Raw genomic sequence first — 70669 nt, 5'->3', positions numbered from 1 at the left:
TTTCTCACTTTTACTCTTCTGAGTCTCTGCCCCATCCCACCAGCGGGGAGTGAGTGTGTGGCTGTGTGGTGCTTAGTTGTGGCGTGGGGTTAAACCGTGACACAGGCCCAGGACAGTGACTGGTGCCCAAATGCACATGGATGCTCTGTGCTGCCTGGTCTTCTCCAGGCATGGAGCAGCTTTCTTGAGTCCCAGGAACTCTAAGGTCCCACAAGTGCCAGAACCCAACTCTGGTCCAGAAAGGTGCTGTTTGAGAGCAGATGCCCCCAGCTCTGGGGAGACATAGCAGTGACAGTGGGATTTGATTCGGCACCCAGCAGGATCCGTGAGCTGTCTCTCAAGGGCACACGGCATGCACCAGCCCAACCATAGGGCACCTTCCCCCAGGCACCAAGTTCCTTCAGCATTCCCCAAGCTCTGGGGCTGAAGTGGCCCTTGTGCTCTGTGCAGCACCACTGCTCCCCACAACTCCGAGAATACGAAGATAACCTTGCTCCCTCCATGTGTGCTTGTGTCTCGGCTGTGGACAGACACAGACTGACCCAAAACATGTTTGAGCAAGCTGAGAAGGGTAGGTTTTCCTCATGCACTCCAACCTAAGCCTCGGCTATTAAGAGTCAGCTTTTCCCTGTTCAAGCGAAAGGGTACCGGTGGCGCACACCACGTGCAACCTTGTGGTTCTTCCTGCGTGACCAGGGGGAGGACATGAGGAAGTGGGATGGTCAACCTACCTGGAGACTAGAAGCTCGGGTGCAGAAACTACAAGGGAAAACAACAGCCAAAAGGCATCCATCCAGGAAAATTACCCCTCCAGTGTCTGTTGGGGAGAGTAGAAGGGCTTACTGTACTTTTGATCCTGATGAAGGGACCTCTGTTATGCACTTACAGAAACCAAGTAATGAAGACTCAGACCAGGAATAGAGGGGCCCTGCCTTTGGTCAGGCGGAGGAAAGGGGCAGTCTGGTTTACTGGACTGTGTGGATTCAATGGCCTGGCACATCAGCCCCACGGGAGTATAAACCTCTAGTGGACACCGGTGCACAGTGTACTCTAATTCCATCAGATTACAAGGGGGCAGAATCCATCTGTATTTCTGGAGTGACAGGGGGATCCCAAGAACTGTCTGTGTTGGAGGCTGAAGTAAGCCTGACTGGGAATGAGTGGCAAAAGCACCCTATTGTGACTGGTCCAGAGGCTCCGTGCATCCTTGGCATAGACTATCTCAGGAGAGGGTACTTCAAAGACCCAAAAGGGTATCGGTGGGCTTTTGGTATAGCTGCTTTGAGGACAGAGGAAATTAAACAACTGTCTAGCTTGCCTGGTCTCTCAGAGGATCCTTCTGTGGTGGGGTTGCTGCAAGTTAAAGAACAGCAGGTGCCAATTGCTACCATGACAGTGCACTGGTGACAATATCGCACCAGTTGAGAGTCCCTGGTTCCCATCCATAAATTGATCTGTCAACTGGAAAGTCAAAGAGTGATCAGTAAGACTCATTCACCCTTTAATGGTGACCGTGCAAAAATCTAACGGAGAGTGGCGGTTAACAGTGGACTATCGAGGCCTGAACGAAGTCACACCGCCGCTGAGTGCTGCCGTACCAGACATGCTAGAACTTCAATATGAACTGGAGTCAAAGGCTGCCAAATGGTATGCAACAATAGATATCGCCAATGCATTTTTCTCGATCCCTCTGGCAGCAGAGTGCAGGCCACAATTTGCTTTCACATGGAGGGGCACCCAGTACACCTGGAATCGACTGCCCCAGGGGTGGAAACATAGTCCTACCATTTGTCATGGATTGATACAGAGTGCACTGGAACAAGGTGAAGCTCCCAAACATCTGCAGTATATTGATGACATCATTGTGTGGGGCAACACAGCGGAGGAAGTGTTTGAGAAGGGGAGAAGTATAATCCAGATTCTCCTGAAAGCTGGTTTTGCTATAAAACAAAGTAAGGTCAAAGGGCCTGCACAGGAAATTCAGTTTTTAGGAATAAAATGGCAGGATGGGCATCGTCATATCCCAATGGATGTGATCAATAAAATAACAGCCATGTCTCCACCAACTAACAAAAAGGAAACACAAGCTTTCTTAGGTGTTTTTTTCCGGGGAACTACAGGCCTGTCAGCCTGACCTCGGTGCCGGGGAAGGTTATGGAGAGGCTCATATTGAGGGCGCTCACGGGACACGTGCAGGATAACCAAGGGATCAGGCCAAGCCAGCACGGGTTCATGAAAGGCAGGTCCTGCTTGACCAACCTGATCTCCTTCTATGACCAGGTGACCCGCCTAGTGGATGAGGGGAAGGCTGTTGATGTTGTCTACCTGGACTTCAGCAAAGCCTTTGACACTGTTCCCCACAGTATTCTCCTAGAGAAGCTGGCGGCCCGTGGTTTAGACAGGTACACTCTTCGCTGGGTGAAAAACTGGCTGGATGGCCGAGCCCAGAGAGTTGTAGTGAATGGGGTGAAATCCAGCTGGCGGCCGGTCACAAGCGGAGTCCCCCAGGGCTCAGTTTTGGGACCAGTCTTGTTTAATGTCTTCATTGATGATCTGGATGAGGGGATAGAGTGCACCCTCAGCAAGTTTGCAGACGACACCAAGTTGGGAGGGAGTGTTGATCTGCTTGAGGGTAGGAAGGCTCTGCAGAGGGATCTGGACAGGCTGGATCGATGGGCTGAGGCCAACCGGATGAAGTTCAATAAGGCCAAGTGCCGGGTTCTACACTTTGGCCACAACAACCCCAGGCAACGCTACAGGCTTGGGGACGAGTGGCTGGTAAGCTCCCCCGCAGAAAAGGACCTGGGGGTGTTGATCGACACCCGGCTGAATATGAGCCAGCAGTGTGCCCAGGTGGCCAAGAAGGCCAACGGCATCCTGGCTTGTATCAGAAATGGTGTGGCCAGCAGGAGCAGGGAGGTGATCATGCCTCTGTACTCGGCGCTGGTGAGGCCGCACCTCGAATACTGTGTTCAGTTTTGGGCCCCTCACTCCAAGAAAGACATTGAGGTGCTGGAGCGTGTCCAGAGAAGGGCGACAAAGCTGGTGAGGGGTCTGGAACACAAGTCTTATGAGGAGCGGCTGAGGGAGCTGGGGTTGTTTAGCCTGGAGAAGAGGCGGCTGAGGGGAGACCTTATCGCTCTCTACAACTACCTGAAGGGGGGTTGCAGAGAGGTGGGTGTTGGTCTCTTCTCCCAAGTTACTAGTGACAGGACTAGAGGAAATGGCCTCAAGTTGCGCCAGGGGAGGTTCAGGCTAGATATTAGGAAAAAGTTCTTTACCGAGAGAGTAGTGAAACATTGGAATAGGCTGCCCAGGGAGGTGGTAGAGTCACCCTCCCTGGAGGTATTCAAGGAGCGTGTGGATGTGGCATTGTGGGATGTAGCTTGATGGACATGGTGCTGTGTGGTGTTGGGTGGGTTGGTTTTTGGTGTGTTGTGCCTTGTTGTTGTTGTGTGGTGGTTGGCTTGCGTGGGTTGTTTGTGGGGGTTTTTTTTGGTTTTTTGTTGGTTTTTTTGTGGTGTTTTTTTTTTTTTTTTTTTTTTTTTTTTTTTCTCCCCAGGTTGGACTTGATGATCTTACAGGTCTTTTCCAACCGTAGTGATTCTGTGATTCTGTGATTCTGTGATTCTGTGATTCTGTGTTGTGGGTTTCTGGAGGATGCATATTCCAGGTTATAGTCTGATCATAAGCCCTCTCTATCGAGTGATCCGGAAGAAGAACGACTTTGAATGGGGCCCTGAACAGCAGCAAGCCTTTGAACAAATTAAATGGAAGATAGCTCATGCAGTAGCGCTTGGTCCAGTCCGGACAGGACAAGATGTGAAAAATGTGCTTTACACCTCAGCTGGGGATAACGGACCCACCTGGAGCCTCTGGCAGAAAGCACCTGGAGATACTCGAGGTCGACCTCTAGGGTTTTGGAGCTGGGGATATAGGGGATCCGAAGCCCGTTACACTCCAACTGAAAAAGAAATATTAGCAGCATATGAAGGAATTCGAGCTGCTTCGGAAGTAGTTGGTACTGAAGCACAGCTCCTTTTGGCCCCTTGATTGCCTGTGCTGGGCTGGATGTTCAAAGGGAATATCCCCTCTACGCATCACGCAACTGATGCTACATGGAGTAAGTGGGTCGCACTGATAACACAACGAGCTCGAATGGGAAACCCCGACCGCCCGGGAATCCTGGAAGTGATCATGGACTGGCTGGAGGGCCAAAACTTTGGAGTGTCACCAGAGGAGGTAACTCATGCTGAAGAGGCCCCTCTGTATAATAAACTATCAGAGACTGAGAAGCAATATGCCCTGATTACAGATGGATCCTGTCGTATTGTGGGAATACATCAAAGGTGGAAAGCTGCTGTGTGGAGTCCTACACGACAAGTCACAGAAACTGCTGAAGGACAAGGTGAATCGAGTCAGTTTGCAGAGTTGAAAGCCGTTCAGCTCACTTTAGATATTGCTGAACGAGAAAAATGGCCAGTCCTTTATCTCTATACGGACTCATGGATGGTGGCAAATGCTCTGTGGGGGTGGCTACAGCAATGGAAGCAGAGCAACTGGCAGCGCAGAGGTAAGCCCATCTGGGCTGCTGAATTATGGCAAGATATTGCTGCTCGGGTAGAGAACCTGGTTGTAAAAGTACGTCACGTAGATGCTCACATTCCCAAGAGTCGTGCCACTGAAGAACATCGAAACGATGAACGGGTGGACCAAGCTGCTAGAATTGAAGTGGCTGAGGTGGATCTGGACTGGGAACATAAGAGTGAGCTATTTATAGCTCGATGGGCCCATGACACATCAGGACATTTAGGAAGGGATGCAACATACAAATGGGCTCGTGATCAAGGGGTGGACTTGACTATTGATGCCATTGCACAGGTTATCCATGAATGTGAAACATGTGCCATAATCAAAAAAGCTAAGTGGCTGAAGCCTTTTTGGTATAGAGGGCGATGGCTGAAATATCAATATGGGGAAGCCTGGCAAGTTGATTATATCACAGTACCACGAACCCGCCACGGGAAGCAGTATGTGCTTACAATGGTGGAAGCAACTACTGGATGGTTGGAAACATACCCCGTGACCCATGCCACTGCCCGGAACACTATCTTGGGCCTTGAAAAGCAAGTTTTATGGCGACATGGCACCCCTGAAAGAATTGAATCTGACAATGGGACTCATTTCTGAAACAATCTCATTAACACCTGGGCCAAGGAGCATGGCATTGACTGGGTGTATCACATCCCCTACCATGCACCAGCCTCCGGGAAAATTGAACGATACAACGCACTGTTAAAAGCTACACTGAAAGCAATGGGTGCTGGGACATTTAAGCATTGGGATACACATTTAGCAGAAGCCACTTGGCTAGTTAACACTAGAGGCTCTGCCAGTCGACCTGGCCCTGCCCAATCAAAACCCCTGCGCACTGTGGAAGGAGATAAGGTTCCTGTGGTACATATAAAGAATTTGCTGGGAAAAACAGTCTGGGTTATTCCTTCCTCAGGAAAGGGTAAACCTATTCGTGGGGTGGTTTCTGCTCAAGGACCTGGTTGCACTTGGTGGGTAATGCAGAAGAATGGGGAAGTCCAGTGCATACCTCAAGGTGATTTAATTCTGGGTGAAACTAATCCATGATTTGAGTTACATGTTACAGGAATTAACTATAGCAGGAACCACCTGAACCAATGAAGGACAAGCCTTACAAGAAGCAGTGCAGGTGCAGCAGTGACCTGACCTGAGCTGGCTGTGGTGCCCAATAACTCCATGCAATACAACACCTCTTCTGTCCTGAGTGACCACCATAACAGATGGAGCCCAAAGTCATGGACTAAATGAACTCAATGGACATTTTGTGGACATTTGTGGATATTTATGGGCATTTTACAGACATTTCACAGGAGTGATCCATAGACTAAGGGAATGATATCTGTGCACCATATCAAAGGATGGGAAGGATGATGGTAGGAGAGAATGTATTGGATAGTGTGCTACCTGAGTATGACATAAATGGTATGGAATAAAGGGTGGAGAATGTGCTGGTTTTGGCTGGGATAGAGTTAATTTTCTTCATAGTAGCTAGTATAGGACTGTGTTTTGGATTTGTACTAAAAACAGTATTGATACACAGGGATGTTTTAGTTACTGCTGAGCAGTGCTTACACAGAGTCAAGGCCTTTTGTGCTTCTCACATCGCCCCGCCAGCAAGTAGGCTGGGGGTGCACAAGAAGTTGGGAGGGGATACAGCCGGGACAGCTGACCACAACTGACCAAAGGGATATTCCATACCATATGATGTCATGCTCAGTATATAAACTAGGGGGAAAGCTGGCCGGAGGACCGCTGCTTGGGCTGGGCATCGGTCGGAGAGTGGTGAGCAATTGTTTTCATTTGCATCACTTGCCTTTCTTGTTTGTTGTTGTTTTCATTACAATTTTTATTATCATTATTATTATTATTTTACTTCATTTCATTTATTAAACTGTTTTTATCTCAACCCACGAGCTTTCTTGCTTTTACTTTTCCTATTCTCTCCCCCATCCCACTGGGGCAGGGGGGCAGTGAGCGAGCGGCTGTGTGGTGCTTAGTTGCCAGCTGGGCTTAAACCACGACAGAAGGAGTTGAGGATGGGTCCAGGCAGGGTTACCACCACAGAATATGAGTGTGATGAGAGCACTTTCATGTCCCTGCATCAGATTTCAAAAGTCCGATGTGTTTTGGTTGCAAAGTCAGAAAATATGTACTGCTGAGACAGAAAAGAGCTTCTGCAATGATATGTCTGTGAAACCCCGGGCCCAGACAGATCAGCAGAGAGAGGCAGAGAGAAGTAGACAGCTGGCAAGAGAAAAGGAAGGCAAGAGGTGTAAGATGATCAGGAGAGGAGCTGTTTCTTCTCGGCCTCATCTTTTGTTTGCCAGCAGTAACAGCATCTTGAGCAAGTAAGTGCAAAACCACCCGTGTGATCTGATGTTTCCCAACATTTGCCCATAATTCAAGAACAGCTCCCTGCAGAGATCTGGTGAGGGGTGAGGGTCTCCTGTGTGGAAGAGGAATTGTGACTCTAGTTGAAGCCAATGCTTACCCAGTGGATGCCTCAGGAAGGCCGTGAGGATGAGATACCCAAGGTGCATGCTGAGACGGATTCTCCTGCATGTGTGAGAGAGACTCAAAAGCCCACACATCCCCACCAAGAACCCTGAGGGAGCAGAGCTGCTGGAAATGACTCTGCCAGCAGAACAAAGAATGAAATGGGGAGGAGAAAATGCTTGTTCTTAGCACATCGGAAATGCCTCTGCTGTGGTCTCCTCCAGTAGAAACACGTGTTGGTCCTGCAGCCAACACCTTCTGCCATTCCAAGGTGAGAGGTGAAAGGGGAATAGGCCTGCACCTGGTGACCAACCTCTCTGACACATTCTCCTCTGCAGCATCTTGGAAGTTGTATTGGGTTTGCATGGCAACGTTTTGGTAGCGGGGGGGCTACAGGGGTGGCTTCTGTGAGAAGCTGCTAGAAACTTCCCCTGTGTCTGATAGAGCCAATACCAGCCGGCTCCAAGACGGACTTGCCACTGGCTAAGGCTGAGCTAATCAGCAACAGTGGTAGCGCCTCTGTGATAACATATTTAAGAAGGGGGGGAAAAACCGGGAAACGGCAGCTGGGGAAGAGAGGAGTGAGATTATGTGAGAGAAACCTCTCTGCAGACATCAAGGTCAGTGAAGAAGGAGGGGGAGGAGGTGCTCCAGGCGCTGGAGCAGAGATTCCCCTGCAGCCCGTGGTGAAGACCATGGTGAGGCAGGCTGTCCCCCTGCACTCCATGGAGGTCCACGGTGGAGCAGATATCTACCTGCAGCCCATGGAGGACCCCATGCAGGAGCAGGTGGATGCCCGAAGGAGGCTGTGATCCTGTGGGAAGCCCATGCTGGAGCAGGGCCCTGGCAGGACCTGTAGACCCGTGGAGAGAGAAGCCCATGCTGGAGCAGGTTTGCTGGCAGGACTTGCGACCCTGCAGGGGACCCACGCTGGAGCAGTCTGTTCCTGAAGGACTGCGCTGCATGGAAAGGCCCCATGCTGGAGCAGTTTGTGAAGAACTGCAGCCCGTGGGAAGGACCCACATTGGAGAACTGTCTCTTGTGGGAGGGACCCCATGCTGGAGCAGGGGAAGAGTGTGAGGAGGAAGGAGCGGCAGAAACAACGTGTGATGAACTGACCGCAACCCCCATTCCCTGTCCTCCTGCGCTGCTCGGGGGAAGAGGTAGAGAAAATCGGGAGTGAAGTTGAGCCCGGGAAGAAGGGAGGGGTGGAGGGAAGGTGGTTTTTTTTAGATTTGTTTTTATTTCTCATTATCCTACTCTGATTTTGATTGGTAATAAATTAAACTAACTTCCCCAAGTTAAGTCTATGTTGCCCCTGATGGTAATTGGTGAGTGATCTCCCTATGTCCTTGTCTTGACCTATGAGCCTTTTGTCATATTTTGTCTCTCCTGCCCAGCTGAGGAAGGGGAGTGAGTGAGCGGCTGTGTGGTGATTATTCTGGCTGGGACTAAACCACGACAGAAGCCTCTCCTTCCTTGATGCCTGTATCTTCTCTCTCTCCATCCTCAACCCCTTGGCTGGGTTAACCTCTCCTGTGTCTTGCACAGTGTCTAGCTCCAAGCTCCTGTCAGCACACCACAAGGCTGCAGCTCTCACAAACCTAATGGTCAACACGCCCAAACCCTGCAGACACCAACTGCCCCACTCAGCCCCCCAGGCACTGTGGACTTTATATACAAAAAAAGTTATCTCAGGAACCAATAAATGAAGTTTCCTGCCACCCTGCCCATCCCATTTCATAAATCAGCTTCTGAAAGCTCATTGGGGGAAAAAAAATCAAACAGCAAGCAGCGTTTCCACTTGACCATAACCCTTCCATTCCCAGTTTCCTCAAAACAAATAGGATCTGCATTTGTCCTCTCCTTATGCTAACGTTTAACAAACAAATGTGCCAAACTCTTTTTACTCTTTGCATAGCATAATTTAGGTTGGACAGGACCTCTGCACACCACCCCTTCCAGGACCCTGCTCAGAGCAGGTCTCATTAGATCAGGTTCGTCAGGGCTGTGCCCATGTCTTGAAAATTTCCACAGCCAGAGCCAGCACAACATCTGGGGACAGTACATTCCAGTACTTGAGAAGTTTCAGGGTCAAAAAAATGTGAAAAGTAAAAAGAGTTTCTAACGTCTAAATAGATTTTCCCAGGTTCCAAATTGTCTCTGTTGCCTCTCATCCTACTTTGAGAAGAGCCTGGATCCATCTTTTCCACATCCTCAGAGCACATAGTTGTAGACACCCATAAGGTCTCCCTTGAGCCTGATTCTCCTAAGGCAGCCTTCCTTCAGGCTCTCAGTGCATCATGTCCTCAAGCCCCCTGAGTGCCTTGGGGGCTTCTGCTGGACTCATTCCAACATGCCAGTACCTTTCCTACACACCAAGGAGCCCCAAACTGTACACAGGACCTCAGGCATGGTCTCAGGAGAGCCAAATAGAGGAGAAGGATCACTTCCCTGTGTGTGCTGGCTACCCTTTTGCTAAGACATCTCAGAGGGCAGTAGGTCTGCTTTGCCACAAGCGCACACTGCTGAATCACCTTCGGCCATTGGCCACCAGGCATCCCCTGCCTTCCCAGCTGTCTGACCTATAACCTCTGCCTCCAGCAGGGTCCAAGCTACATCAAGAAGCTTAAAGGTCCCTGTCTCCAGAGGAACCAGTTGCTCTTGACTCAGGCCTTTGGAGAAAAATCCTCTTTTGTTGTGTCCTACCTGGATGGTTGCTTCTGGTGGGAACTGCAGCACAAATTCCTTCTGCAAGTCATCTGTAAAGCCTGAAAGGTATTTCAGTTTTGCCTGACTCCATATCCAACTATCTATCATGTCATCAGCTTTCTCCCTGGGCTCATTGTCCATCTCACTTTCTATAAGCTTCCAAACCATAGAATCATAGAATCATACAATTGTTTATTTTGGAAAAGATCTTTAAGATCATCAAGTCCGGCTGTTAACGTAACCCTGCTAAGTCCACCACTAAACCATGTCCCTAAGTGCCTCTTCCACACGTCTTTTCAATACCACCAGGGATGGTGACTCAGTTTCCTAATATCCAGTCTAAACCTCCCCTGGTGCAACCTGAGGCCATTTCCTCTTGTCCTATCACTTGTTACTTGGGAGAAGAGACAGACACCCACCTCGCTACAACCTCCTTTCAGGTAGTTGTAGAGAGCAATAAGGTCTCCCCTGAGCCTCCTCTTCTCCAGGCTAAACAACACCAGCTCTCTCAACAACTCCTCATAAGACTTGTGCTCCAGACCCTTTACCAGCTTCATCGCCCTTTGTTGGACACGCTCCAGCACCTCAATGTCTTTCTTGTAGTGAGGGGCCCAAAACTAAACACAGTATTTGAGGTGCGGCCTCACCAGTGCCGAATACAGGGGGACAATCCCTACCCTAGTCCTGCTGGCCACACCGTTTCTGATACAGGCCAAGATGCCATTGACCTCCTTGGCCACCTGGGCACACTGCTGGCTCGTATTCAGCCGGCTGATCCATGTATTTGAACAGTCTGATATTGCAGGCTCAAGATTCAGCCAATTCCTAGATGCAAGGCAAGAAAGGCATTTTCCCTCCGTGGGCTAATTTGACTAGGAAACATGTCACAGGAGCAATCATGTCTCCTGCCAAGAGCCATTCTTTCCAACAACGACCATCAGTGGATGCTGAGGGAAGCACAAGAGCAAGAGAAGCAGGTAGGCTACTTCTGCTGAGTACCCACTCCTGTGTCCCATCTCCCTGGGCCCAGACTTGGCTGTAAAAGTCACACTCATACATGTGCCGACAGCTTTTTTCACTGGCACACGGGTTGGGGAGCTACAGAAGGGGACACAGATGGTGTTTCCCTCTTCTTTACAGTCTCCATCCATGCCTTCAGGTACCGACATGGAGAAGCCCTGGCTGCTTGTGCTACCCTGGGCTCCAGCACACCACCACTAAGGCAAGCAACCTGTCTGGCCAGTTGGAAACCCATCCAAGGAATGCCTGGAGAAGGGAACCTTTGCCAGTTCAAAGACAAGGGCCTCTGTCATGCAGAAACCAGGTTTCCCTCTCTGCTTCTGAATCCCGAGAACATGGACTTTGAACAGCTGAGTGAGCTATTAGAGCCATACAGGCTTCCCTGGGGACTAGCTGGACAGAAAACTCTCCTGTCAGGCAATGGCTTTCAGTTTCAGCAAACCTCAGACCTTCGACCCTTTTAGGTAAAATGTGTGCTTGCAGCCCAGAAAGCCAATTGAGCCCTGAGCTGCATCAAAAGAAGCATAGCCAGCGGGTCTACCCTACTCAGGTGACACCCCACCTGGAGTACTGCATCCAGTTCAGCGGTGCCCAATAAAGAAAGAGATGGACCTCTCAGAGCAGGCCCTCCAGGGGAGGGCCACAAAAATGATCTGAGGACTGGAACACCTGTCTTATGAAGAAAGGCTGAGAGAGTTGGGGTTGTTCAGCCAGAGAGGCTGAAGAGAAGGCTCCAGGGAGATCTCACTGTGGTCTTTCAATATATTAAAGGGGCTTATGACAAAAATGGAGAAAGACATTTTACCAGGGCCTGTAGTGACAGGACAAGGAGTAATGGTCCATCAGAGCAGCAACTGCCAAGCTCACCAGCCAATGATGGGAAATCCTGACACAGGCGTGCTTTTTACATGCATGGTACCCCTGTATTATGGCTGCCTGGTGACTAACAATGGCAGCAGCTGGTTTAGCCTAAGCAATGCTGCAGCTGCTTTCTGAGAAGATTTCTAAGAAACCCATCTGGCTGGCACCTTGCTTCCTCGTGTTGCACTTGCAGAGCACAGCTAGGAGCTGGACTCTTTCCAAGGGAGGCAGGTCACAGTTGGGGGGACCTGAATAGCAGTCTTCCAGGCCAGGTGAGGACCCTTGGAAAATGCCAGCCCTGCTGGGAGGCTCTCAGGGCACAAGGCCTGTCCTCCTGGTGCCTGTGCAGTGCTGGGCTCACCCTCCTGCCAAAACTCCTTTAACTCTGGATACAGCTCCAGTGCTAAAATCGGATGAGGAGAGACTCCTGAGCAGCACAGCTCCATGACACTCAAGACACTGAAAGGCTCCTGTCCCCTGAGAAAATTGGGTTTCTTGACTCAAGGCTTTGGGGTAATTCAAGGCTCAATCTTTGAAGTGTCTCCCTGCAACACCTGCAGCAACACTCAGCCATGGCATTCACTTTTCAGGATGCCTGAGAAGTTACAAGCACGAAGGCCTCCCACCAAAGCATTCTCTTCACCACACTCAGCAAGCCCTGGGCCCTCAGCCTTTCCCCCGCAGGGAAGTGCTCCAGCCTCCTCAACATCCTGGCCACCCTCTGCTGAACGCACACCACTTGGTCCAGGTATGTCTTGCATTACAGCCCAAAACAGCATTCTAGATGCCGTCAGGTGAGTTCTGAGCAAAGTGGGATCATCTCTCCCACTGACCTCCAGGCTACCCTCCTGCTCTGATAGCCCAGTTCTTGATAACAGTCCTTTGTGTCGGGGAACAGTCCCGGGAGTCACACCTGTTTTCAAGGTGTTACTGCAAAAGCACCTTTCCCTGGCTCTGCTTTTGGGCTGCAGCTTGCCAGGTGTGGGGAGACAGGGCTGGTTGGTACCAAGAGAGCTGCTGATCAGGGGTCTGGGTGGACATGTGCCATCTTGCCCAGCTGTGTCCCATAGCAGGTCAGCAACTCCCCTTCCTCAGCTGCAAGCTTCTCTGCACGACACTGCTTTGGAGAGATCCTGGACAGCCCTTTGAGACACTTAGATTGCACCCGCTGCCCCTCTTCCTGCCCTGAGTCTCTCCCTGCCTCCCTGTCTCCAGAAACATTCCCAGGAAGCCCTGGTCACAGACAAGGAAGGAGCAAGATGAGGAGGACATGCAATGCCTGTGGGCCTGGCTGGTGTGTTGATCCTGACCAGCACTAAGCACTCACCAAGTGTTTTCTCAATCCACTGTCTGAGTGGGATGGGGCAAGAATTAGAAGAGAAAAAGTCCAAAAAAACCCTTGGGTCAAGAGCAGGACAGGTTTATTGCATCTGGCTGAGATGGAGTTAATTTTCCCCATAGCAGCCCTCATTCCCCATAGCAGCTTAGTATTTGTGGCTGGGAAGGTGTTACAAACACCTCTGTTGTTGGCTACTGCTGAGCAGTGCTCCACAGCACCAAGGCTGTCTCCCACATTGCCCCCTGACCAGTACGCTGGGGGTGGACAAGAGCTTGGGAGGGGACATAGGCAGGACAGCTGACCTGAACTGACCAAAGGCATATTCCATACTATATGACATATGCTCAGCAATAAAAGCTAAGAGAAAAGAGGAGGAGAGGGGCCATTCGCTACTTATGGCGTTTGACTTCCGGAGCAACTGCTACACCTACTGAAGCCCTGCTTCCCAGGACATCACCTGCTGGACATCACCTGCTGATGTGAAGTAGAGAATATATCTTCTGTTTTCTTTTGCTTCCACATGTGCCCTTTGCTTTTGCTTTAATAAGCTGCCTTTATCTTGACCGACAAGTTTTTTCTGTCTTATTTTCTCCCCTCCTTGTCCGGCTGAGGAGGGGAGTGATGGAGTGGCTTGGTGGGCACCTGGTGTCCAGCCAAGGTCAACCCACCACATGAGCCCAGGCGTTGACTGCAAGAAGGACCAGGTGATGCCGGTTCTGGTGCCAGTGCTCATGCTGAAGCCGGTGCCGTTGCCAGGCGTGTGGTGGAACAGGCTCGAGGTCCGGGGCCGGACGGGGCCGGGCGGGTCGAGGCGGCCCCGGTGGCTGGAGCGGCAGCGCCCCCTGGCGGGCCCTGCCGGAGCTGTCCCCACGCCCTTGACACACACGCCCGGCCCCGCCCGCGGCAGTTCTTGCCCGGCCGCAGTCCCGGCTGCTCTCTCTGTGTCTTCCAGGGCGCAGTAATACACCGCCGCGTCCCCATGCCGGGGACGGGCGAGCCACAGGGCGCTGGACCGGCGGTCTCCTGCCACTGACAGCCGCCCTGATGGGTCCCGCAGCTCTTTTGACTCTTTAACACTGCTCACGAGGAATGTGGGTCCTCTGCCAGGGAGCTGACGGTACCAGTGGATGAAGTCAGCGATCTTTATGTTGGGGTGTGAGCAGTTGATGCTGATGCCGGTGCCCTCGGTGGTCTCTGCCCATGGGTCCTGCTGTACCTGAGCTCTTCCCACAGCCACTGCAGAGAAATCAGAAGGAAAGGACAAAGATCACAAAACGTCACCTAGCTCTGATTTTCCCAGAGAAATCATTAAGAGGGCCAGTGAGACATAGCCCATCCGGAATGCATGGCAAGACCTGCCCATGAAGAGAGACGGAGAGTGATCGTGGTGTGGGTGTGTGGAGTGAGGGGAGAAGGCTGGCGGCAATGTGGAGATGATGCATGCTGAAATGGGATGAAAGTCAGATTCATGGATGGATGGATGAAGAGGGGACGAGGAGACTGGAGAATGGGTGTGTTACAGTGAAATATGGAGGGCTGAAATGAGAACAAGTATAAATGCTGAATGCATGGAGGGGGGCAGTAGCTATATAGAATAATGGAGAGGTACAGGAGAGCAAGTGAAAGAGGGATGAAATCAGGGCAGTGCTAACTGCTGAATTCACAGAGAAAAGAGTGGATGCATGGAAAGCCAGGTGTACATGCAAGGAAATTCATAATGGTAGAGATGATGGGAATGAAGGAGTCCCCTACCTAGCGGGGACTCAAAAGAGCTGGGAAAGGGTGCTGAGAGATTGCAGAGAGAAAAAAGAGAGGGAAGAGTTTGTGACGGGTCCCCTGGGGAACACCCCGTGCACAGCTCTGGCCCCCCGCCACCGCCGCCAGCCCCACGCACCCAGGAGCAGCGCAGCCAGCCCCGCCAGCCCTGCGCCCCGGCACCGCCGCATTTGCTGCCCGCGCCTCGCTGTCCCCCTGCCAGCCCTGGCTCCTTGCTTCAGCCGCGGCGCCTCCACTCCACCGCCTCCTCTCCTCTCTGCCGCCGCAAGCTCCGCCCCGGGGCTGAGCCCTGTGCAGGCGCTGCTCGGGGTCTTGCCTGGGCTGAAATTGCTCGGTGGCTCTGCACGGGCAGAAGATTGTCTCCTGGCAATTGGACCCTCCCCATCCTCCAGCAAGAATAAGCCTGCACAGCGCCAGCTGCAGCCGGGACAGCTGCAGGGCTTCCACCCAGGAGATGGACCAGCTTCCCCGAGCTGTCTTTGAGCTCAGGGCCTGGAAACAGCAGCCGCTGATTTCCCATGGATGGGAGTGAGGAGGCTGAGAGCCTCCCTTCAGCTGCCTCTCTGCAGTCCCAGCACAATGCCTAAAAGTTGTGTTGAGGCAGAGGGGGTGGGAGGACAGGTGACCCCATGGGTGTGAAGGGGTCAGGGAGGGCAGGGGTAACATGGGAATCACAAAATCAGAATGTAGGTGAGAAGGGACCCCCAGAGGTCATCTACATCAACCCCCACTTGGAATAGAACCAATTAGATCAGGTTGCTCAAAGTCACGTTCAGTCCATCCTTGAACACCTCCCAAGATGGAGATTGTGTAAACACCTTCCAATTCCTCTTATTTCTTTTAGCCTACTGCTTAATCAGATTTCTTCATGTCTCAGTTGCTTGTCCTTTGTCTCTACTCCTACTGCTGAGCACTTCCAGTGTCTTGGTCCATTTTCTCTGCCTCCTCTGAAAAAGTAGTTGTAGAAAACAAGAAGGTCTTCCCTGAGACATCTTTGAACCTGGTAGTCCAGCCAATTTTCCACTCCCCTTGTCAGCCTCTTAATGAATCCATTCATCATCAGGAATTACAAGAGAAGGTGTCAAAGGTCCTTCTAAACTCAAGGTACATATCCCCTGTCCTTTCCTTCTACACAGTGCCTCTTGAGAAAGAAATGAGGTTGACCCTCAGATACACTGGAGTCGCATCTCAGAAGCAGCTCCACGGAGAGGGGAATCAACCCTGGCTGAGCTCTCCCAGAAGAGCTCCCTCGCACTGGTCTCACTGAGGTCACTAAACGGAAGGTGGGAAGGCCTGGATTGCACTGCCTACAAGTTGGATCTGAGCCCAGGCTGACAGACATTCAGGAGGCGAGATGGGCTCAGGAACTTTATACACCGTGGACACCCCTTTTTGGAAAGAGGGTCTCCTCTGGACACCCTGTGGGACAGCATCAGGCTTTGTATAATGCGCATCAAATCCAATGTCCCTTCCCTCCCAGGGGCAGTTGCTGGACACTCAGACTGAGCTTCCCGTGTGGGACATGATGGGCCTGGGGACTCAACACCAAAGCAGTCATCAGTTCCTTGGCTTTCTCTGTGCAAACCACAGGGTCTGTCCTTCCACTCACAACACATCAATATCAGACTCCACGTTCCTTTCATTCAGAACCTGTTTGACCCAAGGTCTCAGCCCCTGACTGATACAGCACCAGGTTGATGGGCTGCACAAGCACATTTAACATTGGCTTGTAAACAGGGGAGGCCTCTGTCCCTACCCAGACACCACCAGCACTGCACTGGAACCAGATCGATTCAAGGATGTCCAGCATGAGGTGGGTGGGATTCCTCAGCCTTTCTCCAGCTCCATAAGGCAAACTCCATCCTTTTCAACTCTCTAGCAGCTGTGTCCTGGCCTTAAGAGGCAGGGATTTGGGACTAGCAGCCATGATGAGACATTCCCAACATTGCTACGCTGAATTAAACTAAGCAGCCAAACAGGTGTGAAATGGTCCTTGTTGGGGCTTGGAATCAGCAGCAGCACAGTGTGAGCTTTGGAGGGGCAGAAAAAGGAGGGCTCAGGAGGCAGAGGCTGCATTTCAGTGTCTCTTCCCTGGGCAGATCTCTAGCAGTTTTGTGCCATTACTGTTCAAGTGCACTCAGGCTCCTTCTGACCCTGGGAACATGCTGCTTCCTGGTGCTCATCGACAAAGTAATAGAGACTGTCCCCCCTGTTAGCAGCACATTCTCTCTTGATGAGGGATACACAAGGACAAACACACACAGGCTCACACACACTAGTGTGGAATCATAGGCAAAGTTGTTCTCCCACGTGCATTCACACAAACACAGCTGCTCACAACAGCACACAAGATAAGAACGTACATAGGAACACAACCAACCGTGGGCTCTGCTGAGGACACCTGGGGGCAACCGCAGCAGGGCTAGAGCATTTCGAGAAACGACAAGGCCCCAGGCATGCCCAGGGCATTGGTTGTGTGCTCATAGACTGCACAGAGATGGCACCAGTGAAAACAGGCCAGAAATTATTCCTGAGGCCAGAAATTATTCCTAACACAGGCACGATGGGGTCAAAACCAGCAGCACAACCCACACACCTGGGGAGGCAACAACAAGTAACAATTGAGGTGAGTTGAGGAAGAAGGGAAAGAGATAAACGTGGAACATCCTCATGCACGGGAGTCTTTGGGCATCCAGCTGAGGGTGGGTGGAGCTTCTTTCTAAGAACAACAATACAAACAGCCCCACCAGAATGACCCAGGCTGATGTCACTTGCTTCCTCTGGACCCATCAAGCACTTGAGCTGAGTCTTCTGCCAGCACTGCTGCATTTCTGCCCTAGACATCCTGGGGCCTTTCATCCCTGTGCTCAGAAGCTGCCTTCACTGGGGAAGGGCATGGCACAAATCTGGAAATGAAAAGGCAGCAGTGTTGGAAACCAAAGCAGAGCCCATATCATTAGCTGAGATGGTTTACATTCATGATGAGCTTGTCAGAAAACTGTTATCTGTGTAAAGGGTGCCTCTGGTCCTGCAGCAATGAAGGGCAGGTATAAAAGCCAGCCCGAGTCCCTGCTCTCTCAACCCCTTCTCTTGCCTCCTTGTCCTTGGGAACCAAGTGAGTCTGAAGCTCCATCTCCTTCTCTTCCAAAGTGAGATCTCTCCTTGATGGACATCTCAGCTGATGTTGGCTCTATCCTCTCATTGGCCCTGGAGCTCCTTGTCATGTGAGAGGGAAGTGGGGAGAAGGTCTGCTTAGAGAGAGGTTGGGACGTGGCTGAGGGGGCTTTTGGTTTATTCACTAGGAGGGAGCCTCCCTGCTCTTTGTAGGTCCCTGGCAGGATAAGCCAATAAGACCATGTGTCTCCGGGCACAGTCTCCATCTCCCCATTCAGTAGTGGCTTTGTTTCCATTGTGACGGGGAAACCAGGCTGTTCCTCACCCACACTTGTGCTCTTCTTCCTTCCTGCCTTCTCGTCCAGGTGCACCTCCAGCCTCAGGGAAATGTCCTGTTCCAACCAGTGCCTGCCATCCCAGCCCTGCAGCCCAACTCCACTGGCCAAAAGCTGCAACAAGCCCTGTGTCAGGCAGTGCCAGAACTCCACCGTTGTCATCCAGCCCTCTCCCGTGGTGGTGACCCTGCCCAGACCCATCCTCAGCTCCTTCCCATAGAACACCGGTGTGGGATCCTCCACCTCCGCTGCTGTTGGCAGCATCCTCAGCTGTGATGGCGTGCCCATCACCTCTGGGTGCTGTGACCTCTCTGGCATTTCCAGCCGCTACGGTGGCAGAAGGCGCCTCCCCTGCTAATGCTACTGGACATAGCTCTTGGGAAGGCTCCCCAAGAACTACAGACATGGTGCTGGACGGAGAATACATCTGCAGGCCATTGCTTTCAAAGGAATTCACCATCCTCAACTCCTCCTGCAAATTCTGGCCAAAAGGGGCCAGCCTGGGTTTAACTGAAAACATGGGCCATGTCTCTCCGTCCATTCTTCAACCTACTTTTTTCTTTCTCTTTTCTTTCTTTTCTTCTCCTCCCCTGGGCTGCAAGACTCTCCAAATCCAGCTTTCACTCTATGGGAAAGGCAGACAGATGTCCTGCATGTACTTCAACATGGCAAATGGGCGCAAACTCTTGTTGGCCCCTGGTGATCCTTGCACTGAGGGCATCTGCTTGGAGTGACCTCAATTCCCTCTTTAGACTCATTGAAGATTTCTGCATCCCAGCCTGGGCCTCCCAGTGGTCCTTTCCTCCATGTATGCCCTCCCAAGCTGCTCAGAGAACAACGGCTTTGCTCTTGGCAGGGGAGATATTGGGAGTATAAAGACACACTTCATGACTCCCAGAAGAATGGGCTGTTGGGACACAGTGCAGAGGGTCCTCTTTTGGGCACTATCCTGTGGCAGTATGCCAAAAAAAACTAGCTACCTTAGAGCAAGTGGCAATCAGCCCTTGCCTCACAGTGTCTCTGCCCAGACATACCGCCACAGGTCCTCCAAAAAAGGAGTACAACCTCTGCTGTCTTCAAGCGAGAACCTAGAACGCTGTGGGAGCCCATGGAGGCAAGCCACCCTACAGGCTCATGGGAATGGGGCACCTCTTGCTCTGGTCAAGTGCTGTGCTGGGGACAGAGGAGGACAGAAAATGTCCCCAAAGGACAGCAGGCATGTGGATTGGTGGAATATCCTCAGGGATGGCCCACGGCCTCACCTCCCATCTTCTCCTCCCCAGCATTGATTGATCTAGGGCCATGGACAGAACACACGCGCATGGGCAGCAGGGATCGGTCCCTCATGCAGCCCTACCACCACCCCTACGGCACTTGGCAGGGCCCAGGTTTTGGCAGGCATGCAAGGCTGAGATCATTCACAAGTCAGTATTGGAATTAACTGCTCTGGGCCACACACTGGAGTCCCTGGGAACCCAACACCCCATGGGCCAGGGCAGTCCGAGGACAGTAACCAGTGCCCTGACCCCCATCACTGCTCTGTGGTGCCTTGTTGCCCCAAGCGTGGACAGAGCAGCTTTGCTTGGGCCCAGGACCTCTAAGGCTCTGCTATGTCAGAACCAGCTCTGCTCCAGAAAAGCTCTGTGCAAGAGCTGATCACCCTAGTCCCCTTGAGATGTGGAGGTGACAATGGGACACACTCAGCAGTATCTGTGAGGTGTCTATGGCAGGCAACTTTTGTTCACGAGGGTTCCTCTTTGGTTTGAGTGATGCTTTTGGGCACTGCTTTGATCAAAAACACATCAGTGGCCTCAGCCAGGAAGAGCCTGATGAACAGAGCACATCCATCCATCCATCCACCCACCGACCCATCCATCCATCCATCCATCCATCCATCCACCCACCCACAAAGGGTTCTGTAGTAATTGCCCTTCCCCCAGCTGGTAAGTTGAAATACAGGCAGAGGCCCTTTTCTTCTGGAGGGTCAGGTTGTGAAGTTCTTCGTTGACATCCCCTCCTCTTGCCTGATTGCTTAACAATGAAGCAGCGTGACAGAGGTGTCAAGGCACTGATCTCATCTCCCTTGCAAACAAGTTTGATGAGGGCTCTGTGAGCCAAGCTCTGCAGGCCTCAGTGCCACAAAACTTCTGTCCCCTGCGCATGCTTGCAGTAAATCCCCAGTTTTCAGCCTACCCTCCATAGTTTACAGATGGTGTCCCTACAGAAAGGTGGTTCTCCAGGGTGCCACAGCCTGCTGAGCTCAAAAACAGGGGCTCAGGCACACAGGGCCCAGCAGACCAGGCGAAGTTCCCTGCACTTTCCTCCTGCTTGAGACGTGGGCCAGAGCCACTGATCCCCTCCATCTGTTTGGCCACTGGACACGTTCTTGCCATGCCCAGAGAACAAAGCCTCACCTCCTTCCACACAAGACCTGCACCACTGCCACTGCAGTGAATTGCCAATATCTGGGTAATCCAGTTCCTCACCCTGCCTGGGACTCCCAGAGCCCTCCACGCTCTCCCTGCCCCACGGGCAGCCTCAGGGCACAAGCACCAGTCCTGCCCTGGGAACGCAGTGGCACATGCAGACACCAGCCCAACCACAGAGCACACGCTGGGGCATCCCCCACTGGCACCCAGCTGCCCAGTGCCCCCAGCACCTCCGAGCCAGGCCGCGCTATAGCTCTGCTTTCAGCATGCTTGTCCCAGCACAGGTGTGGTGGGTTGGTAGAAACCACTTGGCTGGTTAACATCAGAGGATCTGCTAAGCACCCTGACCCTGCCCAAGCAAAGCCCCTACATGCTGTGGGAGGAGAGAAGGTCCCCCATCGCGCACATAGGGAAGTGGCTAGGACCAGGAAGAAGGTAGGGGTGGGGGGAAGGAGTTTTTAGATTTGTTCTTGCTTCTCATTATCCTACTCTGATTTGGTTGGCAATAAATTAAATTAATTTCCCCATGTCGAGTCTGTTTTGCCCGTGACGGTAATTGATGAGTGATCTCCCTGTCCTTATCTCAGCCCACGAGAATGGGCCTTTGCCGTGTAAAGGCTGACCCCCATTGCAACTCATTCTATCTCTGTTAATTCCTGGGTGCATTGATTTCTTAATTTCCCCATTCCTAATTGCCTAATTCAAATGCCCAAGGAGCCTGTTGGTGTTAATAAGAAGAACCCTTGAGTTGAGATCTTTGCACGTGTCCCTGGGAAGGGAAAAATCACTGGTGTGAGCCGCTGGCGTGTTTGCTCAAAGGAAGTAAGCTATGACAAGACACCCACTAAGCTAAGCAACTCTCTGGAGCATTTGGGTTCAGTGTATTCATGGCACCATGAACTCCCTGTACCATGTCCTCACGTGAAGGACCTACAGCTGTCACTTTGCTTTCACAGAAGGCAAAAAGAGCTCAACATCCTTGGCAAGAGGAGGAGAGAGGCAAGAGGAGAACCTGCCTGACATGGGCTGGATGGGCATCTGTGCCCTCTGAGATGAATTTCTGAGAGAATGCCAGCAGGCCTTTGCACACAGGCCAGAGGATGCCACCTCACTCAGAACGCTCTGAGCCCTTGCTGGGGAAGGAAGAGAGCCTGGTGGGAAACACCCTACTCCCCTCTCTGCCTTGCACAGCCCGTCTCAGTCTCCCTATGCAGCACTGACCAAGCGTGGCTCTTTCCTGCCTTCAGGAGCACAGAGCCACAGCAGCCATCAATGAGAAGAGGTGCTGAGCGCAGGCGTCGACTCCAAGGGGCACGGGGTGATGCCGGTGGCGGTGCCAGTGATCATGCTGCAGCCGGTGCCTGGGCTGCGTGGGGCGGGGAACCGGCCCCGGGGCCCGGGGCCGGGCGGGGCGAGGAGGACCCGGTGGACGGAGCGGCAGCGCCCCCTGGTGGGCGTGTCCACGGCTGTCCCCCCGCCCCTGACACGCACGCCCGGCCCCGCCCGCGGCGGTTCGTGTCCGGCCGCAGCCCCGGCTCCTCTCCCCGTGTCTTCCAGGGCGCAGTAATACACCGCCGCGTCCCCGCACCGGGGCCGGGCGAGCCACAGGGCGCTGGACCGGCGGTCTGCTGCCACCGACAGCCGCCCCGGCGGGTCCTGCAGCTCTTTGGACTCTTTAAGAGCGAGTGCGAGGAATGTGGGGCCTCTGCCAGGGAGCTGACAGTACCAGTGGATGAACTCTCTGGTCTGTATGTTGGGGTGTGAGCAGTTGATGTTGATGCCGGTGCCCTCGGTGGTCTCTGCTGATGGGTCCTGATGCACCTGGGCTCTGCCTGCAGCCACTGCAGAGAAAGGAGAAGGAAAGGACAAAGATCAGCAAAGGTCACCCAGCTCTGATTTTCCCAGAGAAATTGTTAGGAAGAGTGGCAGTGAGACAAGGCCGGACTGGAACGGATAGGAAGATGTTCCCGTGAAGAGGGATGGAGATTGATCGTGGTGTGGGTGTTTGGAGTGAGGGGAGAAAGCTGGGGGAGTTTGGAATTGATGCATTCCAAAACAGGATGAGAGTCAGACTCATGGATGGATGGATGAAGAGGGCACAAGGAGACTGGAGAATGGATATGTTACAGTGAAGTACAGAGGGTAAATGCTGAATGCACAGGGGGATGAGTGGATGTATGGAATAATAGAAAGGTGCACAAAAGCAATCCACTGACTACAGATAGGAAGGAAGTGGAGGGAGATATGAGAGAGGGGTCTCAGAGAGTCGGAGGAGGTGTTGGAGCTGGTAGGGGCCTGGAGAGATGGGCAAAAAGAGGGGTGAATGGATGGATGAAGAGAGGAAGAGCAGAGAGCGAGAGTGGGTGTTACAGTAAAAGTGGGCTGAAATCAGGGTAATACTGACTGCTGAATTCACAGAGAAAAGAGTGGGTGCATGGAAAGGCAGGTGTACATGCAAGTAAACTCGTAATGGTAGAGAGGATGGGAATGAAGGAGACTACCTAGCAGGGACTCAAGAGAGCTGGGAAACGGGGACAAGAGACGGCAGAGATAAACATGAGAGAGAAGAGTTTGTGGCAAGCCCCCTGGGGAACACCCCGCGCACAGCTGTGGCCCCCCGCCACCCCGGCAGCCCCACGCACCCAGGAGCAGCGCGGCCAGCCCCGCCAGCCCTGCGCCCCGGCACCGCCGCATCCTGCCGATCCGCCGCCCGCGCCTCGCTGTTCCACGGCAGCCTCCGCTCACTGCTCCAGCCGCGGCACCTCCTCTCCGCCGCCTCCTCTCCTCTCCTCCGACGCCAGCTCCGCCCCGGGGCTGAGCCCTGTGCCGGCGCCACTCGCGGTCTCTCGCCCGGGCTGAGAGTGCTCGGTGGCTCTGCACGGGCAGAAGATTGTCTCCTGGCAAGTGGACTCTCCCCGTCCTCCAGGAAGAATAAGCCTGCACAGCGCCAGCTGCAGCCGGGACAGCTGCAGGGCCTCGACCTCTGTTTCCTTTGAACAGGTAGTTCCTGGACCTGCTGGGAACAATTTGGCTAACCGAGATCCCTGTACAGCATATTCCCTGTGGTTGGGTGTCATTCCCAAACTTGCAGGAAGTGCCATCCTTCCCACTACTTGTGGTGTTCAGGAAAACATTGAAGACGATTGGTCCTACTGCTCATCCCTGGGAGACCCTACTAGTAAGTGTCTGCCAGCCGGGCTTTGCACCACTGGTCACAACTCTTTGAGCCTGTTAGTCCAGCCAATTTTCCACTCACCTTATCATCCTCTTACTGAACCCATTCGTTACCAATGTGGTCATAAAGGAAGTCTGAGAGAGGCAGTCAAAGGTCTTACTATACTCTAGGTACACACATTGGGGTTCAAACTCTGGAACAGTCTTCCTAGAGGTCGTTGATGCCCCAAGCCTGTCAGTGTTTAAGAGGCATTTAGACAGTGCCCTTAATAACATGCTTTAACTTTGGTGAGCCCTGAAGTGGTCAGGCACTTGGACTAGACGATCATTCTATGTCCCTTCCTACTATAGTCTATTCTATTCTATGCTATTTTATGCTATTCTATGCTATTCTATTCTGTTCTACACCCCCTGCGCTTCCCTTCTCCACAAAGCCTGTTACGTCATTTATAATCGACCACATTTGCCCTCAGATACACTACAGCTTCATCTCAGAAACAGGTCCATGGAGAGGGAATCAGCCCTGGCTGAGCTCTCCCAGAAGAGTTCCCTGGCACTGGTCTCACTGAGGTCACTAAACGGAAGGTGGCAAGGCCTGGATTGCACTGCCTCCAAGATGGATCTGAGCTCAGGTAGACAGACATTCAGGAGGGGAGATGGGCTCAGGAACTTTACACACCATGGGCACCCCTTGTTGGAAAGAGTGTCTCTTCTGGACAACCTTGTGGACAGCATCAGGCTTTGGATGGTGTGGCCTCAAATCCAATGTCCCTTCCCTCCCAGGCACAGTAGCTGGGCGCTCAGACTGAGCTTCCAGTGTGGGACATGATGGATCTGGGGGCTCAACACCAAAGCAGTCATCATTTCTTTGGCTTTCCCTATGCAAGCCACAGGGTCTGTCCTTCCCCTCACAGCATAACAACATCAGGCTTCATGTTCCTTTCATTCAGCACCTGTTTGATCTGAGGTCTCAGCCCCTGCCTGACACAGCATCAGGTTGATGCACAAGTACATTTGGCATTGGCTTGGACATGAGACACCACCAACACTGCACTGGAAACAGATCCCCTCAGGGATGGCCAGCACATGGTCAGCAGGATTCCTCAGCCTTTCTGCTTCCCCATAAAGCAAACCCCATCCTTTTGAACTCTGTAGCACTGGAGAGAGCAGCTGTGTTCTGGCCTGGAGAGGCAGGGAGAGTGGACTGCCGGCCATGCTGAGGCACTCCCAATATTGTTACAGTGAATTAAACTAAGCATTCAAACTGGAGTGAAACCATCCTTGTTGTGGCCTGGAACCAGCAGCAGCAGAGCATGAGCTTTGGAGGGGCAGGAGAAGGAGGGCTCAGGAGACAGGGGCTGCATTTCACTGCCTCTTCCCTGGACAGATCTCTAGCACGCTGGTGCCATCACCACTCAGCTGCACTCAGACTCCTTCTGAATCTGGGAATCTGATGCTCTGTCATGCTCATGGAGAGAGCCGTGGACAGTGTCCCTGCCATGAGCAGCCCATGCCCTCGTGATGGTAAAACACAAGGACACATATACATAGGTTCATGCATACCAGCATGGAATTATACAGAAATTTTTGCTCCCACATGCATTCACACAAACCCGGCTGCTCACAAATACACACAAGGGAAAGACACACATAGGAACGCAAAGGACCATGGATTTTGCTGAAGACCCCTGGGGACTGGGCAATGTTAGGCAGGATGAGATCAAAACCTAGGAGTACAACACATGCACCTGGGAAGGCAAACCAACAAGTGACCATTGGGGTGAGCTGAGGAGGGAAGGAAAGACAAGGACATGGCACATCCTCATGCACGAGAGCCCATGGAGTCCAGCTGAGGATTGCTGGAGCTTCTTCTTGAGAACAGCACTTCAAACAGTCCCACCAGAGAGACCCAGGCTAATGTCACTTGCCTGCTCTGAACCTGTCCAGCACTTGAGCTGAATCTTCTGCCAGCACCGCTGCATTCCTGCACTAGACATCCTGGGGCCTTTCATCCCAGAGCTCAGAAGAAAACTCAACTGGGGAACGGACATGGCAGAAATGTAGAAATGAAAAGGCAGCAGTGTTGGAAACCAAAGCACAGCCCATATAATGAGCTGCGATAGTTGACATTCAAGATGGGCTTGTCAGCAAACTGTTGCCACTGCAAAGGGTGCCTCTAGTCTTGTGGCAATGAAGGGCAGGTATAAAAGCCCAGCCCAAGTCCCTGCTCTCTCATCCCCTTCTCTTGCCTCCTTGTCCTTGGGAACCAGGTGAGTCGGAAGCCCCGTCTCCTCTTCCAACGTGAGATCTCTCCTTGATGGACATCTCAGTTGATACTGTTCTGTCCTGTCCTGCGCTATGGATCTTCTTGTCATGACAGAGGGAAGCAGGGGAAGGTCTGCTTAGAGAGGTGCTGGGACATGGCTGAGGGGGCTTTTGCTTTTTTGAACTAGGAAAGGTCCTCCCCGTGCCAGGTTGCTCTTCATAGGGCGATGAAGACCATGTTGCTTCTGGCACAGCTTCCAGCTCCCCATTCAGCAGTGGCCTTGGCTTCTTTGTGATAGTGTAACCAGGCGGCTCCTCACCCACCCTTGTGCTCTGTTTCCTCCCTGCCCTCTCTGCCAGGTGCACCTCCAGCTCCAAGGCATATCCTGCTACAACCAGCGCCTGCCATGCCAGCCCTGCGGTCTGACCCCGCTGGCCAACAGCTGCAATGAGCCCTGTGTCAGGCAGTGCCAGAAATCCACCATCATCATCCAGCCCTCTCCCGTGGTGGTGACCCTGCCCAGACCCATCCTCAGCTCCTTCCCACAGAACACCGTTGTGGGATCCTCCACCTCCGCTGCTGTTGGCAGCATCCTCAGCTGTGACGGAATCCCCATCACCTCTGGCTGCTGAGACCTCTCTGGCATTTCCAGATGCTATGGTGGCAGAAGGTGCCTCCTCTGATAAAAATGCTATGAAAGACACAGGGAGTCACCTCGAGGAACCGGGAACACCATGCTGGGCAGAGGATTGAGATTGTGGATGTGTTTTCAGTATAGCTGAATGGCTTTGCTGTTCTTTCCCTTTGTTTCCTTTGGTTCCCCTTTAGATCAAGGTTCTCCCAAGGCCAGCCTGGTGGGGACCATCTGTCTCCTCTCACTCTATGGGGAAAGGAGACAAACATCATGCAGGAACTTCTCCGCGGCCAACGACTGCAGAATCCTGGCTTCCCTTGGGGCTCCCTGTACTGCTGTCCTCCACTCGGAATGACTTTGTTTCCCACTTTTGACTCATTAAAGTTCTGCTGCATTCAGTCCTGGCCTCCACGTGGTCCTTCCCTCTGTGAACAGGCCCCAAGGTGCCAAAGGAGAAAGGTGTTGCTCGGAGGTGGAAGGGGGTGAAGGCACTTTCTCCATTCACAGAGGAATGGGAGGTTGGGACAGCCTGCAGTGGCTCCTCTTTTGGAAACCATCCCTTGGAGATGAAGAAGGCGTCCCTGGCTGCTTTGCTTCAAGTGACCATCAGGTCGTGCCCTGCTGTGTCTCTGCCCACAAATGCCAAGAAAGGCAGGAGGTCCAAAGGGGTCAGCAGCCCCATGAGCTCTTGAGGAAGGGTACTCCTCTTGCCAGGGCTGGTGCTTTTCGGGGGTCGCAAAGGGTTTGTGTGGGGCTCCAGAAGATGATTTGCTTTGCAGAATGGCAGGAGTGGTAAAGCAGGGAACAGCCCTTGGGATGGCCCATAGCTGCTACTCCACCTTCCTCTCCTCTCCACCATGCAATCTGGGGGTCATGGCCGGCATGCGGGGGCTGGAGTAGCCGGGAAAAGTCACCCGTGCTGCTGAATGCATTGAAGCTGGAAGTTGGAGCTAAGCATGTGGGAGCTGAGGGCAGTCAGCATATAAATGGGGACAGTGAAATGGTTTATTTCTGAGGGAGAGCAAATTGCTCTGGTACGGAGCATGCAGGAGAACGTGAAGATCAGCAAGGACAAGTGTGCTGGGTGCACTTCCCAAGAGAGCTGCAGACGGGTACAGAGCCCTTGACTGCTTCCTTGGTCCCACCAGAGAATTTATGCTCAGGAATTGGCTGCCATTCTAGGGGGAGGCGTCTTTTACATGTAAATCTCATCCCTTCTGATTGGTGGAATGTCTTGGCAGCTACTACAGTCTCATAGCCTATTTCCTGCATGAAAATTCAGATGTCTCGACAAAAGTGTACAAGTGAAAGGATGGAAATCCCCACACCCATGTCCACCATCAAGAGGGCACTATGGCTCATGAAGCATATCTCAGAATGACTGAAGGCCAAAAGCTTTATAAGGGTGTTTCAGTTGCATGTCTGAAATCTCTTTTCCCTAGTCATTCTATCAATAACCCTCATCAATCCATGCTGATTTTATACTTCAAACTAAAGGGCATTGTTTCCAGATGGTGTTTGTTTTTCATGGTGATTTAAATCCACTGTGCAGAAGGCAAGCATTGAGCTGTCTCAACCCATGCTTCCCATTTCACTGCTGTTTCTATGGCTCATGTGTTTCCACCTACATGGGAGCCCCCTCAAAAAGGTCACTAGGCAGAGCAGTGGCTGTTCTTCACATTGTTCTTACTCCTCTACTGAATCCCTTGATTTACACCCTAAGAAACAAGGATGTGAAAGCTGCTCTGAGCAGGTTCAAGAGCTGGTATTTGTTCACATGAAGGAAACTACTGGCAGGGTGCCATCACCCTCACCTAAAGACCACTGTATATCAAGGAGTTAGTGATCCATGTGACAGATAACCTGAAGAGGCCCTGGCCTCTCCTCTGCTGTGCCACATGCAGAGCTATGCCTTCAGGCCTGTGTTGTGCTGCGCAAACCCCTTGGCCAGAGGCCAAACTCAGCTGGCCGATTGTAACCAATGCGGCTGTAGGCAGCTCCTGCTCGGTGCCAGTGATTACACTACTTAGGTGTTCTTGCCTGAGCTTAGGGCTCCTAGCATCTGAAGGATATAGGACCACCTACACTGCCTTCTCTTCCTTCATTGTCTTAGCCTAAGAAATGGCGTTTTAAGAATACTTAACAGAGTCTGAGTGCCTTTACTACAGGAATCAAAACAAACCAGCAGCTCCCAGTGCGAAACCTTTGGAGTATTTGGCAGGTCCCAGTGGGAAATGCCTTTGTAGGGGAAGGATAATGAAGAAGAGATAGACCAAAAGCCTGGCTGGCCCCTCACACAGCCATGGGGGGCCGTCCCAAGGCACTTGGCCGAGGTGGATTACCTGGTGAATTGGGAAAGTGAGGAGGAATTAGCTGAATTTCCCAGCCTACTTGAAGTATTAACTTGTTTCAAGAAACATGGGATAGAGCAAGGAAAATGCAAGGAAAACTTTTGCTTTGTTTGGTTGTTACTAACATGCTTGAAGTGGACATGGAGATGTCTGGAGTTGAAGCAATGGCCTCACGTAAGATGCAGGTGCAGCAGCTCAAAGGGGTCTGGGTAGCAAATGGCGGGGTGGGGTGACGGGGCAGGGAGTGCATGGGGTGGCATTCCCCCTTCCCTGCAAACAAGCCCAGGGAAGGGACGTTCCCTCTTCAGCATGGGGACAGGGACAGGCATGGGCAGGAATGAACTGCTTATTGTTTTTTTCCTTATGTTCTGCTTGTAACACTGTGGAGCCAGCATAATAAGGAACAGGTTATGGCTTTGCTGGATACTGCAGCGGAAGTAATCTTAACTCATGGAAATCTGCCCCATCACCCTAAGAATAAAGTGATGAATGTTAACACAATCGGGGTGAGGGAGGGGTGGAAGAATTGTCTCAGTCTGACTTTGCAGCTAGGAGGGAACCCACTGCTTACAGCTTGGGTTGGGCTCCGAGAGTGCCCCGATATATATCACAGGCGATGATCCATTAGCAGGAAAGACTTTTAATATCCCCAGTGGGGGAAAATATTCCTTCCGCATCTGCTTAGCTCTCAGTGGGGAGGTCTGTGCCCCCCTCATTGTGCTGGCCCCTCCCTCCAGGACTGTAGCCTCAGAGCAGGACTGGCTGCCCCTGGGCATGCTGACAGCTATCCATCTAGTAAAACATTTTTAGAAGCCAGGGCTGTCCAGCAGACACATCTGCCTTTCAGGAACCCTGTTTGGCCTGTAAAGAATGGGGCTGGGTCCTGGTGTAAGACTGTAAGTTGCTGGCTTTTGGGCACAGATGTCCCCATGGGGCTGTGGTTGCTCCCCGTAGCGTCACCCTGCCAGAGCAGCCAGAGGCCGCTGGTGTGCGTTTGCTGTGCTGCCTCAGGGGTACGGGCACAGCCCCCTGCCTTCCCAGGGGACTGTGGCCCAGCACGGGGAGGAGTGCAGCCTGTCCCCAAGCTGTGAGCTGTCCCCTTACGCTGGCAACAACCTGCTGACTGCATCTACCCAGCAGCATGTTGAGGAGGAACAGGGGAATGTCACGGACACTACAAGAGAGCACAGCTGGGAAATGAGTCCCTAGAAAGCACAACAACTCAGCATTGCAAAATGGGAATGGTATGTTTCCATGCAGGCAAAGCCATGTCCCCACCAAATCAGTGCAGGAGAAAACAGCCCAAATAGGATTGACAGACATGACCAACCCTCACCTGGAGCTGTTAAGCACTGCCTGGGCTCAGAAAACCCCACTACACAAACATCCCAGGCCCGAGCAGCCACATTGCGCCTAGTTCACAGACCTAGATCAGCCAGATGTGTTAAGGGAGGGAGGTGGAGAGAAGCTGCAGCATTTCATCCAGCTCAGCAAAGTGGGTGGGGACAGCAGTCAGCATGCAGAGCTAATGGCTGTATTCAGGGTACTAGAGGAGACAGCCCCACTTCCAAGTTGTCCATCAAAATCATTCCTTTGTTTTATCTCATGCAAAACTATTATGTGGAGCCTCACATGACTGCTTCCCCTCACTGCATGCCATGCAGCAACAAGCATGAAGTGTTGGATGCCCCTGCCCTCCAGCCACACCAAAGCTCCTCCTTGTCTTCCGTAACAGGCAAGGAACTGGACTGTTTAGCGAACTCTGCACCACCACTGTTTTATGGGGCATGGGACAAGGGGGACAGGACTTCTCTGCTACATCCAGCCATAATATCACTGCTGTTCTATGCTTGCTCTCTTTGCTTTATCTGTCTGCAGTGGGTTGACCTTGGCTGGCTGCCAGGTGCTCACCAAGCTGCTCTGTCACTCCCCCTCCATCAACAAGAAGAGGGGAGAAAAATATGGTGAAAAGCTCATGGGTCAAGATAAGGACAGGGAGATTACTTACCCATTTGTTGCGGTTTAACCCCAGCCAGCAATTAAGCACCACATAGCTGCTCGCTTACTCCCCTCCAATAGGATCGGGGAGAGAATCAGAGAAAAAGTAAAACTCATGGGTTGAGATAAAAACAGTTTAATAGGACAGAAAAGGAAGAAAGTAATAATAATAATGATAAAAGGATATACAGAAAAGGTGATGCAGAATACAATTCCTCACCATCTGCTGACCGATGCCCAGCCAGTTCCCAAGCAGTGGCCCCACCCCCGTTTTTTTGTTCAGCATGATGTCATATGGGATGGAATATCCCTTCGCCCACTTAGGGTTAGCTGTCCTGTCTGTGTCCCCTCCCAGCTTCTTGTGCACCTGGCAGGGCAGTGAGAGAAGCTGAAAAGTCCTTGACTTAGTGTAAGCACTGCCCAGCAACAACTAAAACATCAGTGTGTTATCAACATTATTCTCGTCCTAAATCCAAAACACAGTACTATACCAGCTACTAGGAAGAAAATTAACTCCATCCCAGACAAAACCAGGACAGAATTACTGTCATGGGCAAAACAGACTTGACTTGGGGAAAATAATTTCATATATTGCCAATTAACTGTAACAGAGTAGGATAGTGAAAAATAAAACAAACTAAAAACACTTCCCCCCACCCCTCCCTTCTTCCCCTGCTCAACTTTACTCGTAAATCTTCTACTTCCTGTTCCCAAACAATGCAGAAGATGGCAAATGGGAGTTGCGGTCAGCTCATCACGTGTTGTCTCTGCCACTCCTTCCTCCTCATGCTCTTCCTCTGCTCCAGGGTGAGGTCCCTCCCACAGGAGAAAGTTGGCTGCTTCTTTGACCTCCCCAGAGAGTTTGTGCTCAGGAATTGGCTGCCATTGTGGGGGGAGAAGATTCTGTTACATGTAAGTCTCAGCCATTCTAATTGGTGGAAATGTCTCTTGGCAGCCACTATAGTCTCATATCCTATTTCCTGCATGAAAATCCAGACAATAATGTACAAGTGGAAGAATGTAAATCCCCACACCGATGTCCTCCCCCAAGAGGGAAATATGGCTCATGAAGCATATCTCAGAACGACTGAAGGCCAAAAACTTCAGTCTCTCTTCTCCAGTGTCTTCTTTCCAAAGACGCTGGAGGGCTTCCCCAGGCCAGGAGGCATGCCCATGTTTTTCCACAGCTGCATGGCCCAGCTGGACTCCTCTCAGCTGCTGAGCAGTGAATGCTCCCTCTACAATGCCATGTCCTACGGCCACTGCTTGGCTATCTGCCACCCTCTGTGCTATGGGGGCCATCATGCATCAGGCTGTGTGCATCTGGCTGCTGGCAGGAAGGTGGCTGTCTGGTTCCCTGCCTCCTGCTCTGCAAACAATAATCACCCGTCATTCGGGTTACTTTGGGCCCAGGCACATCTGCCACTTCTTCAGTGTTCTGCCAGCCCTCCTGGAAATGGCTTGTCCTGGCACTTCTGCCAACAACACTGTGATCACCTTCAGTGTTGGTGGTGTGCCCCTCGGCTGCTTCCTCTTCATCTTCATTTCTTAGAGGCACAGAGCAAGAGCAATCCTTTGGCTCTGCTGTGCAGAAGGCAAGCACAGAGCTGTCTCAACCTGTGCTTCCCCTTTCACTGCTGTGACCTGTTTCCATGGCACCTGTGTCTTCACCTACATAGGAAGTGACCTTGAAAGGGTCACCAGACAGAGCACTGCCTGTTCTTTACACCGCTCTTACTCTTATGTGCTTTCATGCAGGTGAGCATGGATGGGAGTGACATTGGTCTGCATATATGTAAGTGTGTGGGCATAGGTGTGTGCTGGTATGTGCTTTTATGTGTGTCCATCTCTGTACGTGAGAGCGCACATGTATCTGTAAGCAAAAACACGCGTGCAGGAGCATGCATAAGTGTAAGCATCTGTGTTGTTTGAATATCTGTGCGTACATGTTGGCATGGGGGGATGGCGGTGCCTGTGTCGGCACATGGGCTCCTTTGGAAACGTGTGGGCACACACCACTTTACAAGTGCACACATATGTGTTACTGTTTGGCTGCGTACAAGCACACGTGTGTGAGACTGTGTGCGCACACATATCTGTGCGTGTGCATGCCTGTGAGTGTGCTTATCTCTGTGTGCGTATAGGTGTGCATGTGTGTGCACCCATGAGGGTTATGTCAAAGGTCTTGCTAAAATCAAGGTATACCACAGCCAGTGCCACTCCCCTTCCCCACAGTGCCAGTCACCTCCTCATAGAAAGCAGTGAGGTTGGTGAGGCATGATTTGTCCTCAGTAAGCTCACGTGAGCTGCTCCCAACCCCCTTCCTGCCTTTCATGAGTTTAGGAATGGCTTCTGAGAGTATTTGCTCTATCTTCCTTCCAGGGACTGAGTAGAGACTGTCCAGTCAGCTCCCTGAACACCCTTGGATGCATCCCAAGTGATCCCATAAACTTGTGTCTGTCCAAATAGTAGTAAGAGCTCCTTAGCTCTTTCTTCTACTGCTGTGGTGTGCTGGTTCTGGCTGGGCTAGAGTTAATTTTCTTCATAGTAGCTAGTATGGGGCTGTGTTTTGGATTTGTGCTGGAAACAGTGCTGATAAAGCAGGGATGTTTTCATTATTGCTGACCAGTGCTTTCACAGAGTCAAGGCATTTTCTGCTTCCCACACCACCCCACCAGCGACTAGGCTGGGGGTACATGAGAAGTTGGGAGGGGACACAGCTGTGGCGAAAAGGATATTCCATACCATAAGATGCAATGCTCAGCATATAAAGCTGGGGGAAGAAGAAGGAGGGTGGGGACGTTCGGTGTTATGGCATTTGTCTTCCCAAGTAACCACGGATGATGGAGCCCTGCTTTCCTGGCGATGGCTGAACACCTGCCTGACGATGGGAAGTAGTGAATGAATTCCTTGTTTTGCTTTGCTTGCGTGCACGGCTTTTGCTTTACCTGTTAAAATGTCTTTATCTCAACCCACAACTTTTCTCATTTTTACTCTTCTGATTCTCTCCCCCACCCCACCAGGGGAGAGTGAGTGAGGGGCTGTGTGGTGCTTAGTTGCCAGCTGGGGTTAAAGCACAACATGTGGGTGCTGCTTTATTCCCCTAGAGTCTCCTGGGAGGCTCAGGGGTGTGGTAGACCTGTGGAGAAGCCATACCAGTAAAAATTGAGGAGAAATAAGTATTGAGTGCATCAATCTTTTCCCTACCATTTGTCACCAGGTCCCCTTCCTCACCAAGCAATGACCCCACATCTACTTAGCCTTCCTTTTGCTGCCAATAGACTTACAGATACCTTTCCTGATTCCCTTCACCTCCCTTGCAAGTTTCCACTCCAGCTGTGCTTTGGCTTTTCCTGTCTCACCTTTCTGCATATTGCAGAGGACCATCCTTGTGCTCTGAGGAGGATGTCTTTGAAGGTTAGACAGCTCTCCTGGGACTCTCTGTGTTCCAGGGCAGTTTCCCATGGCATCCTGCCAAGCAGGTAGGTCCCTGAAGAGACTAAGATGCGTTCTTGTGAAGACCGGGGCAGTGCTCATCCTGTTTGTCTTGGTCAGTCCTCTGAGGATCTTAAGCTCTGCAGTCTCCTGGTCACTGCAGGCAAGGCTGCCCTTGAATGCTACATCATCCAACAGTTCTTCCTCATTTGTGAGTAGCAGGGCTAACAGAGTCTCTCCCCTAGTCCATTCATGGATTGCCTGCATCAAAACTTTCTCTTCCATACACCCCACACACGTCCTGGTGGGCTTGTGCCCAGCCATTTTGGTTCTGCAACAGATACTCTGGTGGTAAAAGTGACCCATGGGTACCGGGGCCTGTGACTGTGAGGCTTTCCCCAGCTGCCTGACGAACGTGTCATCAGCCTCCTCTTCTTGAGCAGGAGGTGTGTAGCACACTTATAATTACACTACCACCTGCACCACAGGGGAAGAGTGAGATCCTCCCCTGCCATGCTGTCCCCCATGTATACCTCTTCTACTCCTTGTGCTCTCCTTTCTCTTCAGTCTATGGGAGACCTCCCCCTCCCTCCCTACTTTAAACTCCTCCTTCCTAGTTTAGCAGGCATTTGCAAAGACACTCTTGCCTCACCTTGACAAACACATTCCACCCCTGACCAGCACTCCTCACTCTTCCAAGAGGGTCCTCGGGGGACAGAGGCCAAAGCTGCTGAGTGCTGCTGCACCCTGCTCCTGCCATGCACGCTGCTCAAATGAGGTCTCGAGGGAGAGGGATCCTCTTCTGATTTCTGTGCCATACTTTGCATCTCACTCTTAGTAAATACACATAATTAAGGGGATGTGAGTGAAATGCATCAAGATCCCTTCGATGGACATGTCCTTCCAGGCCTGTGGGACCAACTCAGATTCCAAAGACATCCTCGTGTAGAGGCTCATTCAGCCCAAACTCACTGCCCTGGAGGAAAGAACCTCTTTGTTACCAGCAAAATTCATAGAAGCATAGAGTCATTGTGTCATAGAATCATAGAATGGTTTCGGTTGGAAGTGACCATGAAAGACCATCTAGTCCAATCCCCCTACCATGGGCAGGGACATCTCTCACTACATCATGTTGCTCAAAGCCCTGTGTAACCCCACCTGGAACACTTCCAGGGCTGGGGCATCCACAACTTCTCTGGGCAATGTCTTCCAGTCTCTCACCACCCTCATCGGAAAAAAATTCTTCCTTACGTCTATTCTAAATCCACCCTCTTTCAGTTTAAAGCCATCCTCCCTTGACCTGTTGCTACAGGCCCTGGTAAAACATCTTTCTCTGCCTTTCTTATAAGCCCCCTTTGAAGTATTGAAAGGGCACAAGAAGGCCTCCTCAGAGCCTTCTCCTCTCCAGGCTGAACAACCCCACCTCTCTCAGCCTTTCTTCATAGGAGAGGTGTTCCAACCCTCTGATCATTTTCCTGGCTCTCCTCTGCATGCACTCTAACAGACTCTACAGACTCCTCCCACAGTCCATGAAGAAACATCAGCTCACACATGGGACTTAGCCCATCCCAAAGCAGACATGCATGGTAAATGGCGTGAATCATCTTTCTGGAGACACTGATTCCGCAATTGACCAATGGTGGCCTCTGAACTCCCCAGCTAGTATAAGCTTACAGCAGGGCCTGCATACCTCGTCACATGTGCATGGCTTGCTTCATCATGTGATCAGAAGTGAACCCACGGGCTGTCCCACCTGAGCCTACAAACACCTCCATCCCATGGCTAAAGCCCATATCCATGTCCACGGTACTCAGGGACAGGCAGCGAGCAGGGAAAGGGCTTTTGTGTGGGTGAATGGGCTCAAGCTGGACACGTCATTCTCATCAGCTGCATCTCCCACTCCCACTGAGCACGGATCGATCTTCCTCAGTCACGCTGAATGCTTGGACATAGGACATTCAGAAGATGACCCTCCAACCCTTGTTCGGTGGCTCTGGACAGCCTGTCTTTGGGTGTCTTGAGTCTTCTCAATTAACTCCTGATGACTAGACATTGAGATTTGTGTATGTGTGTGTGTTGTCTACGCCAGCTGTTTAGTCCTTTACTGGACTCTTGCAGCATGTGAGATGAGTCCTTTGCCCACGCTGATGAGTTTTGCACTGGAAATGTTTGGGCCCGTCACACAAAAGATGCCTTCCCTGGGGAATGTGCCTGGCATAAAGCAGGAAATGAGAAGGTTGTAATTCAAGAAGGTAAAACACAGCCCATAGCATTAGCTGGGATGCTTTGCATTCAAGATGAGCTTGTCAGAAAATAATCACCTCCACAAGGGATGCCTCTGGCAGCCTGAGGCAGTAAAGGGCCATGATAAAAGCCAGCCCAGCTCCTCGCTCTCTCATCCACTTCTCTTGCCTCCTTCTCCTTGGGAGTCAGGTCAGTCTGAAGCCCTGTCTCCTTCTCTGCTGTCTCTAAAAGGAGGTCTCACTTCAGTGGCTCTTTCATGTGATACAAGCTGTGTCCCATGCCAGATCTTGGGGCTGCTTGTCACGGGAGAGGGAAGTGGGGAGAACGTTAGACATGGAGGGAAGCTGGGACTGTACTGAGGTGGATTCTGGACTCAGCGGCTAGGTAGTAGCTGCATAGGAACTGGTGGCTCTTTGTAGGCCCTGGCAGGCTGAGGCCAAGAAGCCCTTACACATCTCTGCACAGCCTCCACCTCCTGGCACTGCATGTTCTTTGGCTCCCTCATGGTGTGGTGACAGGCCGCTCCTCACGCATGCCCATGTTATGCTTCCTCCCTGCCCTCTCTCCCAGGTGCACCTCGGGCCCCAAGATATGTCCTGCTACAACTGGTACCAGCCCTGCCAGATGTACCAGTCCTGCCAGACCTGCCAGCCTTGCGGCCTGACCCTGCGGGCCATCAGCTGCAATGAGCCCTGTGCCAGAACTCCACCGTCGCCATCCAGCCCTCTCACGTGGTGGTGACCCTGCCCAGACCTATCCTCAGCTCCTTCCCGCAGAACACCATTGTAGGATCCTCCACTTCTGCTGCTGTTGGCAGGATCCTCAGCTGTGACGGAGTGCCCATCAACACTGGCTGCTGTGACCTCTCCTGCATCACCAGCCACTACTGCGGCAGGAGGTGCCTCCCCTGCTAAAGATGCTGGCAATGGCCTCAGATAAGCACCCCTTGGAACTCAGAACATGGTGCTGGACAGAGGATCAAACTTCATGCCATTGTTTTAAGAGCAGCTGACCATCTCTGGCATGTCCTACAAGGGTAAGACTGGAAGGGGCTAGCGTGGGTTCTCTGAATATATGGCCAATGTCTACTTTTTCTGTCTTCCACTCTCCCTTTTTTTTTCTCTTTTCTTCACTGTCTTGTGCTCCCCTCAAAGCCTGCTGTGAGGACCCCAGAAACCAGCCTGGAGTGACCTGCTATCCTTCCTCCTTCCATGGGGCAGTTCGAAAGATGCCCTTCGGGAACTCTGCCACACGAAAAGGGGAACAGATTCTTGGCTGTTCCTGCCTTCACTTGAAGTGACCTCATTTCCTTCTTTAGACTCATTAAAAAATTGCTGTAACCCTGCCTGTGTCCCTTAGGTGGTCTTTCCATCTGCACACTGACTGCCAAGGGAGAAAGCCATTGATTTGCAGGAGGAATTAAGTAACAACACAGGGGGACACTTCATCACTCCTAGAGGCATTGGAAGGTCGGACATACTGCAGCGAGTCCTCGTTCAGGGACTGCCTCCTGAAGCTGAGGAATTCAACCCTAGTTACTCCACAGCCAATAGACAGCAGTCCTTGCCTTGCTGTGTCTCTGCTCAGAAACATCCCCTTGGCCCTGGAGCACATCATGGGAACAACAATCCTGACAACTGCTGTCCTCCAGAGAGGAACTGTGGGTGTGTTGGAGGCCCCGGGGAGGTCAGCAGTCCCACAAGGTCTTGGGGAAGAATGGTCCTCTTGCTTTGTGTGGAGCTGTGATGGGCAAGGAGGCTCAGAATAATATGTTTCCAAAGGATGGCTGGATTTGGTAATGAGTAAATAGTCTTGGGCATGGCCCACAGTTGCCAACATGTGGAGGGCTGAGGTGTTCACTAGTTAGTATTGGTATCAGCTACAGCAGGTCACACGCGAGAGTCCCCTGTCCCTTTGAACGCAACACCCCCGTGGGTGAAGGCAGACTGTTCTGGTTTTGGCTGGGCTAGAGTTAATTTTCTTCATAAGAGCTACTATGGGCCTATGTTTTGAATTTGTGCTGGAAATAGTGCTGATAAAGCAGGGATATTTTTGTTATTGCTGAGCAGTGCTTACACAGCGTCAGGGCCTTTTCTGCTTCTCACCCCACCCCACCAGTGAGTAGGCTGGAGCTTCACAAGAAATTGGGAGGGAATACAGCTGGGACAGCTGACCCCAGATGTCCAAAGGGATATTCCATACCATATGATGTCATGCTCAGCCTATAAAGCTGGGGGAAGAAGAAGGAAGGGGGGGGGATGTTAAAATGTCCTTGTCTCAACCCACGACTTTTCTCACTTTTACTCTTCTGAGTCTCTGCCCCATCCCACCAGCAGGGAGTGAGTGTGTGGCTGTGTGGTGCTTAGTTGTGGCGTGGGGTTAAACCGTGACACAGGCCCGGGGCAGTGACTGGTGCCCAAATGCACATGGATGCTCTGTGCTGCCTGGTCTTCTCCAGGCATGGAGCAGCTTTCTTGAGTCCCAGGAACTCTAAGGTCCCACAAGTGCCAGAACCCAACTCTGGTCCAGAAAGGTGCTGTTTGAGAGCAGATGCCCCCAGCTCTGTGGAGACATAGCAGTGACAGTGGGATTTGATTCTGCACCCAGCAGGATCCGTGAGCTGTCTCTCAAGGGCACACGGCATGCACCAGCCCAACCATAGGGCACCTTCCCCCAGGCACCAAGTTCCTTCAGCATTCCCCAAGCTCTGGGGCTGAAGTGGCCCTTGTGCTCTGTGCAGCACCACTGCTCCCCACACAGAGGCCAGGGTGTTCCCACATCTGCAGACCCTGGGGCCCTGTGGTGTGGGGTTTGCCCTCACACAGACCCCACATACCACCAGCGCCATAGGACCAGGATGGAGGAAAGGGTCATTCCTCTGTGCTGGGGGACACGTCTCGCCAGGCCAGGTTCTGTGGGACAAAGTGCTGGGTCATGACAAAATCCTTCTAGACAACAAATTAAAATGCTGTTGCCATCTTTACTATTCCCTGACTGTGGCGTACGTCAATTAAGAACAAGACCAACATTAAAAAAGACGTTGTCCACACAGTATCTCGTTTTTTCTGAAAAGCCATGCTAGGCCTGATCACAATACACTGTTTTGAAAAGTATATAAATTGCAAGTTTCGCTCCCTTTTTTTTCTTCTCCTCATGTCAAAATTAGTGTGTCAAATTTGGTATGTCAAAATTAGTATGTCAAAATTCATTAGAATGTCTTGAGAGCGATAGAATGAGAGGAAATGGCCTCAAGTTGTGCCAGGGGAGGTTTAGGCTGGATATTAGGAAAAATTTCTTTACTGAGGGAGTGGTGAGTCACTGGAATAAGCTGCCCAGGGAAATGGTGGAGTCCCCATCGCTGGAGGTGTTCAAGGAACTTGTGGACGAGGCATTGTGGGACATGGTTTAGTGGCCATGGTGGTATTAGTTGATGGTTGGACTTGATGATCTTAGAGGACTTTTCCAACCTTAGTGATTCTGTGATTCTGTGAGAGAAGACTGAAAGTGCAGCTGTACTGCAGTTCCACAAACACAAGGTTTGGACTTTGTATTCTGACCTGTCAGGAACCTTTTCTAGGCTGAAGCAGCCTTTCACTGCCTTGCCATTCTCCTCAGAGCTGCTTTCAACTCCTTGTTTCTGATGGCATAAGTGAAAGGATTCAGCAAAAGAGTCAGGAGAGTGTTGGGGGTGGACTCCACTGTCCAAAGGATAAGCGAGCCATGAGTTTCAGCTACGTGAAGATGAGAGCTCCATAGAGGATGGGGACCAGGGTGAGGTGGGAGGTACAAGCAGATAATGCCTTCTGGTGGCTGAAAGACAAGGGAATAGATGAGGAATTGCAAAGATGATACAGATGAAGGGACATGTGGAAGCAGAGGCTGTGATGTAGAAAACTTTAATGACTCTGAGGTGGGAAACGAGATCATTTCTAGAGGAGACTGGCTGCCAGTGCAGGGAGAGCAACAGCAGATGCAGAAACTCTGTACCCATTGCCCACGGTGGAGACCCCACAGGGCATCCATCTGCCTGTCCCACAGAGGGAGAGGGGTCAGCACATGCCCCAGGTTGGCTTTGAGGGTCTTATGGCCCACAAGAACAGAAGACAAGAAAGAGATGGGAGAGAGTGGAAGGCCAGGGATTTAGACTTGGCCATGTTTTCAGAGGGCCACAGCAGCCCTCCTTTGGAAGGGCAGCACTGGATGCTCAGCCTCTCTGAAATCAATGGCCAGGGGCTCTGTCCTCAGTCCAGCATGAGCTTCTGGGTTCCAGGCGGTCCTTGTCTTGCCTGTCACCAGTGGCTTTAGCAGGGGGGGCACCTTCTGCCACAGTAGCAGCTAGAAATGCCACAGAGGTCACAGCACCCACAGGTGATGGACGCTCCACCACAGCTGAGGATGCTGCCGACAGTAGCAGAGGTGGAGGATCCCACCACGTTGTTCTGTGGGAAGGAGCTGAGGATGGGTCCAGGCAGGGTTACCACCACAGAATATTAGTGCGATGAGAGTGCTTTCATGTCCCTGCATCAGCTTTCAAAAGTCCAATGTGTTTTGGTTGCAAAGTCAGAAAATGTGTACTGCCGAGACAGAAATGCAGCCACCAGCAGATTTCTGTGGGGCAGAGACCCCACAGCACCTCAGGGACATAGGGACTCCTCCCAGCCAAGCACTGGTGAGTCTGCAGAGCTGGAGGAGAGACATGAAATGCAGGGGAACAACTCAAGTGCTTGACCAGAGAATCTTGTCCAGTGCCTGGCTGATGGGTCTTGCTCACATGTTGAGGCTTTTGCTGATGCAGGGCTAGGAGGACATTTTCTCTCTTTGGTCTTCTTTGGCTAGGAGATTAAAGCACAGGAAGGTGGGCCCTGGGGAAGGTCCCCCGGCACCCTCAAGATGGTACCTACCGGACTGGGGACGGAGCATCAGCTTGTTCCTTCCAGAGGGGCTGAGCAACCCCAGTACCCCTTGCAAAAGGATGGGGCCAGCCTGGGCTATCTGAAAGCATGGCCCATGCCTGCCTTTCTCCTCTTCCACTCTCTCCTTTCCCTCCCATGTCCTTCTTGTCTTGTGCTCCTCTGGGCTGTGAGCCTCACAAAGCCAGCCAAGAGAGGACCTGCTTGCCCCGCTCCCTCTGTGGCGCAGGCAGATGAACACCTGGCACAATCCCTGCCTCAGCTGTGGGGCACAGAATCCTGTCTGCCCCTGGTGCTTCCTGCTCTGGGGCCTCCACTCGGATCAACCTCATTTCCCTCTTTTGACTCATTAAAGTTCTGCTGCATCCCAGCCTGCTCTTCTGTCTCATCCTTTCCCCTGCAGACCCTCTCCCAAGATGCCCAGGGAGAGAGATGTTGCTCAGGGGTGGTTCTGGGAGGCGCTTGTTGGGGATGGCTGTGCAGTGACCATTAACATAGGCTTGCTTGGAGCATACTCAGTCATGCATCTGGTGGGTTATCCTTTGCTTTCTGAATTTCTCTGCCCATCTGGGGCTGGATGCAATGACCCAGTGCAGTTTAATGACCATAGCTACTCCAAAGATTGTTTTAGGTCTCCCACCAAAGCATCGTCTTCACCACGCTCAGCAAGCCCTGGGCCCTCAGCCTTTCCCCCCCAAGGAAGTGCTCCAGCCTCCTCAATATCCTGGCCACCCTCCGCTGAACTCACACCACTTGGTCAAGGTTTTTGTTGCATTACAGCCCAAAACAGCATTCTAGATGCCGTCAGGTGAGTTCTGAGCAAAGTGGGATCATCTCTCCCACTGACTCCAGGCTACCCTCCTGCTCTGATAGCCCAGGTTCTTGATGACAGTCCTTGGTGTCTGGGAACAGTCCCGGGAGTCACACCTGTTTTCAAGGTGTTACTGCAAAAGCACCTTTCCCTGGCTCTGCTTTTGGGCTGCAGCTTGCCAGGTGTGGGGAGACAGGGCTGGTTGGTACCAAGAGAGCTGCTGATCAGGGGTCTGGGTGGACATGTGCCATCTTGCCCAGCTGTGCACTTGCAGAGTGCAGCTAGGAGCTTGATTCCTTCCAAAGGTAGCAGGTCACAGTAGCAGGAGGTCTGAATCGGAGCCTTTCAGGCCAGGTGAGGACCCTTGGAAAAGGCCAGCCCTGCTGAGAGGCTCTCAGGGCACAAGGCCTGTCCTCCTGGTGTTTGCGCAGTGCTGGGCACACCCTCCTGCCACCATTCCTGTAGCTCTGCAGACTGCTCCAGTGCTAAAAGCAGATGAGGAGACAGACATCTCCAGCAGTGGAGCTCCATGAGCTCTAATGAGTCATGTTAACAGGCAGACAGCTTGGCTAAGGCAGTCTGTGATCTCCTGATGCCACCTGCTAATTAATATTTGATTGTCTTTTGAAGAGATGGTATTTCTCTTAAGGCAACTTCATCAGGCCAGCTTTCTTTCTGATGTCCCAGGCTCAGCATTTGCAGCTGCAGGCCATCTGGCTCACCCCAGACACACAACCCTCTGTTGTGAAGTGAGTGTGTCAGGGCAGTACCTCTTGCTGCACTGAAGCTGGAACTGGTCCTAGACTTCCACAACCTCTCTATGGCAATCACCAGGGATGGGCCAGAGCTTGTAAAACTTTGGGACTACTTTGACTTCTAAAGTGGGGAACCCCTGGAGCTGCAGCAATAGGGATTCTCTCTAGTTTTGACTTTGTCTCTCATGCACACACTTTGCATATGAACAGGCTGAATGTCCAAACAAGACCCTGGCAGCTTGGACCACTACACAATTTCTCTCTTTCCTGTAATGAGAACACAGTTGATTGAACTACTTCTGTCCTACCCACAGAAGCCCAAAAGCCCTCTGCTGTCATTAAATCCAACAGGGATGGCTGGTGCCTGATTTACCTTCTTAGCAGTGGGCTTTCAAGGACTTGCCTCAAGTTGTCAGGGGCAAAGAGGCAGAGAGCTGGCTGATGGAGTCCTGATTCTCACAGTGTGTGGTGAGAGGCTGTGCTTCCTCATGTGCATATGCAGCTGTCTGTGCCTGTGAGCGTATTTGTTGCTGTGTGTTTGCATTTGAATGTTCATTTGGAAATGCACATGTGAGGGCAAGTGTCTGCCAGTGTGTGTGTGAACAAGTGCAATTCTGTGTGTGTCTGTGCATGTGTTTATGTACATGCACGATTATGCAGGTGAGCAATTAAGTGAGAGTGGTGTCAGGGTGTGGGCATATGTGTGTGCAGAGGAGAACATATGTGTCTGTGTGTTCACGAGCTTCCATATATATATAGAATATATCAAGTTGGAAGGGACCCGTAAGGATCACTGAGTCCAACTCCCTGCTCCTCGCAGGACTACTAAACCACATGACCTAAGAGCATCCTCCAGATGCTCCTTGAACTCTGACAGGCTTGGTGCCACGACCGCTTCCCTGGGGACCCTGTTCCAGTGACCGACCACCCTCTCAGTGAAGAACCTTTTCCTAAAGTTCAATCTGAAACGCCCTTGACGCAGCTTCATTCCATTTCCTTCTGTACTGTCACTGGTCACCAGAAAGAAGAGATCAGCTCCTCCCCCTCTGCTGCCCGCCTTGAGGAAGCTGTAGGATGCAAGGAGGTCACCCCTCAGCCTTCTCTTCTCCAAGCTGAACAAACCAAGTGACCTCAGCCACTCCTCCAAGTCTTGCCCTTGAGGCCTTTCACCATCTTGGTCCCCCTCCTCTGGACACAGGGTCATAGTTTGATGTCCTTCTTACATTGAGGTGGAGAATCCGGCTCTTGCTCTTGTTAAATTTCATACAGTTCATGATTGCCCAGCTCTCTAGTCAAGCCAGGTCTTTTTGCAAGGCCTCTCTCTATCCTTGAGGGAGTCCACAGCTCCTCCTTGTTTAGTATCATCGGCAAACAATGGACATGGACTGAACATTGCTAGAGAGCAGAGAGTGGAATAATTGTGGGGGATTTCTGCCGTTGTTATTGCCGTAAAGTGTTGAGGGGTGGAGTGTCTGTAAATTGTCCACCTTTGTTAGTCCTGTGAAGGTGTTATTTTGATTTTGGTGTGAGGAATTCTTCTTGATGTAAGTGAAGTTTATGAACATTGTAGATTGCATGATGAATGTATTCATTAATGATAATTCTTAAATATGTGATTCACAGAGGTGAGGGAGAGAATGCATTGGGTTTATGGGGCAAGCTTTTGGTAGCAAGGGGGCTGCAGGGGTGGTTTCTGTGAGAAGATGCCCGAAGCTGCCCCCCCATATCGGACAGAGCCAGTTCCAGCCAGCTCTAAGACAGACCCACCACAGACCAAAGCTGAGCCAATCAGTGACGGTGGTAGTGCCTCTATTATAATAAATTTAAGAAGGGGAACATACTTGTGCAACTGCAGCTGCAAGAGAGGAGTGTGAATATGTGAGCGAAACAACTGTGCAGCCACCAAGGTCAGTGAAGAAGGAGGGGGAGGAGGTGCTCTAAGCACCAGAGCAGAGCTTCCCCTGAAGCTCGTGGTGAAGACCATGGTGACACAGGTTGTCCCCAGGCAGCCCATGGAGGTCCACGGTGGAGCAGATATCTACCCTGCAGCCTATGGAGGACCCCATGCCGAAGCAGGTGGATGTGCCCTGAAGGAAGCTGTAACCGCAGGGAGAGCTCACACTGGAAGAGGGTCCTGCCGTACCTGTGGCCCACAGAGAGCAGCCCATGCTGGAGCAGGTTTTCTGGCAGAACCTGTGGACACATGGGGGACGCACTCTGGAGCAGTCTCTTCCTGAAGGACTGCAGCCCATGGAAATGACCCATGCTGGAGCAGTTCATGAAGAACTGCAACCCACGGGAAGGAGCCACATTGGAGAAGTTTGTGAAGGCCTGTCTCCCATGGGAGGGACCCAATGCTGTAGCAGGGAAGAGCAGGAGGAGAAAGGAGTAGCAGAGAAAATGTGCTATGAAGTGACTGTACCCGCCATTCCCCATCACCCTGCACCACTTGTGGGGACAAGGCAGAGAATTCAGAAATGAAGTCGAGACTGGGAAGAAGGGGGGGTGGGTGGGGGGGAAGATGTTTTTAGATTTGTTCTTATTTCTCATTATCCTACTCTGATTTGATTGGCAATAAATTGAATTAATTTTCCCAAGTTGTGCCTGTTTTGCCTGTGCTGGTAATTGCTGTGTGATCTCCCTGTCCTCATCTTGACCCACAAGACTTTCACTGTCTTCTCTCCCCCTGTCCTGTTGATGGAGGGGGAGTGATAGAATGGATTGGTGGCACCTGGCAGCCAGCCAAGGTCAACCCAATTCCAACAGGCCGCGCTCATGATGGCCCAGCATCACAATAGAAATGGTCAAGAACCGTCTTGGTGTAGAAAGGACACCGCAGCGACAGAGCCACCTGGGAGAAGATGACCACAAAGCCTGCTGCCCATGCTCCCAGTGCTGGCAGGAAGTAGAGTTTCTTCATCATGATACCTTTTTTTACAGAGGAGTTTGCCTATGGTGAAATAATGATCAAGGGACATGGCTGAGAGGGTCAGGAGCTCAGTCATGCCCAGGAAGAAGAAGCAGAAAAATAACTGTGCCGGGCACAAGGAAACTCTCTTGCCTGTCTCCATCAGGGTCTCCAAGAAGGAAAGCCTGCCAAGGAAGAACTACTTCAGGACCCTCAGGGGCTGCTCACTCCCCACAGTGACAAGCATGAGGCTATTCCCACCACAGTTAGGAGGCACATGGAGAAGACAAACAGGCCATATGCCACCTGGGAATGCCATATGCCCCCCTGCCTGACTACATTTGTGTTACCTTTGGGGCAACGTACTGCCCTGTTTGGAACAGCGTCGTCATGTCCAGAGGGAATCAGCTATCGAGGCAAGAGGGAGGAACCAAAGGTGTGCTGGGGTAAATCCTTTGTGTCTGCTGGTGTCAGAGGAATAAAATCAATTGCTGCTGCAAGACAAGGTAACCACTTTACCCCAGGTGAAAGTCTGGCCCTGCCAGGGCTGAGGAGCAGGTGGTAGACCACAGTGAAGAGAACTTGGCAAAGCTCTGACAAACATTTCTGGTTTGTTGGAACGGATCTTTGTGTTTAAGGGCTGATGCTGGTTGCAACTCATTCTATCTGTGGTAATTCCTGGGTGCATTGGTTTCTTCATCGCCCCATTCTTAATTGCTTACTTCGAATGTCCAAGGAGCCTGTTAGTGGTAATAACAGCCTTGGCTGGAGATCTTGGTACATGTCCTTGAGAAGGGAAAAAAAACCCTGGGAATCTGTGCCATCTGTGACGCATCTCTGAGAGAATGCCGGCAGGATTTTACACACAGAAGCCAGAGGATGCCGCGTTACCCAGAACACTCTGAGCCCTTTCTGGGGAAGCAAGAAAGCCTTGTGGGAAACACCCTACTCCCCTCTCTGCCTTGCACAGCCCGTCTCAGTTCCCCCTATGTAGCGCTGACCAAGCGTGTCTCTTTGCTGCCTTCAGGAGCACAGAGCCACAGCAGCAGGCGTCAATGAGAAGAGGTGCTGAGCGCACGCGTAGACTCCAAGGGGCACCGGGTGATGCCAGTGACGGTACCAGCGTTGATGCCGGAGCCAGTGCCGGTGGCGGTGCTGGGCGGGCGGGGGAACCGGCCCGGGGCCCGGGGCCGGGCGGGGCGGGGTGGGGCGCGGCGGCCCCGGCAGACGAGGCAGCAGCGCCCCCTGGCGGGCGCGTCCGCGGCTGTCCCCCGACACAGACGCCCGGCCCCGCCCGCTGCCGTTCTTGCCCGGCCGCAGCCCCGGCTCCTCTCCCCGTGTCTCCCAGGGCGCAGTAATACACCGCCGAGTCCCCACGCCGGGGCCGGGCGAGCCACAGGGCGCTGGACCGGCGGTCTGCCGCCACCGACAGCCGCCCCGGCGGGTCCCGCAGCTCTTTGGACTCTTTATGACCGCTCACGAGGAATGTGGGGCCTCCTCCGGGGAGCTGACGGTACCAGTGGATGACCTCGTTTGTCTGTATGTTGGCGTGTGAGCAGTTGATGCTGATGCTGGTACCCTCGGTTGTCTCTGCCAATGGGTCCTGCTGCACCTGGGCTCTTGCCGCAGCCACTGCTGAGGAGAAAAAGAAGAAAAAACCCTCAAAAACAGCTTCCTACCCAGCCTTGCCTGCTCTTTCCCAGCAGAAGCAGTCAGGAACATACAGAGATGATGAGGAAAAGAATTTCCAGAGGATGTCAACATGTGCATTAATGCAAGTGTCCGTTAATAGTTTGTGGAGAGATGAATGCATGAATGATAGGCGGAAGGGTGGCATTACTGAAGAAAAAAAAGGAGGATAAAAGAAAGAAAGAAAGAAAGTAGCAATGGAGAAAAAAATGACTGCATGAGTTATATGGCAAAACAGAGAGGAAAGGAAGGAAACAGGGAGGGTTGGACAAAGAATAGAGAAGCGAGTTTTCTGAGGGAATGTGGGATGGTAGCAGAGGGAGGGATGGACAGGAGGATGGTTCGGGGGCAGAGGTCTGAGAAGAAGCCAGAGGGGACGGCAGCCTGGAGGGACCTGCGGGGGCTACCCCAGGCTCTGCCCCGTTCCCCATCCACCGCGGACAGCGCTACGCACCCAGGAGCAGCGCGGCCAGCCCCGCCAGCCCTGCGCCCCGGCACCGCCGCATCCCGCTGCTCCACCGCACGCGCCTCGCTGCCCCACCGCCAGCCTCCGCTCTCTGCTCCAGCCGCGGCGCCTCCTCCCCTCCGCCTCCTCTTCTCCGCCGCCAGATGCGTCCCGGGGCTGAGCTCTGCGGCGGCGGAGGGGACTGGGCGGAGGCCGAGGCGGGCCGGGAGCAGAGCGGGCGGGGAGTGCGGCGCTGCCGAGCCCTGGTCCCCCCGCACTGCCCGGCGCAGACCGGGGCGGGACGAGCCGCCGTCGCGGGGGCACCCGGCGCTGCCGCAGCTCCTGAAACCCGGCAGCAGGAACGGGTCGGGTGTTGCTGCTGCCCGGGCACAGGGCACCCCGAAACCACACCGACCCCGCCCCGGAGCCCCTCCGGCTGGTGCTGCCCTTGCAGCCGGTGTCGCCGGCCGAGTGGCCCGTGAAAGGCCGGCAGCGGCCCCGGGAAGAGCGGCGGGGAGCGCGGAGCCCGCGGGAAGGCGGCGCCGCGGGAGAGAGCGGGCGGAGCGGAGCGGAGCTGCCCGCAGCGCCACGGCGTGTGCGGGAGTGCGGACAGAGGCTGTCCCCGGCACGGGCACCTCGGCCACGGGGACGCCGGTGCCCTGGAAGGGGCCAAAGGGGAGGGGGAACGGCACAGCAACAGGGCACGGCAGGAAGTTCTGGAAGTTAAACACTTTCCACTTTGACAGTACGCTCATTTTCTCGAAATGTCTCACTGGAAAACTGGACATTTAAAACCAGATCTGGAAGGAAAGGGCACGGGGTTCTGCTGGATGCTCTCATCCATCAGCATGAAAGGAACTGTAAGCTGTCAGGTGAAGTCCCCAGGGGATGCAGTGCAGGTGTCCGCTGTCAGGCAAAAATGCAGGATGACCCAAGTGCTAAAGGGCAGTTCTCAGGGCAAGGAGGGTGGGCAGGGGAGGAGGTTGTGGGAGCAGGCATGGTGGAACAAGTAAAGGGGGAGAAGCTGAACGTAGAAGAGGAAAAATCAGTGCTGCTGCTGGGAGAGGTGTGGTCTGGGAGAGAAACAAGACCTTTCTGGAAACAGATGGATTCTTCCTTGTTCCCAAACACAAGAACAAACCCAGCCCTCCTTTCCAGCACCTTCTCAGGCAGCTTCTCTCCTCAGCTGGCATCATGACTCACAAGACCATGATCCTGCTTCCTCTTCCTCAGTCCACAGATGTCTCATGTAGAGGAAAAAATACCTGCTGACTCTGGGCCAGCCCCCTCCCACCAGGCAACCTGGTGAGGTGAGCTTTCATCTCCTGATTCCTCAGGGTGAACAGCAGGGGATTCAACAGGGCTGTCTTTGTCGTGCAAAAGTCAGCAGCCATGCTGTGCACAGGGTTCTGGGATCCTGTCCTCAGGTACATGGGACCTTGGGCACATAAGAGCTGGCCACTATGTTGAGGTAGGCAGTGCAGATGGAGAAGGTATGACACTTGCCTAAGGCAGAGTGGACCCTCAGGAAGGATGAGATAATGCACACACAGGAGGTGAGGATGGGGGTGAAATGGGTCATAGTGTTGAGCCCCATGTCAAGGAAGATCACCACCCTCTCATTGAGGCTGGTGCCCCCAACAACTGGCCTTAGCACAGTTTGGATGTCATGGAAGGTGGATGGAGCCAAAGCTAACGATCACACCCCATTCAGAAATACATGGGGAAAGGAGTAGGGATCCACACAATAAGTCTGTGCAAGGAGGAATGGGGCTGCCATTCAGTGTTTAACATCTCAGGTCTGGGACCATGGCCAGGGTGGGGAATTGTCCAGAGCTTCCCAGAGAAGAGATTTCCAGGCTACCTGGTGCACCTCCATGAAGTCCAAGGCCTGAGCTTGGCTAGCCCTGTGCCCCAGCCAGGGCAAAATACGTCAGGTCCCTCCCTTCGACTGGCCCTTGCATTCCACAAGAGCTGCAGGAGTCTTCAAGTTTGTGCAAGGGCAGGCAGTAACTCAGATCTCTGTGACAAGAGATACCTGCTATTGCAGTGGGCTTGTCTGTGCCAAGCAACCCAGACTCCCTCCCCAGATTAAATAGGGCTTTCCCTTGACCATCACAGAAGCCCAGAGCCAGCCCCATGCACCCAGGAGCACCACAGCCAACCCTGCCAGCCCTGCACCCTGGTGGTTGGGAGTGAGGGAGCTGAGAGCCTCCCTTTAGCTGCCCCTGTGCAGTCTGAGCATAATGCCTAAAAGTTGTCTTGTGGTAAAGGGGGTATGAGGACAAATGTGCCCAGAGTGTGCAGGGGTTAAGGAGTGCAGGGGAAGGGGGGGAAATCACAGAGTCAGAATGTAGGTGGGAAGGGACCTCTAGAAGTGATCTAGATCAACCCCATGCTCGGAACAGATCCCATTAGATCAGGTTGCTCAAGGTCACATTCAGTCCATCCTTGAATACCTCCCAGGATGGAGATTGCTCAACCTCCCTGAGAAACACCTTCCTTTTCCCATTATTTCTTTTAGCCTATTGCTTAATAAGAACTGCCCATGTTCTACCTCCTGGGCACTTCCAGAGACTAGGTCCACCTTCTCTGCCTCCTCTGAAAAAGCAGTTGTAGAAAGCAAGAAGATCTCCCCTGAGACATCTCTTCTCCATGATGGGCAGGTCCCATTCTCTCAGCCTGTCCTCACATGTCATGTTTGTCAGCCCTCTAATCGACTTGGTAGCCTTTGTTGGACTCGCTTCAGTACGTTGATATCCTTCTGGGACCAGGGAGCCCCAGCGTGGACACAGTACTCCAGCTGTGGTCTCATGAGGGCCAGAGGGGCAGGGTCATTTTCCTGGACCTGCTGGCAACACTTTGACTAACACAGCTCAGGATGGCAGTGGTTTGTCCTGTTTGCTGCAAAGGCACACTGTGGTCTCATGTTCAGCTGGGTGTCTACTAAAGCCACACATCCTTTTCTGTGGATCTGCTTCCCAGGCAGCCAGCCCCCAGCCTGCATGACTGCATGGGCTGGTTCCTCCCCCTGATGCAAAACCATACCCTTGCTCTTTTTGGCCTTCATGAGGTTCCAGTCAGACCATTTCTCCACCCTGTCCATGTCCTCTGACCACGAGCCATGTTCAACAGTTATTCCTTGTTCCCCTCGTTGGGTGCTATCCACAGACTTGCTGGGAATTCCCCACTTCCCGCTACTCATGGCATTCATGAAAACATTAAACAGTATTGGCCCTACTGCTGATCCCTACTACTAGACCTCACTAATAAGTGTCAGTCATCTGGGCTTTGCACCAAGATGATAACTCTCTGAGCCTGGTAGTCCAGCCAATTTTCCACCCACCTTATCACTGAACTCATTTGTCACTGATTTGGTCCTAAAGGAACTATGAAAGAGGCTATGAAAGGTCTTGCTAAATCTAGATACACACCTGCCCTGCCCTTCCCTTGTTCACAGTGCCTGTTACTTCATGAGAAATCAATGAGGTTGGCCCTCAGATACACTAGAACGTCAGCTCCAAAGCAGCTCTATGGAGAGAGGAATCAGCCCTGGCTGAGGTTTCCCAGAAGAGCTCCTCCCTGGCACTGATCTCACCAAAGACACTAAAGGGAAGGGGTAAAGCCCTCAGCTGCACTGCCTGCGAATTGGACCTGAGCCCAGGCTGACAGCTATTCAGGAGGGGAGATAGAATTTACCCACTGTGCACACCCCTTGTTGGAAAGAGGGTCTGTTCTGGATGTGAATGTGGGAGAGCAGCTGGCTTTGGGGAATATGGCCTGGAATCCCTTGTCCCTTCCCTCCCAGAGGCAGTTGCTGGCACTCAGACTGAGATTCTAATAGAGGGCATGAAGGTCCTTGTGGGCAGAAGTCCAAATTTCTTTGGCTTCCCTGTGCAAACCACAGGGCCAGTCCTTCCCCTCATAGCATAGCAACATCAGGCTTCATGTTCCTTTCATTCAGCACCTGTTTGATCTGAGGTCTCAGCCCCTACCTGACACAGCATCTCGCCGATCAACCACACAAGTACATTTGGCATTGACATGGACATGAGAGAGGGCTCTGTCCCACCCCAGACACCACCAACACTGCACTGGAACCAAACACCTCAGGGATGGCCAGGACATGGTCAGCAGGATTCCTCAGCCCTTCTCCTTGCCCATAAAGCAAACCCCAGCCTTCTCCTTGCCCCTAAAGGAAATCCCATCCTTTTGATCTCTCTAGCACTGGGGAGAGCAGCTGTGTCCTGGCCTGGAGAGGCAGGGAGAGGGGACTGCCAGCCATGCTGAGGCACTCCCAGTAATTTTACACTGAATTAAACTAAGCATTCAAACTGGAGTGAAACCATCTTTGTTGTGGTCTGACATTGGCAGCAGCAGAGCATGAGCTTTGGAGAGGCAGGAGAAAAAGGGCTCAGGAGACAGGGGCTGCATTTCAGTGCCTCTTCCCTGGACAGATCTCTAGCAGGCTGGTGCCATCACTGTTCAAGTGCACCCAGGCTCTTTCTGAATCTGGGAATCTGCTGCTCTGTGGTGCTCATGGAGAGAGCAGTGGAGAGTGTCCCTGCCATGAGCAGCACGTTTCCTCTTTATGAGTGAACACACAAGGAGACACACACACAGGTTCATGCACATCAGCATGGAGTTAGAAACAAATTTTTGCTCCCATGTGCATCCACACAAACCTGGCTGTTTACAAGTACACACAAGGCAAGAACACACATAGGAACACAGGGGACCATGGATTTTTCTAAGGACCCCTGGGGACTGGGCAGTGTTAGGCAGGATGGAGTCAAAACCTAGCAGCACAACGCACACACCTGGCGAGGCAACAACCAATGACCATCGAGGTGAGAAGAGGAGGGATAAGGCAGTGGTATGTCCTCATTCACGGGAACTTTTGGGTGTTGAGCTGAGGAATGCTGGAGCTTTTTCCTGAAAGCAGCACTTCAAATGGCACAATGACAGTGATCTAGGCTGACGTCACTTGCCTGCTCTGGACCCGTCCAGCGCGTGAGCTGACTCTTCTGCCAGCACTGCTGCATTCCTGCCCTAGAAATCCTGGGGCCTTTTATCCCAGAGCTCAGAAGAAGCCCTCACTGGGGAACGGGCATGGCACAGACCTGGAAATGAAAAGGCAGCAGTGTTGGAAACCAAAGCACAGCCCATATCATTAGCCGTGATGGTTTGCATTCAAGATGAGCTTGTCAGAAAATTGTTACCTCTGCAAAGGGTGTCTCTGGTGCTGTGGCAATGAAGGGCAGGTATAAAAGCCAGCCCAAGTCCCTGCTCTCTCATCCCCTTCTCATGCCTCCTTGTCTTTGGGAACCAAGTGAGTCTGAAGCCCCTTCTCCTTCTCTTCCAAAATGAGATCTTTCCGCGATGGACATACTGACTCTGTCTGCACTGGTGCTTGGAGCATCTTGTCATGGGAGACTGAAGTGGGGAGAAGGTTTGCTTAGAGACAGGCTGGGATGTGGCTGAGGGGGCTTTTGGTTTAAAAACTACAGAAATGCCTCTGTGGGCCAGGCTGCTCTTTATAGGGCAATGAAGACCATGTGGCTCCAGGAAAGAGCTTACATCTCCCCACTCAGTAGTACTTTGGCTCCTTCGTGAAAAGCAAACCAGGCTGCATTTCACCCATCCTTGTGCTCTGCTTCCTCCCTGCCCTCTCTCCCAGGTGCAATTCACTCTTGGGACATGTCTTGTTAGAAACAGTGCCTGCCACGCCAGCCCTGTGGCCTGACCACACTGGCCAACAGCTGCAATGAGCCCTGTGTCAGGCAGTGCCAGAACTCCACTGTTGTCATCGAGCCTCCTCCCATGGTGGTGACCCTTTCTGGACCCATCCTCAGCTCCTTCCCACAGAACACCATTGTGGGATCCTCCACCTCCGCTGCTGTTGGCAGCATCCTCAGCTGTGATGGAGTTCCCATCACCACTGGCTGCTGTGATCTCTCTGGCATTTCCAGCCGCTATGGTGGCAGGAAGTGCCTGCTCTAATAAAAATGCTGGGAAAGCCCCAAGGAGACACCATGAGGAACTCAGAACATGGTGCTGGGCAGAGGATCAAAGTTTTTCAGTGTTGTTATCAGGTTAGCTGAATGGCTTTGCCTTTCTTCTCCTTTTCTTTGTTTGCTTTGGATCCCATTGGCAACAGGGTCCCCCAAGGCCAGCCTGCTGGGGATTGTCTGTCTCCTCTTTCGACTCATTAAATTCTGCTGCATTCAAGCCTGGCCTGCATGTGGTCCTTCCCTCTGTGGATACTCCCCAAGCCGCCAAAGGAGAACGATGTTGCTCTGGACTGGAAGGGAAGTGAGGTCACAAGGAGACACTTCTCCCTTCACAGAGGAATGGGAGGCTGGGACACCCTGCAGCAGCTCCCCTTATGGGCAGCATCCCTTGGAGCTGAGGAAGACATCCCTGGCTGTTCTGCTGCCAGTGACCATCAGGCCTTCCTGTGTCTCTGCCCACAAGTGTCCAGAAAGGCAGGAGGCCTGAGGGGTCAGCAGCCCCATGAACTCTTGAGGAAGGGCATTGCTGTGGTTGGAGCTGTGCTGTGGTGGCACGGGCTGGGTGTGCGGCTCAAAAGATGATTTGTTTTGCAGAGTTTCAGAAGTGGTAATGCAGGAAACAGGTTTTGGGATGGCCCATAGCTGCTACTCCGCCCTCGTCTCCCCTCCACTACCAATCTAGGTGCCATGTTCAGCAGGCATCAGCAGGGAAAATTCTCCCATGCCACTGACTGTGTCAAGGCTGGAAATTGGAGCTAAGCATGCGGGAGCTGACAGCAGTCAGTACAAAAATGGGGACAGTGAAACGGTTTATTTCTGAGGGAGATCAAATTTCTCTGATACAGAGCATGCAGGAGAATGTGAAGATCAGCAAGGACGAGGGTACTGGGTGTACTTCCCAAGAGAGCTGCAGGAGGGTGCAGAGCTCTTGACTGCTTCATTGGTCCCCCCAGAGAGTTTGTGCTCAGGAATTGGCTGCCATTGTGGGGGGAGAGGATTCTTTTACATGTAAGTCTCAGCCATTCTAATTGGTGGAAATGTCTCTTGGCAGCCACTATAGTCTCATATCCTATTTCCTGCATGAAAATCCAGGCAATAATGTACAAGTGGAAGAATGTAAATCCCCACACCGATGTCCTCCCCCAAGAGGGAAGTATGGCTAATGAAACATATCTCAGAACGACTGAAGGCCAAAAACTTCAGTCTCTCTTCTCCAGTGTCTTCTTTCCAAAGATGCTGGAGGGCTTCCTCAGGCCAGGAGGCATGCCCGTCTCCTTCCACAGCTGCATGGCCCAGCTGGACGCCTCTCAGCTGCTGAGCAGTGAATGCTCCCTCTACAATGCCATGTCTTACAGCCACTGCTTGGCTATCTGCCACCCTCTGTGCTATGGGGCCATCATGCATCAGGCTGTGTGCATCTGGCTGCTGGCAGGGAGATGGCTGTCCCGTTCCCTGCCTCCTGCTCTGCAAACAATAATCACCCGTCATTTGGGTTACTGATGGCCCAGGCACATCTGCCACAGTGTTCTGCCAGCCCTCCTGGAAATGGCTTGTCCTGGCACTTCTGCCAACAACACTGTGATCACCTTCAGTGTTGGTGGTGTGCCCCTTGGCTGCTCCCTCTTCATTTCTTAGAGGCACAGAGCAAGAGCAATCCTTCAGCTCTGCTGTGCAGAAGGCAAGCACAGAGCTGTCTCAACCTGTGCTTCTCCTTTCACTGCTGTGACCTGTTTCCATGGCACCTGTGTCTTCACCTACATGGGAAGTGACCTTGAAAGGGTCACCAGACAGAGCACTGCCTGTTCTTTACACCGCTCTTACTCTCCTGCTGAACCTTTTGATTTACAGCCTAGGAAAAAAGGATGTGAAAGCTGCTGGTGTTTCTTCACATCCAATATACAAATGGCAGGGTTGTAGTGTTTGACAGTTGAAATGATGAACAGAACTATTTCCCTTGAAGAAAATGCTCTAAAGCTTGACTGACCAAAATGGGGTAACCCTTCCATGGATGGGATCAGTACAGTGTCCTGTGCCCTGGTGAGGAGGCAACATTTTGTACTGTGCTGTGGGAGACACTCAGCACTGGCATAGGTATCCCAGGGAGTTTGCTGAGTCTCCCTCCTTTGAGATTTTCAAAAACCATCTAGGCATAGTGCTGGGCAACTTGTTCTAGGTGGTTCTTCTTGAGCAGGGGGGTTGGACCAGATGACCTTCAGAGGTCCCTTCCAACCTCAACTGTTCTGTGATCCTCTCATTTTGTGAGAGAAGCTGATGTTGAGCCGCTCAGGGTTCACAGCATCTGAAGGGATGTAAGGTTATCTATGCTATCCTCTCTTTCTCTCTAGTCTTAGTGCTAATAAATAGCATTTTAAGGAATGCTTTGAAGAGGCTGAGTGCCTTTCTTACTGGGATCAGTCACTGTCATTTCTGGTGCCCCAGCCTCAGTGTTTTCAGCCTGTGGGGAGTCTGGCTTGTCCCAGGCACACCACGCTCTGCTGTCATGTGAATACATCACTGGGGCACCGCTCCCTTTACAGAGCACGGGCTGCTCCCGCACCCCCACATCTCCTCTAAGGAGAAGACTAGGGAAAGCTGGGAGCATCTAAGGCTGGAGGAGTTTCTTCAACTGTAATGTGGAGATTTTTTGTGGCTGCAGCAATATCGACCTCCTCTAGTTTTTTCTGTTATCCCTGACCCCCAGACTTCAGACACAGAGAGGCTCAATGTCTGGAGAGGCCATGACAGCTCTGACTCCGCTGCGGTTTCTCTCTCTGTTCTAGTGGGAAAAACATCTGGCTGAACCACTGTCAAACTCTTGAGCTCACTAAAGCTGATTGCATCTAATTCATTGGCCTAACTGTAGGGGCTGAAGGGCTGGCCTAGAGTCATCCCAAGAGGCTGAGAGCTGGCATCGGATGCCCTGGTTCTCAGTGGTGTTTGTGCATGTTCATGCTCACATACATGTTCCTCTAACTGTGCTCATGTGTGCATTTGTACATACATGTGTGTGTCTGTGTGCCTGTGGTAATGCACATGCAGGCATGAGTGTGCACAAATGTTGTGTGCGAGTGTGTTTGGCACATCTGTTCATGAGTGTGTATGTGTTTTAGACCATGCACGTGCCTTCATGCAGGTGAGCATGGATAGGAGTGACATTGGTCTGCATATATGTAAGTGTGTGGGCATAGGTGCATGTGCATATGTGCTTTTATGTGGGTCCCCCTCTGTACCTGAGAGTGCACATGCATCTGTATGCAAACACATCTGTATAGGAGCATGCGTAAGTGTAAGCATGTGTGTTGTTTAAATATCTGTGCGTACATGATGGTATGGGGGGTGGCTGTGACTGTGTCTGCACATGGGCTCCTTTGGAAACGTGTGTACACACACCTCTTTACAAGTGCACACATGTGAGTCACTGTTTGGCTGTGTGCAAGCTCACGTGTGTGAGATTGAGTGTGCACAACTATCTGTGCATGTGCATGCCTGTGAGCGTGCTTATCTCTGTGTGCATATAGGGTATCCATGTGTGTGCACCCATGAGGGTTATGTCAAAGGTCTTGCTAAAATCAAGGTACACCACAGCCAGTGCCCCTCCCCTTCCCCACAGAGCCAGTCACCTCCTCATAGAAAGCAATGAGGTTGGTGAGGCATGATTTGTCCTCAGTAAGCTCACGTGAGCTGCTCCCAACCCCCTTCCTGCCTTAACTACGGGAATCGATCATGGTGAGGATGCACCCCCAAGCCTCCCCACGTTACCTTGCATTAATTACACTTTGTAGCATTACAAAAGCATGCAGCCGTGGTGGAATATCCTGCTGGGACAACTTGGGAACCTACGTAGTTTACATAAACCTACATCGTTTACGAAAGGTTTATTGTGCAAAGTTTGAGTTCAGATCAATGGATGGTAAATCAGCTGTCCCAGTTTGGTTTATTACTCTGGGTTTTTTAAACTAAACATACAGGCAAACCCGGCACAAGCCAGATAGCCTCACCCCAGCAAAGCAAATACACCTTTGGACAAACCAAAGGTGGTTTTCTCATTCTTTCAAACACTTGCCTTGCGGTGGAAATAGAGATTTAGAACCTGCAAGCAGAAGGTTGCATCGCTCTGCATCTTGTGCCGCTGACTATGGCTCCGTTTTGATCTCATGCTGGTTTATAAACCCCAAAGTAACACGGGAAATTGTTATTGGACGTGGCTCTGCATCACAAAATCTTGCTCGGAACCAAACTCACATTTGACTGGGGTACAGCTAAAACCTGCAAAACCATGGAGTCTCCGGGAGCTAGCTGGAAATAAATTTAATTAGCTTGTAAAAAGTCAGACATTGCTTTATCACTTCTTTAAAGTGATAGTCTGATGTCATAAAATAACAGTTGAGACCATAAATATCGAGCACGGTTGGAGCAAACACACAGAGCAGAAAACTGTGAGTACTCTAAACCACAGCGTGACCCAGGGACGCAGACCATCCATCCGCTCTGTCACAGCTTGCACAGGAGGGAGGTTTTGCCCTTGATCAGGATAACCGTATTTCAAGGAAACGGCACGCTGTTTTGCAGGGAATTCTGATTCATTTGACCATGTTAACAATGTGTTTTGCATACTTTCCTGTCTCCCCATCTTTTGATTCATTCATATACATTATTTATAAAGAAATGCAAACGCTTTCTTCCCTGGTTTAATAGATCATGACCTGCGTCTGAAAAAAATCCTATACGTAATCTATACATGTTATTAACTATGAAAAGTGTACAACAGTGAGTATGTCACTGTCATCTTTTGTTGCCCCCAATTAGTTCTGGTATAACCCTTTTAGCTTCCAGAGAAACCAGATTATAACTTGTCTGTCAAGACTGAGGTTTATTTGACGCAACGTGGGTAATATCTGAGCAACCAATGTCGTAATTATCGAAATGATTACCCTATCAGTCAGCAGCTCATTTGCCCAGAAGACCTTTACATCTTTTTGCTGATTGTGTACTTTCTGAAGCAAAGACAAATGGTATAACTAATACTAGTGCATCTGGGTATAAGGGCAAATAAGTATTGCAGTACTCGGTACGCATTGGACCAGCCCAACTGTAAAAAAAAAGGAGGTACAATATGAATTAAAAAATATTACACTAAATTTTCTATCTCCTCTTTTTTATTATACTATTTAGAATGCTGCCAAAAAATGATCTTTCGATGGAGACTCAGTTACTTTCCCCCTTCTTGTTCCTTTCCTGAAGGAAATCTTGATCGTAGCTCAGTGGGCGCCAACAGAATAGAGCATAATGAAGCTGACAGAGATTTTTAATTTCAGGTAGCTGAATCTCAGTAATGACCAGATCATAAGATCTATATTTAGTCTCCACCATGCAGAGTGCAGTTAAACTTGTTCATACAAACATAATTCACTGAGTTTACAACTCCGACAGCGTAATCAAAGTGGACAACTTCATGCATGAGTGGGCAGGAGGAGTAACTGACGGAGTCCGCAGCAGCCAGTTAGAGCAGAGCGCATTTTTAAGTGGAGTTCTCTTACAGTTTGATGTATCCATGTAGACTTATATTAGAAACCACTTGAAATTAATTTGTTGCTGGGAGACGAGATGCACTGATAAATCAGGTACCTTGTCATTTTGTGGATTGATAAGTGTAGACAAACCTCAAGATTTCCTCCCCTCGCTGGCTTTTTTGTATTTAGTTTCTTTTCCAAAACGGATGCGGATGTAGTAATAAAGGGATTTATCCTCCAGTCACCCTCACTGGAGGTGTTCAAGGAAGGTGTGGACGAGGCATTGTGGGACATGGTTTAGTGGGCATGGTGGGGTTGGGTTGATGGTTGGACGTGATGATCTTACAGGTCGTTTCCAACCTTAGTGATTCTGTGATTCTGTGATTCTTTCATGAGTTTAGGAATGGCTTCTGAGAGTATTTGCTCTGTCTTCCTTCCAGGGACTGAGTAGTGACTGTCCAGTCAGCTCCCTGAACACACTTGGATGCATCCCAAGTGATCCCATAAACTTGTGTCTGTCCAAATAGTAGTAAGAGCTCCTTAGCTCTTTCTTCTACTGCTGTGGTGTGCTGGTTCTGGCTGGGCTAGAGTTAATTTTCTTCATAGTAGCTAGTATGGGGCTGTGTTTTGGATTTGTGCTGGAAACAGTGCTGATAAAGCAGGGATGTTTTCATTATCGCTGACCAGTGCTTTCACAGAGTCAAGGCATTTTCTGCTTCCCACACCACCCCACCAGCGACTAGGCTGGGGGTACATGAGAAGTTGGGAGGGGACACAGCTGTGGCGAAAGGGATATTCCATACCATAAGACACCATAATCAGCATATAAAGCTGGGGGAAGAAGAAGGAGAGTGGGGACGTTCGGTGTTATGGCATTTGTCTTCCCAAGTAACCACGGATGATGGAATGCTGCTTTCCTGGCGATGGCTGAACAGCTGCCTGCCGATGGGAAGTAGTGAATGAATTCCTTGTTTTGCTTTGCTTGCTTACTGAGGGCAAATGTCTTTATCTCAACCCACAACTTTTCTCATTTTTACTCGTCCGATTCTCTCCCCTATCCCACCAGGGGGGAGTGAGTGAGGGGCTGTGTGGTGCTTTGTTGCCAGCTGGGGTTAAAGCACGACATGTGGGTGCTGCTTCATTCCCCTAGAGTCTCCTGGGAGGCTCAGGGGTGTGGTAGACCTGTGGAGAAGCCATACCAGTAAAAATTGAGGAGAAATAAGTATTGAGTGCATCAATCTTTTCCCTACCGTTTCTCACCAGGTCCCCTTCCTCACCAAGCAATGACCCCACATCTACTTAGCCTTCCTTTTGCTGCCAATAGACTTACAGATACCTTTCCTGATTCCCTTCACCTCCCTTGCAAGTTTCTACTCCAGCTGTGCTTTGGCTTTTCCTGACTCCCCTTTCTGCACATTGCAGAGGACCATCCTTGTGCTCTGAGGAGGATGTCTCTGAAGGTTAGACAGCTCTCCTGGGACTCTCTGTGTTCCAGGGCAGTTTCCCATGGCACCCTGCCAAGCAGGTAGGTCCCTGATGAGACGAAGATGTGCTCTTGTGATGTCTGGGGCAGTAATCCTCCTGTTTGTCTTGGTCAGTCCTCTGAGGATCTTAAGCTCTGCAGTCTCCTGGTCACTGCAGGCAAGGCTGCCCTTGAATGCTACATCATCCAACAGTTCTTCCTCATTTGTGAGTAGCAGGGCTAATAGAGTCTCTCCCCCAGTCCGTTCATGGATTGCCTGCATCAAAACTTTCTCTTCCATACACCCCAGACATGTCCTGGTGGGCTTGTGCCCAGCCATTTTGGTTCTGCAGCAGATACTGTGGTGGTAAAAGTGACCCATGGGTACCAGGGCCTGTGACTGTGAAGCTTTCCCCAGCTGCCTGAAGAAGGTGTCATCAGCCTCCTCTTCCTGAGCAGGAGGTGTGTAACAGACACCTAACTACACCACCACCTGCACCACAGGGGAAGAGTGAGAGCCTCCCCTGCCATGCTGTCCCCCATGCATACCTCTTCTACTCCTTGTCCTCTCCCTTCCATTCAGTCTATGGGAGACCTCCCCCTCCATGCCTGCTTTAAACTCCTCCTTCCTAGTTTAGCAGGCATTTGCAAAGACACTCTTGCCTCACCTTGACAAACACATTCCACCCCTGACCAGCACTCCTCACTCTTCCAAGAGGGTCCTCTGGGGACAGAAACCAAAGCTGCTGAGTGCTGCTGCACCCTGCTTCTGCCATGCACGCTGCTCAAATGAGGTCTCGAGGGAGAGGGGTCCTCTTCTGACATCTGTGCCATGCTTTGCATCTCACTCTTAGTAAATACACATAATTAAGGGGATGTGAGTGAAATGCATCAAGATCCCTTGGGACCAACTCAGATTCCAAAGACATCCTCATGTAGAGGCTCATTCAGCCCAAACTCACTGCCCTGGAGGGAAGAACCTCTTTGTTACCAGAAAAATTCATAGAAGCATAGAGTCATAGAATCATAGAATCATGCAATGGCTTTGGTTGGAAGTGACCTTGAAAGACCATCTAGTCCAATCCCCCTGCCATGGGCAGGGACGTCTCTCACTACATCATGTTGCTCAAAGCCCTGTGTAACCTGACCTTGAACACCTCCAGGGCTGCGGCATCCATAACTTCTCTGGGCCATCTCTTCAAGTGTCTCACCACCCTCATCGGAAAAAAATTCTTCCTTATGTCTATTCAAAATCTACCCTCTTTCAGTTTAAAGCCATTCTCCCTTGACCTGTTGCTACAGGCCCTGGTAAAACGTCTTTGTCTCTCTTTCTTGTAAGCCCCCTTTAAGTATAGAAAGGCTGCAGACTGGTGTCCCCAGAGCCTTCTCCTCTCCAGGCTGAACAACCCCACCTCTCTCAGCCTTTCTTCATAGGAGAGGTGTTCCAACCCTCTGATCATTTTCCTGGCTCTCCTCTGGACACACTCGAACAGACTCTACAGACTCCTCCCACAGTCCATGAAGAAACATCAGCTCACAAATGGGACTTAGCCCATCCCAAAGCAGACATGCACGGTAAATGGCATGAATCATCTTTCTGGAGACACTGATCCTGCAGTTGACCAATGGTGGCCTCTGAACTCTCCAGCCAGCATAAGCTCACCGCAGGGCCTGCATACCTCGTCACATGTGCATGGCTTGCTTCATCATGCGATGAAGCAGACTGTGCTACTAGAGCCTACAAACACCTCCATCCCATGGCTAAAGCCCATATCCATGTCCATGGTACTCAGGGGCAGGCAGAAAGCAGGGAAAGGGCTTTTGTGTGGGTGAATGGGCTCAAGCTGGTCATGTTACTGTCATCAGCTGCATTTCCCGGTCTCACCGAGTGCAGATAAGTCTTCCCTCAGCCACGCTGAACCCTTGGACACAGGACATGCAGAAGAAGACTCAGTCGAGTCCAACACCTGTGCGGTGGCCCTGGACAGTGTGGACAGCCTCTCTTTGGGTCTTCTAAATTAACTCTAAATGACTACAGGTCTATATTTGCGTGTGTGTGTATGTGTGTTGTCTAAGCCAGCTGTTTAGTTTATCTTGAGTGTCTTTACTGGACTCTTGCAGCATGTGAGATGAATCCTGTTTCCACGCTGATGAATTTTGCACTGGAAATGTTTGGGCCTCTCATCCTGTCACACAAAAGCTGCCTTCCCTGGGGAATGTGCCTGGCATAAAGCAGGAAATGAGAAGGTCGTAATTCAGGAAGCCAAAACACAGCCCATAGCATTAGCTGGGATGCATTGCATCCAAGATGAGCTTGTCAGAAAATAATCACCTCCACAAGGGATGCCTCTGGCAGCCTGAGGTAGTAAAGGGCCATGATAAAAGCCAGCCCAGCTCCTCGCTCTCTCATCCACTTCTCTTGCCTCATTTTCCTTGGGAGTCCGGTCAGTCTGAAGCCCCTTCTCCTTCTCTGCCTTCTCAAAAATAAGGTCTCTCTTCAGTGGACCTCTCAGCTGATACCATCTTTGTCCCATGCCTGACCTTGGTGCTACTAGCCATGGGAGAGGGAAGTGGGGAGAAGGTTAGGCATGGAGGGAAGCTGGGACTGTACTGAGGTGGCTTCTGGATTCAGGGGCTAGGCAGTAGCCGCCTAGGAACTGGTGGCTCTTTGTAGGCCCTGGCAGGCTGAGGCCAAGAAGCCCTTACACATCTCTGCACAGCCTCCACCTCCTGGCACTGCATGTTCTTTGGCTCCCTCATGGTGTGGTGACAGGCCGCTCCTCACGCATGCCCATGTTATGCTTCCTCCCTGCCCTCTCTCCCAGGTGCACCTCAGGCCCCAAGACATGTCCTGCTCTGACCAGTGCCTGCCATGCCGGCCCTGTGGCCCGACCCTGCTGGCCAACAGCTGCAATGAACCCTGTGTCAGGCAGTGCCAGAACTCCACCGTCATCATCCAGCCCTCTCCCGTGGTGGTGACCCTGCCCGGACACACCCTCAGCTCCTTCCCACAGAACACCATTGTATGATCCTCCACTTCTGCTGCTGTTGGCAGCATCCTCAGCTGTGATGTAGTCCCCATCACCTCTGGCTGCTGTGACCTCTCCTGCATCACTAGCCGCTACTGTGGCAGGAGGTGCCCCCCCGGTAAAGATGCTGGCAACGGCCTCAGATAAGGACCCCCACGAACTCAGAAAATGCTGCTTGACACAGGATCAAACTCTGTGCCATTGTTTTAGGAGCAGCTGACCATCTCTGGCTTGTCCTGCAAGGGCAGACTGGAAGTGGCCAGCCTGGGCCTTCTGAAAACTTGGCTGATGTCTAACTTTCCTGTCTTCCAATCACCCTTTTCCTCTCCTTTCTTTGTTGTCTTGTGCTCCCCTCAAAGTCAGCTGTGAGGGCCCCAGGAACCAACCTGGAGTGATCTCCTAGCCTGCCTCTTTTTCTAGGCCAGGTCAACAGGAAGAGGGGAACAGAGTCTTGGCTGCTCCTGCTGCTCCTGTTACAGGGCATTTTGAGAAACAAGGGTTAAAAGTAAGAAAGAAAACTGTAGAGAAGATACTTTGTAACAACTGCACCTGGTACTTAGACATATTAGAGATAAAGACGGTCTCCACTGACTCTCTGCTGATAAAGATTGTCTTCACTGACTCTCTGCTAACTAGCAATAATGATTAGCACAAGGACGAATCGTAGAAAAATAGAAAAGACTGCCAAAATAGTGCCCTAGAGTTAACTTGTCTCATTATAATCTCATTTTAATACTAAAAAACACACCTCCTAGCTAGAGAAGCCCCAACCCGATTTAGCCCCCTACTCTCTGAGCATGCGTGGTGAATTAAAAGAGAACTGTAACTTTAAGATGAAGTAAGAAAAGTATTAACCAATAGTTAATTAAGGAGTAGCACCAGTAGGCGTAACTAACTTTGTTAACTGTTTTAAATACCTGTCATGATTTTAACCCTGTGTGCAAGCTTTGTGGAGAAATCCCCTTGCACCCGGCGCCGCAATAAACATGCCTGCTTTATAACTCTTTGTGAGTTGTGAAGTTTGTTTCCGCGTGTCAATTTTGGCACCTGGAAGGGGAACCTGTAAGTCGTGAGGAGACGTCCTACACGAGGTAAAGAGCATTGGTGCTCGCCCCAGGAGGGAATCGAAACCAGTAGTGAGGGCGCGGGAATCCCTGGATAGGGTAGTACGCGCAGGGGTGCTCTTCGCTGAAATTGCGGGGAGTATGGGATAGCTACCTGAACGCGAGAATCCCTGATTAAGGGAAGTACACGGGGCTGCTATCGTTTGGATCAACTATTATAACCCATGGGAACTGAAATTTATATTATTGTGGGTATAATTGGTATTTTATGATAGTCATTACAATCTATATACTTAAGAAGTTTTGTTCCCGGTACCGTGTATTCGGTGAAAAGTGCTTCATTATATACAATTAATGTTGTTGTAAGTTGTTGTAAGTTGGGTGAGTGTTTGAGTGAGTGAGACGCTGTTGGACTGTGGGGCGAGTGCGGAGTCCTGATCCACGGTTCCGTGTTCTCCGCGAGGAGAGCAGCCGGAGACGGACGAAGCGTATGACAGACTGTGTTAATCGACCTGATTGTTAACCCTTATTGTCTTATTCACAGATACCAGGATTTTTTCATGCAACCGAATATGTTTTTGAATGTTTTGGTTGTAAACAGAACGTTTGAGTACAGTTTGGGGACGAGATGATTTTTGGCATAGTGAGTGTCAAGGAAGCAGGTGCTTTGTGGAAATATAAAAGGTATAAGGAATCAGTAAAAATGTCGCTGGTATGTGTGGGGGGGAAATGTAGAACAGAATAGTGACAGGTTTATTTGGCGTGGAGTGCCTGTCTGATTTGCCATTGGTGTTGCTTGTTTGTTTGTGCTGTGTTTGGAGTGTCATAAGTACAGTATTTCCTTTTTAACAATTGTCTTGAATTTAGGTGCATTCGCTGTGGGGCGAGTATGTCCTTGCATCTTTTGCCTTGGACAAGGTATTATTGTTGTCAATTCAATCTGGTTGTATTCTTAGGCTGAGGAATAAGCCCCTGCGGGCAGGGTGTTCATTATGGGAGGTAAACAAAGTGGTGGAATATTGAAAAGGAGCCTTCTAGGCTGTATTTTAGCTCACTGGAAGGAGATAGGAGAGCTGCCAGGAGGAAGCGTGAGCAGAAAGACTGTAATAAAAATGATGAGGAGAAATGGCCCTTTAAGGGAACCTTGAATTATAACACCTTGTTGCAACTGATGTTGTTTTTGAGGGGGAGCCGGTACCGCATTTCCCAGATGGGATGGAAGCAGGGAAATGGTCCCCCAGCCTCCCCCGGCTGGGGAGGGAGCTGGAGCCCAGTAAAACTGCTGTGACGAGGCCCGAGCGCGGTGCTGCATGGTGTGTGTCCAAGGGGGCCCCTCCCGCCTCAAAGGTGCTTCTCGGAGGCAGCAGCCCAGCTGCTCAGAATCACAGACAAAGGGCAGACCCTGTCCTTGATTTTATTTTTTCTCAAGATGAAACCTGTTAACCAAGCTTTAACACCTACGGATGATGATTTTGTAACGGTAAACGAGCTACTGGCCAAAGTGAAAAGGCGTACTTTTCAAAGCCTCTTAAATTTAGATTGGGAAAACAATTGGGAATACACAAATTCTTACATATGCCCAACTCACCAAAACGTCTATTGGGGCGAGACTTACTGGAACAACTAAAAGCGGAAATAAAATTTGAGAAAGCAAAAACAGAGTTTCAAGTGGGGGATGATCAGCTAATTGCACTTCTGAGTCTGGCCCTCATAGATACTCCTGTTAGCTCAGAAATACCTGACAAAATCCAGAACCAAGTATATCCAGGGGTATGGGCCTCAGAAATACCAGGAAAAGCAAAAAATGCCTCCCAATAATGGTCAGGCTCAAATCAGGGGCGCGGCCTGTAAGAATTAGGCAATATCCCCTCAGAACTGAAGATAGGGAAGGAATCCGACCAATAATCAACCGATTTATCAAATATGGGATACTAACAGAGTATGAATCGGAATATAACATTCCCATTCTACCTATCAAAAAGCCAGATGGTAATTATCGAATGGTACAGGACCTCAGAGCTATTAATAAAATTGTTGAGGATTTGCATCCTGTCGTGGCAAACCCATATACATTATTAACTAAATTGACACTTGAATTGGCCTGGTTTACCGTGTTGGACCTGAAAGACGCCTTCTTTTGCCTACCTTTGACTCCAGAGAGCCAGTTGCTGTTTGCATTCGAGTGGGAAAACCCCGACTCTGGGAGAAAGACACAATTAACATAGACAGTGTTACCACAGGGGGTTTAAAAACAGCCCCACCCTTTTTGGGAACCAACTAGCTAAAGACTTGGAACAGTGGGAGCGACCACATGGAGATGGAATAATGTTACAATACGTAGATGATCTATTGATAGCCACTAAAACAAAAGAACTATGTATAATATGGATAGTCAGTCTGCTGAATTTCCTTGGACTTAATGGCTATCAAGTCTCTCCACAGAAAGCCCAAATAGCTCAGCAGCAGGTAACTTACCTCGGATACGAGATAACTGCTGGCCAAAGGACCTTAGGAACAGCAAGAAAGGAGGCCATCTGCCAAACTCGACCACAGACAACTAAAGAACTCCATACGTTTTTAGGGATGACGGGATGGTGTCCTCTACGGATCTATAACTACGGACCCTCGGTAAGACCACTCTGTAAACTGTTAAAATCTAATCCAAAAGACCTCATCTGGAATGGGGAAGCAGAAAGAGCATTCCAGCAACTGAAAAGGAAATTAATGGAAGCCCCTGCCTTGGGGTTACCAGATATTACTAAGATGTTCTGGTTGTTCTCCCATGAGAAACAGGGAATAGCTCTGGGAATCCTAGCCCAAAACTTGGGACCATATAGAAGAGCAGTGGCATATTTCTCCAAACAACTTGATGAAGTAAGTAAAGGTTGGCCTAGCTGCTTAAGGGCGGTAGCAGCATTGGTGCTAAATATTCAAGAAGCATGTAAATTTACATTGGGCCAAAAGATTACAGTACTGACATCTCATACTGTATCCACAGTATTAGAGGTGAAAGGGGGGCATTGGCTCTTACCACAGATATTCCTTAAATATCAGGCTGTTCTGGTGGAACAGGATGATGTGGAAATAATTGTTACTAACATTGTCAATCCAGCAACTTTCCTCAGTGGAGCCACGGGAGAACCGGTATCACGTGACTGCCTGGAAACGATTGAAGCGGTCTATTCCAGCCGACCAGATCTAAAGGAGGAGCCACTGAAAGACGCTGAGGATTCCTGGTACACAGATGGAAGTAGCTTTGTTCGACAAGGCGTCCGCAGAGCAGGGTATGCAATAACCACCGTGAATCAGGTAATAGAATCCGCAGCCCTTGCCCCAAATACTTCGGCACAAAAAGCAGAAATAATCGCTTTAACCCAAGCGTTGGAACTAGCCAAAGACACAAAAGATTAATATCTGGATAGACTCCAAATATGCTTTTGGGGTAGTCCATGCCCATGGAGCCATATGGAAAGAAAGGGGACTCCTATCCACCCAAGAGAAACATATAAAACATGCTGAAAAAATTCTTAGGCTCCTGGAAGCAGTTCAGCAACCTGAAAAAGTGACTATCATGCATTGCAAGGCTCATCAGAAAGGAGATACCGCGCAAGAATTGGGCAATGCTATGGCAGACTGAGAAGCCAAAAGAGCAGCTGAGAAAGGTGAATTAGAGGTGCAGTCTTTGGTCCCAGACGGTAAAATACAAATTGATTGTGAATCCAGGTATTCCAAAGATCAGAAATTAGTTGAAGACGTAGGGGGAGAAGTAGAGGAAGGTAAATGGGCAAAGACTCCGCAGGGCAAAATAATAATCCCATTTGCGTTATAGTGGGCCACAGTTATAGCAGAACACAGGAAATCCCACTGGGGAGCTGAGGCCTTGTATAAACATTTGAGTCAGCGTATAGTTGCCCGGAACCTCTACTCCACTGTTAAACAAGTGACACAGCAGTGTGAAATACGTTTGAAAAATAATCCTAAGGTAAGCCCTAAAGTCCAACTTGGACAGATAGGGAAAGGAAACTATCCAGGACAGCAGTGGCAAATTGATTTCTCAGAACTTCCAAGAATCTGCTGGTTCTAACAGACACCTTTTCAGGCTGGCCAGAAGCATTCCCTTGCCGAACTAATAAGGCTAGAGAAGTAACTAAAGCACTATTACAAGAAATAATACCGAGATTTGGAATTCCTGCAACAATCTCCTCGGATAGAGGATCACATTTCATTGCAAAAAACTGTTCAGCAAGTTAGTAAGCTCTTGGGATTGGCAGTTACATACCTCATATAGGCCACAAGCAAATGGTCAAGTGGAAAAGATGAACCACTTAATTAAGTTACAGATTGTAAAATTGGGCAGGAGGAGGCCGGATTGCCACAATCTCTGGCACTCCTAAGAATTAGAACTAAGCCCAGAACTAAAGAGGAGTTGAGCCCTTTTGAAATATAGTACGGGAGGCCCTATATTGTACAGATTGGAGAAGAAACGTTATCTGATTATATTGTAAACCTGCAAAAACAACTTCGGGAGATGGAGAAACTTGTCTTAGGAACCAGAGCCCGAGGTCTTGATGGGCTGGTGCATAATGTTAAGCCTGGTGATTATGTGTATGTGAAGTCCTTTATAGATTGACCTCTGAAACTGGAATGGGAAGGCCCCTTCCAGGTGCTGCTGACAACCCATACAGCGATCAAGATTAAAGAGCAGACCTCGTGGGTACATCACACCGGAGTGAAGAAAGCCCCTAAGCCACGATGGGAATCGACACCTATGGGACCATTGAAGCTTCGCATTCGAAAGCGGTGATATGGATTCTTATGACTCTACTGAACTGTAACCACTGTTGGGAGTGGCCTTGGACAAGCGCTTATTTTGGGTATACGGGAAGCTCGGGAACGGGTTGAATTTGGCAACTGTGGCAATATGTAGTAATAACATGATACTGTGACCAACTGAATGGGAAAGAATAGATTCGGTCTATACCTGGATGATTGAGAAAGGAAAGGAGGTCCAGATAAGTTGTAGACACCTTAATGTAAGTAACCCGCCTCCTCTCCAGACCCAAATTACTGTCAAAGTTGGTGCTGTCTGGGACTCTGTCAATAGAACAGGTAGCACAGTATGTAAAAGAAAGGACGTTTGTTAGTATCCCTTCCATATAATTCAAACGGTGACCATAATATGTCTGGGGGCAACTCAAAAGGGGGCCCAAGCTCTAACTTTTAGATTTCGGTTGCAGACACCAGAGGAAACCACTAGTCCCCCTGCCTACACTACCTCGACTCAGGTTATTACAT

At 51.2% G+C, this 70669-nt stretch overlaps 2 protein-coding genes across 2 annotated transcripts; both read right to left on the bottom strand.

Annotated features, from left to right (window-relative positions):
• Window positions 1–21944: 21944 nt before the first annotated feature.
• Window positions 21945–23369, bottom strand: LOC132319415 (uncharacterized). The gene is made up of 2 exons (XM_059830220.1): window positions 23318–23369; window positions 21945–22516 (listed from the first exon to the last, which is right to left on the bottom strand). The coding sequence occupies exons 1-2, from the start codon at window positions 23367–23369 to the stop codon at window positions 21945–21947; spliced, it is 624 nt and encodes a 207-aa protein (XP_059686203.1).
• Window positions 23370–23416: 47 nt separating this feature from the next.
• Window positions 23417–48356, bottom strand: LOC132319414 (uncharacterized). The gene is made up of 6 exons (XM_059830219.1): window positions 48305–48356; window positions 47508–47793; window positions 41411–41432; window positions 40335–40414; window positions 23932–24081; window positions 23417–23549 (listed from the first exon to the last, which is right to left on the bottom strand). The coding sequence occupies exons 1-6, from the start codon at window positions 48354–48356 to the stop codon at window positions 23417–23419; spliced, it is 723 nt and encodes a 240-aa protein (XP_059686202.1).
• Window positions 48357–70669: the final 22313 nt, after the last annotated feature.

This window comes from Gavia stellata, chromosome 28 (genome assembly GCF_030936135.1).
Source record: "Gavia stellata isolate bGavSte3 chromosome 28, bGavSte3.hap2, whole genome shotgun sequence".
Lineage (NCBI taxonomy): Eukaryota > Metazoa > Chordata > Aves > Gaviiformes > Gaviidae > Gavia > Gavia stellata.
The sequence above is the reverse complement of the archived record's forward strand: the minus strand, read 5'-3'. Positions and strand labels throughout refer to the sequence as shown.

What these genes read in the sequence shown, in the direction of transcription:
- LOC132319415 (XM_059830220.1), bottom strand. Translation starts at nt 23,369, where the DNA reads ATGCGGCGGTGCCGGGGCGCAGGGCTGGCGGGGCTGGCCGCGCTGCTC. An exon ending in GCTGGCCGCGCTGCTCCTGG is followed by an intron (nt 22,517 to 23,317) that starts GTGCGTGGGGCT and finishes CTTTCTCTGCAG; the next exon opens with TGGCTGCAGGCAGAGCCCAG.
- LOC132319414 (XM_059830219.1), bottom strand. Translation starts at nt 48,356, where the DNA reads ATGCGGCGGTGCCGGGGCGCAGGGCTGGCGGGGCTGGCCGCGCTGCTC. An exon ending in GCGGTGTATTACTGCGCCCT is followed by an intron (nt 41,433 to 47,507) that starts GGGAGACACGGG and finishes GTGCTTGGCTGG; the next exon opens with GAGGAGTCCCTATGTCCCTG. An exon ending in TTCAGTAAGAGGATGATAAG is followed by an intron (nt 23,550 to 23,931) that starts GTGAGTGGAAAA and finishes CTGCCCGTGCAG; the next exon opens with AGCCACCGAGCACTCTCAGC.